The sequence below is a fragment of the Pristiophorus japonicus genome, chromosome 1, assembly GCF_044704955.1.
Source record: "Pristiophorus japonicus isolate sPriJap1 chromosome 1, sPriJap1.hap1, whole genome shotgun sequence".
Lineage (NCBI taxonomy): Eukaryota > Metazoa > Chordata > Chondrichthyes > Pristiophoridae > Pristiophorus > Pristiophorus japonicus.
The window spans coordinates 177319734-177391822 of NC_091977.1; the positions used below are offsets into that span (position 1 = coordinate 177319734).

Sequence of the window (72089 nt, forward strand, 5' to 3'; positions counted from 1 at the left end):
CAAGTATTGAGCAAGTTCCCCTCGCTGTTCGAATCAGTATCGGCAACTTCACGGGAGCCAAGGTGCAGATCCATGTGGACTCAGATGCAAGACCCGTCCATCATAAAGTTCGGGCAGTGCCATATATGATGAGGGAGAAGGTGGAAATTGAACTGGACAGACTCCAGCGCGAAGGGATCATATCACCGGATAAATTTAATGAATGGGCCAGCCTCATTGCTCCTGTGCTGAAAAGTGATGGCACAGTCAGAATCTGTGGAGACTACAAGGCTACGATCAATAGGCTTTTGAAACAAAATCAGTACCCATTACCGAAGGCTGATGACTTGTTGGCAACACTAGCCGGAGGGAAGTCTTTCACAAAACTGGACTTGACATCGGCCTATATGACGCAGGAGTTGGTCGAGACATCAACGAGACTTACGTGCATTAACACACACAAAGGACTGTTTATTTATCACAGGTGCCCGTTTGGAATTTGCTCGGCTGCAGCAATATTCCAGAGGAATATGGCAAGTCAACTGAAGTCCGTTCCCAGAACCGTCATGTTCCAAGATGACAACCTAATCACCGGTCGTGACTCCAAGGAGCATCTGAACAACCTGGAAGAGGTTCTACTGCGTTTAGTCAGAGTGGGACTCAGACTTAAACGCTCGAAGTGCGTCTTTGTGGCACCGGAGATCGAATTCCTCAGGAGGAAAATCGCCGCTGATGGCATCAGACCTACTGACATGAAAACCAAAGCCATCAAGAATGCACCCAAGCCGCAGAATGTGACGGAGCTGCGTTCGTTCCTGGGTCTACTCAACTACTTTGGGAACTTCCTACCTAAACTAAGCACCTTACTTGAACCACTGCACATGCTCTTGAGAAATGGCAACAACTGGGTGTGTGGCGCATTGCAAGACAGAGCTTTCAAGAAAGCCACCATTCTGCTTTACTCGTACAAGCTGCTGGTACATTATGACCCATGTAAACTGTTATGTATGTAAACTTGTATATACCTTGTACAGCCACCAGAGGGCTCATCTCCTGCAGTCCCAAGGAATCCCACAATCCCTTGGGAGCACAGGTACTTAAGGAGGCCTCACAGGCTGGAGAGGCACTCTGGAGACCTGCAATAAAAGACTAAGGTCACACTTTACTTTGAGCTCACAGTATCCAGTCAGACTCTTTCTTCATATAACAACTGGTGACAAGATACAGATGACGAACCCAACGATGCAGAGAACAGTGGGCATCCTGGAGAAATTCTCGGAGGGAGATGATTGGGAAACCTTTGTGGAGCGACTCGACCAATACTTCGTGGCCAATGAGCTGAAAGGAGAAGCGAACGCTACCAAACGAAGGGTGATTCTCCTCACCGTCTGCGGGGCACCAACGTATGGCCTCATGAAAAATTTGCTTGCTCCAGCGAAAATCACAGAGAAATCATATGATGATTTGTGCACACTGGTCCGGGAGCATCTGAACCCGAAGGAAAGCGTTCTGATGGCGAGGTACCGGTTCGACACCTACAAAAGGTCTGAAGGCCAGGAAGTGGCGAGTTATGTCGCCAAGCTAAGACGCCTTGCAGGACATTGCGAAATTTGAAGAACATTTGGAGCACATGCTCAGAGACTTTTTCTTACTTGGCATTGGCCATGAAGTGATACTTCACAAACCTTTGACTGGAGAGACCCCAACCTTGAGTAAGGCCATAGCGATAGCCCAGGTGTTCATTGCCACCAGTGACAATACTAAGCATATCTCTCAGCACACGAGTGCTGCTACAAGTACAAGTGATGTTGTTTTCAAATCGCAATGTACAGGGCAGGCCCCACATGCCTGCAGCTGCACATCTGCAGATGTCTCAGAGTCCACCATCAAGAGTGATGAATGCAAGGCCATTAACACCTTGTTGGCTCTGTGGGGGTGATCATTGTTTCCATTCATGCCGCTTCAAAGGATACGTTTGCAAGTGCTGTGGAACAATGGGACACCTCCAACGTATGTGCAGGCGAGCTGCAAACCCTGTTAATCCTGCAATCCACCATGTTGTAGAGGAGGATAGATCCACGGCAGATCACGATGAGCCAGAGCCTCAGACTGAGGAGGCAGAGGTATATGGGGTGCACACACTTATCACAAAGTGTCCCCCGATAATGCTGAAGGTTTAATTAAATGGACTCCCGGTGTCCATGGAGCTGGACACAGGCGCAAGCCAGTCCTAATGAGCAAAAAGACTTTCAAAAAATTGTGGTGCAGCAAGGCCTCAAAGCCAGTTTTGACTCCCATTCGCACAAAACTGAGAACTTACACAAAGGAACTGATTCCCGTAATCAGCAGTGCTACTGTAAATGTCTCCTACGATGGAGTGGTGCACAAGCTATCACTCTGGGTGGTACCAGGCAATGGTCCCATGCTGCTTGGCAGGAACTAGCTGGGAAAGATACTCTGGAACTGGGACGACGTCTGAGCGCTCTCGTCCGCTGATGACACTTCGTGTGCCCAGGTCTTAAACAAGTTCCCTTCGCTGTTCGGACCAGGCACTGGGAAGTTCCAAGAAGCAAAAGTGCAGATCCACCTAATTCCGGGGGTGTGACCCATCCATTACAAAGTGAGAGCAGTATCGTACATGAAATGAAAGGGTAGAGATCGAGCTGGACCGGCTGCAATGAGAGGGCATCATTTCGCCGATCAAATTCAATGAGTGGGTCAGTCCGATTGTTCCAATCCTCAAGGGAGATGGCACCATCAGAATCTGTGATGATTACAAAGTAACCATCAATCATTTCTCCCTGCAGGATCAATGCCCACTATCAAAGGCTGATGACCTTTTTGCTAAGCTGGCGAGAGGAAAGACGTTCACGAAGCTGGACTTGACCTTGGCCGACATGACGCAGGAGATGGAGGATTCATTGAAGGGCCTCACCTGCATCAACATGCACAAAGGTCTCTTCATTTATAACAGATGCGCGATATTCCAGAGAAACATGGAAAGCTTACTGAAATCGATCCTGCACATGGTGGTCTTCCAGGACGACATCTTTGTTACAGGTCAGGACACAGTCGAGCAGAACCTGGAGGAAGTTCTTAGTCGACTCAACCGTGTGGGGATCAGGTTGAAACGCTCGAAGTGCGTTTTCCTGACACCTGAAGTGGAGTTCCTGGGGAGAAGAATCGCAGCGGACGGCATCAGGCCCACCGATTCGAAGACAGAGGCAATCCAGAACGCACCAAGGCCACAGAACGTGATGGAGCTGCGGTCGTTTCTAGGACTCCTGAACTAATTTGCTAACTTCTTACCGGGTCTCAGCACAGTGTTAGAACCACTGCACGCCTTACTGTTTAAAGGAGACAAATGGGCATGGGGTAAAAGCCAAGAAAATGCCTTTGTAAAATCTAGAAAATTGTTATGCTCAAACAAATTGCTTGTGTTGTATGATCCATGTTAGCGTATGGTACGAGCATGTGATGCGTCGTCGTATGGCATTGGGTGTCTATTGCAACAAGCTAATGAATCTGGGAAATTGCAACTGGTTGCTTATGCATCCAGAAGTCTGTCTAAGGCTGAGAGAGCCTACAGCATGATTGAAAAAGAAGTGTTAGCGTGTGTCTATGGTGTAAAGAAAATATCTGTTTGGGCTAAAATTAGAATTGGAAACGGACCATAATCCATTAATATCCCTGTTTTTCGAGAGTAAGGGGATAAATATGAATGCATCGGCCTGCATGCAGAGATGGGCCCTCACATTGTCCGCATACAAATACGCCATCCGCCACAGGCCAGGCACAGAAAACAGTGCTGATGCTCTCAGTAGGCTGCTATTGCCCACCACGGGGGTGGAAATGGCGCAGCCCGCAGATTTAGTCATGGTTATGGAAGCATTCGAGAGTGAGCAATCACCTGTCACAGCCCGACAGATTAGAACCTGGATGAGCCAGGACCCCTTACTGTCTCGAGTAAAAAATTGCGTGCTTCATTGGAGCTGGTCCAGTGTCCCAGTGGAAATGCAGGAAGAGATAAAGCCGTACCAGCGGCGCAAAGATGAAATGTCTATACTGCCTTCTGTGGGGCAATTGGGTAGTGGTCCCCAAGAAGGGCAGAGACACTTGCATCAGTGATCTCCACAGTACCCACCCAGGCATCGTAATGATGAAAGCGATAGCCAGATCCCACGTGTGGTGGCCCGGTATCGATGCGGACTTAGAATCCTGCGTGCACAGATGTAACACATGCTCGCAGTTAAGCAATGCACCCAGGGAGGCGCCGCTAAGTTTATAGTCTTGGCCCTCCAAACCATGGTCCAGAGTCCACGCCAACTATGCAGTCCCATTTTTGGGTAAAATGTTCCTCGTGGTTGTAGATGCGTACTCCAAATGGATTGAATATGAGATAATGTCGGCAAGCATGTCCGCTGCCACCATTGAAAGCCTGCGTGCCATGTTTGTCACGCACGGACTACCTGATGTCCTTGTGAGCGACAATGGGCCAGGTTTTACCAGTGTCGAGTTCAAAGAGTTCATGACCCGCAACGGGATCAAACATGTTACATCTGCTCTGTTCAAACCAGCATCCAATGGTCAGGCAGAGAGAGCAGTGCAAACTATCAAGCAGGGCTTGAAGAGGGTAACTGAAGGCTCGCTGCAGACTCGCCTATCACGAGTTCTGCTTAGCTACCGTACGAGACCCCACTCGCTCACTGAGATTCCACCTGCTGAACTGCTCATGAAAAGGGCACTTAAGACAAGGCTCTCGTTAATTCACCCTGATCTACGTGAACAGGTAGAGAGCAGGCAGCTTCAACAAAGTATATATCATGATAGCGCAAATGTGTCATGCGAAATTGAAATCAATGATCCTGTATTTGTATTGAATTATAGACAAGGTCCCAAGTAGCTTCCCGGCACTATTGCGGTCAAAAAGGGGAGCAGGGTCTTTCGGGTCAAACTTTCAAATGGACTCATTCACCGGAAATACTTGGACCAAATCTAACTCAGATTCATGGACTATCCTGAGCAACACACTTTGGACCCTACCTTCTTTGACCCCCCCAACATACAGACCAGCGGCAACCGACACCGCGGTGGGCCACAAAGCAGAACCGATCAGCCGCAGGAGCCCAGCAGGACTCACCACACCAGGCAGCTCAGCAAGGCCAGCTGCACAGCACCCAGCGAGGGCACAACAAATGATTCACCAAAACCAGCATTTGCACCGAGACGATCAACCAGGGAAAGAAAGGCCCCAGATCGACTCACCTTGTAAATAGTTACACTGTTGACTTTGGGGGGGGAGCGTAGTGATGTGTGTAAACTTGAATATACCTTGTACAGTCATCAGAGGGCTCATCCCCTGCAGTCCCAAGGGATCCCACAATCCCATGGGAGCACAGGTACTTAAGGAGGCCTCACAGGCTGGCGAGGCACTCTGGAGACCTGCAATAAAAGACTAAGGTCACACTTTAATTTGAGCTCACAGTATCCAATCAGATTCTTCATTCATATATAACATAAACGTTTAGTTTTGGTCTGTGACGCATCGTCATATGGAATTGATTGCGAATCACAACAAGCCAATGAGTCGGGGAAACTTCAACCTGTCACGTATGCATCCAAAAGTTTGTCTAAAGCAGAAAGAGCCTACAGTATGGTAGGAAAAGAAGCTTTAGTGTGTGTGTACGGTGTTAAAAAGATGCATCAATACCTGTTCGGTCTGAGGTTCGAATTAGAGACCGATCACAAGCCGTTCATTTTGTTGTTTTCCGAGAGCAAAGGTATCAATACCAATGCTTCATTCCGCATCCAAAGGTGGGCGCTGACATTGTCTGCCTATGATTACATCATTTGCCATAGACCTGGCACAGAGAATTGTGCTGATGCTTTGTGCCGGTTGCCGTTGCCCACACCAGAGGTGGAAATGCCACAACCGGCAGCGTTGAGAGTGAAGGTACCCCTGTCACGGCTCAACAAGTTAAGACTTGGACCCGATATTTGGTAAAGGGTTGCATCCTCAAAATGGATTTGTTATGTCTTTAATGTTCTTATGAATGACTCCACGAGGTCTAGTATTATACTTGAGCTGATGTGATCTTAGTCCCATTTATTGTAGCTCCAGAGTGAGGCACAAGCATGGTGGGTACTGGGCCCTGCACACCTATGCAGGTGACCCTCAGGTCTCGCACCGCAGTGCCCTCTGGTGGCACACCTTATGTGACTATACAGTTAGTATACATTGTCTACATACATGACATCACTTCCCCCCAAGTCTTTAATGCAAATTGACTCGTATATTGACGATGACCTGGGCTTTGCTCTTCCTAGTTGACCATTGGAGGGTCTAGCTTGGGTGGGTTGGTAGTGAGATTTGTTGCCAGTGGAGGTCCCAGTAGTTTCTGGTTGTGAGTCCATGACTACTCCATTCTCCCCCCCCCCCCCCCACACAGAGATCATGTTAATGGCCCGTTACATGCAAGTTGCATTCAAATACATCACATGGGTTTTACATTTACATCTTGGTACATTTGTTGGGTGGATTACAGTTGCATTTCTTTTTGTGTGGTACATTTGCATGATCAATACAGGTATATCAGTACAGGCACACAAGAACAGTCTAGTTCCAGCATGGCCAGTTGAGAGCTGGGTCTGGTGGCGGTGCAGCTTATTTTGCTCGAGTTGCCGGAGCTCAGCTGATGTGTCTGTGACCTTCCTGTCCTGTTCGTTTGCACAGTGTCGCTGCTGCTCCCTGGGAAGCGGTCTGAGTGAGTGAACGTTTCGTCTAAGCGACAATGGGGCTGCCTCGTCTTGTCTAGCAGTTCGCAGGGGACTGCTGACTCGCTTTCCTTGAGGGCAACGTTGTGAGCACTCTCGAGTTTGGGATCCTGGCTGGTCCAGGTTCCATTCGGAGGAGCTGTTGCAGGTGACCCTTCACTCTTGGGCATTGCCGTGGGGACGAGTGGATTTCTGGGCGGCGCCTTTTCCACCCGGGCGGTGAGCGGCAGTAGCCAACTGCGAGCATTGGTGCAGTTTACTGTTTCTGGCCCGTGGCGGTTCATGCCATCGGGTGCCTGCAATGTTAAACCGATCTGAGGCAGGGTATCGCTACTGGTGCCTCTGCTCTCCGGGGATCGTTTACTCTGTGGCTTGTCTACTTCTGTCAGCTGTGTGGACACTTTATGATACATCGTTCTGGTCCTGGGGATGCAGGCTACAGTATTGGATAGCCCGCTGGACCTGTATACGATCATTAGGTGTTCGCCCGCTACATTGGCTGATTGTAATTTGCAACCGACATCGCTCAACATTTTGCTCATTACAGCTGGACTTTTACATTGGTTACCAATTTCAATCAGTTCAAAAATGGAGGGTTGCTGGCCTCCTTTAAAATGGCCTTACTACTTTTTCCCCAATCGTCTTCCTTGCGTGGAACCATGTGTCGTTGCTGATGCGTTCATAATAAAGGATGAAACTGAGTACTGTGTACAATGAGCAATTGTGACCGTACCTCCTTTAATAAGACTCCAGAGTGCAGCTACCTCATGCAGTGCAGTGAGGCCTGCTTATATGCCGTGCTCCCAAGGGATGCTGGGATCCCTTGGGACTCCAACAGGTAGGCCCTCTGGTGGTAGTGTAATACAGATTGCAAGGGGTTAAATGCACAACATCACTCCCCCGTAAAGTCAATAGTACACTTATTTACAAGGTGAGACGATTTGGGGCTTTTCGCTCCCTTGTCGATCGTCTCGGTACAAATGCGGGTGTGGATGAGTTGGTTAGTTCTTCACTGGGCTGCTGGGCAGCCGGCCTTGCCGGGCTGCTGATGATGGTGAGTTCGGCTTCATGGTCAACCATGATGTCAGTTGCCACTTGTATGTGTGTTGGAGGGTCGAAGTTGGTGGTGTCTTCTGCGAGTTGTTCGTAGTTGTTGGTGAACCGCAATTTGATTTGGTCCAAATGTTTTCTGCACGTTAGTCCATTGGCCAATTTGACCTGAAACACCCTACTCCCCTCTTTGGCTATGACCATGCCAGCGAGCCATTTGGGACCATGTCCATAATTGAGTACAAACACAGGGTCCTTGACCTCAATATCATGTGACAAATTTGCGCTGTCATGGTACACACTTTATTGATGCCACCTGCCCTCCACGTGATCATGGAGATCAGGGTGGACAAGAGAGAGCCTTGTTTTGAGCGGCCTTTTCATGAGCAGCTCGGCTGGGGGGTCTGGTGCCATAGCTGAGCAGCACTCGGGATAGTCAGGTCTGCAGGGAGGCTTCCGACCTGCGTTTCAAGCTTTGCTTGATGGTCTGAACTGCCCGTTCAGCCTGGCCGTTGGATGCGGGCTTGAATGGGGCAGATGTGACGTGCTTGATCCCATTGCGGGTCATGAATTCCTTGAATTCAGCACTGGTGAAACACGGCCCATTGTTGCTGACTAGGACATCAGGCAGGCCGTGCGTGGCAAACATGGCTTGTAGGCTTTCAATGGTGGCCATGAACGTGCTTACAGATATTGTTGCACATTCAATCCATTTTGAGTAAGCATCTACGACAAGCAAGAACATTTTGCCTAGAAATGGGCCTGCATAGACCACGTGGATCCTCGACCATGATTTGGAGGGCTATGACCACAAACTTAGTGGTGCCTCTCTGGGTGCATTGCTCAGCTGAGAGCAAGTGTTGCACTGGCGCACGTATGACTCTAAATCTGAGTCGATGCCGGGCCACCACACATGGGATCTAGCTATGGCTTTCATCATTACAATGCCTGGGTGGGTGCTGTGCAGTTCACATATCAATGTAACTCTGCCTTTCTTGGGCAAGGCCACACGATTGCCCCACAACAGACAGTCTGCCTGCAGGGACATTTCGTCTTTGCACCTGTGGAATGGCTGAATTGCCTCCTGCATCTCCGCTGGGATGCTGGACCAGCTCCTATGGAAGACACAGTTTTTTTTACCAAGGACAGTAAAGGAACCTGGATGGTCCAGGTCCTGATCTGGCAGGCTGTAACGGGGGCCTTTTCGTTTTCGAATGCATCCATTACCATGAGCAAGTCCGTAGGCTGTGCCATTTCCACCCCGGTGGTAGGCAATGGCAGCCGATTGAGAGCATCAGCACAGTTCTCTGTGCCCGGTCTGTGGCGGATTACATAGTTGTATGCCGACAGCGTGAGCGCCCATCTTTGGATGTGGGCGGTGGCATTGGTGTTAATCCCTTTGCTCTCAGAGAAGAGTGATATGAGCGGCTTGTGGTCAGTTTCAAGCTCAAACTTGAGGCCAAATAAGTACTGGTGCATTTTCTTTACCCCATAAACGCACGCCAGAGCCTCTTTTTCAATCATGCTATAGGCCCTTTCGGCCTTGGAGAAACTCCTGGACGCATAAGCGACTGGTTGCAAAATCCTCGATTCGTTAGCCTATTGTAACACACACCCGATCCCGTATGACGACGCATCGCAAGCTAGCAATAATCGTTGACAAGGGTTATACAGGACAAGCAGTTTGTTTGAACACAGCAGATTCCTGATTTCTTAAAGGCAGCCTCTTGTGAATTCCCCCATACCCAGTCGTCTCCCTTGCGCAGTAGCGCATGTAGGGATTCTAGCAGGGTGCTTAACCCAGGTAGGAAATTACCGAAATAGTTAAGGAGTCCCAGGAACGACCATAGCTCCATCACATTCTGTGTTCTTGGTATGTTCTTGATGGCCTCCGTCTTGGCGTCGGTGTATCTGATGCCATCTGCTGCGATTCTCCTTCCCAAGAACTTGACCTCCTGCGCCAGGAAAACACACTTCGAGCGTTTCAACCTGAATCCCATGCGATCCAACCGACTAAGAACCTCTTCCAGATTCTTCAAGTGCTCAATGGTGTCCCACCCTGTAACCAGTATGTCGTCCTGAAAGACCACGTTGCAAGGGACCGACTTTCGCAGGCTCTCCATGTTCCGTTGGAAGATTGCCACCAAATCCCGAACAGGCATCTGTTATAGATGAACAGACCTTTGGACGTGTTGATGCAGGTGAGACTCCTCCAGCTCCTGCATCATGTAGGCCAAGGTCAAGTCCAGCTTGGTGAACGTCTTCCCTCCAGCCAGGGTCGCAAATAGATCATCTGCCTTGGGTAGCAGGTACTGGTCCTGTAGTGAAAAATGGTTAATCGTTACTTTATAGTCCCCACAAATTCTCTTTAAGTACCGGGACAATCGGACTGGCCCACTCATTGAATTCCAGCGGCACAATGATGCCTTCTTGCTGCAGCCTGTCCAGCTCAATTTCCACTTTCTCATGCATCATATATGGTACCGCCCGTGCCTTGTGGTGGATGGGTCGCATACCGGAACCAAATGGATCTGCACTTTCGCCCCCAAGAAGCTTCCAATGCCTGGCTCGAACAACGATGGAAACCTGCTCAGAACCTGGACACATGAGACTTCGTCAACGGATGAGAGCGCTCGGACGTCATCCCAGTTCCAGCAGATTTTTCCCAGCCAGCTTCTGCCAAATAATGTGGGGCCATCTCCTGGCACAATCCACAGCGGGAGTTCGTGTACTGCTCCATTACAGGAGACTTTGACTTCTGCACTGCCAATTACAGGGAGTAGTTCCTTGGTGCAAATCCTTAGTTTGGTGTGAATGGGGCTGAGCTTGGGCCTGTGTGCCTTGTTGCCCCACAGCCTGTCGAAGGCCTTTTTACTTGTGGACTGACTCGCACCCGTGTCCAGTTCCATAGATACTGGAATTCCGTTCAGTTCAACTTTCAACATTATTGGTGGATATTTCGTGGTGAATGTGTGTACCCTGTACACTTCTGCCTCCTCGGTATGAGTCTCCAATTCAGCCTGATCCACCGTGGATCGATCTTCCTCTGCAAAGTGGTGGTTTGCAGGGTTTGCAGCTTGTCTGCACATTCGTTGGAGGTGTCCCGTTATTCTGCAACCATTGCACGCATAGTGCTTGAAGCGGCATTGATGGGGCCAATGATCACCTCCACAGCGCCAACAAGGTGTTAACTGCCTCACATTACCGATTGATGGCAAACTCTGGTTTATCTGAGGTCGTGCAGCAGCAGCTGTCGTGTACGTTCTGTCATGTATATTCCTGCTCGAAAACAACGTTACTTTGTGCACAGTACTGGCCGAAACTTCTTTACTTTGCGAAATCTGTTTGGTGGACATAAATGCCTGGGCTATTGTTATGGCTTTACTTAAATTCGGAGTTTCAACAGTCAATAGTTTGCAAAGGATTACCTCGTGACCAATGCCCAGTACAAAAAAGTCCCTAAGCATTTGTTCTAGGAATCCCTCAAATTTGCAATGTCCTGCGAGGCGCCTTAGTTCAGCGACACAGCTCACCACTTAGAACATAAGAACATAAGAATTAGGAACAGGAGTAGGCCATCTAGCCCCTCGAGCCTGCTCCGCCATTCAACAAGATCATGGTTGATCTAGCCGTGGACTCAGCTCCACTTACCCGCCCGTTCCCCATAACCCTTAATTCCCTTATTGGTTAAAAATCTATCTATCTGTGACTTGAATACATTCAATGAGCTAGCCTCAGCTGCTTCCTTGGGCAGAGAATTCCACAAATTCACAACCCTTTGGAAGAAGAAATTCCTTCTCAACTCGGTTTTAAATTGGCTCCCCCGTATTTTGAGGTTGTGCCCCCTAGTTCTAGTCTCCCCCACCAGTGGAAACAACCCCTCTGCCTCTATCTTGTCTATCCCTTTCATTATTTTAAATGTTTCTATAAGATCACCCCTCATGCTTCTGAACTCCAACGAGTAAAGACCCAGTCTACTCAATCTATCATCATAAGGTAACCCCCTCATCTCCAGAATCAGCCTAGTGAATCGTCTCTGTACCCCCTCCAAAGCTAGTATATCCTTCCTTAAGTAAGGTGACCAAAAACTGCACGCAGTACTCCAGGCCCTCCGACCATTGATATGTGTAGAACCGATATCTCGCCATCAAAACGGTTTCCTTAGGATTTAGGTGCTCCCGGACCAGCATACACAATTCTTCACAGGATTTAGCTGTTGGTTTTACCGGAGCTATAAGATTCTTCATGAGGCCATAGGTTGTTGCCCCACAGACAGTTAGGAGGATCGCCCTTCATTTGGCAGCGTTCTCGTCCCCTTCCAGCTCATTGGCCACAAAGTATTGGTCGAGTCTCTCCACGAAAGCCTCGCAATTGCCCCTTCTGAGAACTTCTCCAGGATACCAACTGTTTTTTGCATTTCGTTACCTCGTCGCCAATTGATGCGTTCATAATAAAGGATGAAACTGAGTACTGTGTACAATGGGCAGTGTGACCTTAGCTCCTTTAATAAGACTCCAGAGTGCAGGTACCTCGTGGATGGCCTGCTTATATACCGTGCTCCCAAGGGATGCTGGGATCCCTTAGGACTCCAACAGGTAGGCCCTCTGGTGGTAGTGTAATACAGGTTGCAAGGGGTTAAATACATAACAGTTGCTGCATTAGTGCTGCGCCTCGTGGTTTGGACGCCATCTTTTCCCTGTCCATGATGTCGACTGCCACGATCTTCTTTCCCAGGGATTCTGCCACTGAAGCTGGGAAGGCGCCCTCAGATCCAATCTTCCTCCTCCGGAGTCCTGCCACTGAAACCGGGAAGGTGCGTTCGGGTCATCTCGGTCAGATCATCGCCACGCAGTCGTGATGAGCGATCTGTACCTCGGGGGCTGCGCAGATCTGCTCTCCGGTGCCTGGTCCAAGCAAAGGTGGGAGCTTGCTTTGCCTCTGAGCACAGGGGATGTCGATCGCTGGAGAGATGAAGTCTTCCCAGTTCCAATGAATCTTCCCCATCCATCTTCTTCCACGTAGCGTTGGTCCATCACCTGAAACAATCCACAATGGTAAATTGTGCACCACGCCATCATGCGATACACTTACATCCGCACTACCAACAACTGATATCAGTTTCTTGGTGTAGGTGCACAGCTTTGCCTGAACCGGGACCAGCTTGGGTCGTTCAGCTTGATCGTTCCATAGCCTCTCAGAGGCTTCCTGGCTCATTACTGACTCACTCGCCCCTGTGTCCACTTCCATGAAGACTGGAACGCCATTTATCTCGACTCCATTATCACTGGAGGATAATCTGTGGTGCAGGTATATACTTCATATACTTCGTCCTGGGACTGAGCTGCCTCTCTAGCGATCTCCTCGTAATCCGCACTGTATTCGAAGCCATCTGTTGACTCCTCTTCCACGTGGTGAATCACAGCTCTTTTTCACATTCGCTAGAGGTGGCCCTTTGTGCTGCAGCCTTTGCACACATAGTCTCTGAATCGACACTGATGAGCCCTGTGATTACCTCCGCAACGCCAGCATGGTGCTACTCGACTTACGTTTGCACCCCTCGGCGGACTCTGAGTTAAAGGACTCAGGGGCCTGTACGCTCTGCCTGGACAGATTCATGTTCAACAGTTCTGCTTGTGAAAGGCGCCATTCAATGAACAGTATTTGCTGGGTTTGAGTCCTGAGAGTGAGTCATCATCTGTTTGGAGTTACAGCTTGAGGTCATGAATGCCTGGCTGATGCTGAAGGCCTTCTACAGTGACGGTGGTTTCGGCAGACAGTAGCCTGTGAAGAAGGGCCTCATGACCGATGCCAATTACGAAGCTGTCCCACAACACATCGGTGAGGGATGCGCCGAATTCACACGGTCCTGCCAGCCTCCTGAGATCGGCAGCATACTTCGCGATTTCCTGGCCCTCGGGGCGGCGGTGTGTATAAAATCGATGCCTGGCCGCGAGGATACTCTCCTTCGGTTTGAGTTGGTCCCGAATTAGCACTTTCAGCTCCTCGTATGACTTGGGCGTTGTTTTCTCTGGTGCAAGCAAGTCCCTGACAAGGCTGTAGACCGCGGGCCCACAACTGGTCAACAGGATAGCTCTGCGCTTATCTGCCAGCGTGGCCGGATCATTGCGTACCAGGTCGTTTGCTACGAAATATTGGTCAGCCGCTCCATAAAGGCTTCCCAATCTTCACCCTTTAAGAACTTTTCTAATGCACCAACGTTAGTCATTTTTGCGTGAAAGTTAGTAATCTCGTCGCCAGTTGTTATGTCTTTAATACTCTTATGAATTACTCCACGAGGTCTAGTATTGTACTTGAGCTGTTGTGACCTTAGTCCCATTTATTGTAACTCCAGAGTGAGGCACAAGCATGGTGGGCAGCCTTTTATACTGGACCCTGCACACCTATGCAGGTGACCCTCAGGTCTCCCATCGCAGTATCCTCTGGTGGCACACCTTATGTGACTATACAGTTAGTATACATGGTCTACATACATGACAGGATTGGTCTGCTATATCTAAGCAAATGTGCGAGGAGGCCAAGCCATACATTCGTCGCAAGGACGAACTGTCTATTCAAGCAGATCGCAGATTGTGGGGCAATCGCGTTGTAATGTCTAAGGGAGAGAGAAGTTTGTGCGTGAGTTACACAGCACACATCCGGGTATCGTGATGATGAAGGCCATCGCCAGGTCCCACCTATGGTGGCCAGGAATTGATTCTGAGCTGGAAGCATGCGTGCATCTGTGCAACACCTGCATGTAGCTCAGCAAAGCACCAGCAGAATCGCTGCTGAGTCTGTGGTTATGGCCATCCAAACCTTGGTCTAGGATCGATGTAGATTTTGCAGGTCCCTTCCTGGGCAAGATGTTTTTAGTGGTGGTGGATGCTTATTCGAAGTGGATAGAATGCATAATCATGTCATTCAGTACGTCCACGGCAACCATAGAGAATCTCAATGTCATGTTTGCGACACATGGTCTGCTTGACATAGTGGTGAGCAACACTGGGTCGTGCTTCACCAGTCAGGAGATTCAGGAGTTTGTAAAACTTAACGGCATAAAACATGTAAGGTCAACACCGTTAAAGCCTGCGTTCAACGAGCAAGCAGAATGTGCAGTACAAATTATCAAGCAAAGCATGAGGAGAGTAACCCAAGGGTCACTGCAGACCCGCTTGTCTTGCATACTGCTGAGTTACAGGACAAGACCCCACACACTCACAGGGGTCTTGCCTGCTGAACTCATGATAAAAAGAGGTCTTAAGACTAAGTTATCTCTTGTACACCTAGATTTGAGCAATCATGTTGAATACAGAAGACAGAGTCAACAAGGGTACCATGATCGCGCAACTGTGTCATGCGAGATTTCTGTTAATGATCCTGTAAATGAGTTGAATTATGGTCAGGGTCCCAAATGGATCACTGGTACGGTCATGGCCAAGGAGGGCAACAGAGTATTTGTTATTAAGCTCAAGAATGGGCAAACTTGCAGGAAACACATGGATCAAACAAAGCTGAGGCACACAGATGAGCCAGAGCAGTCGGACGAAGAAACCGTTGATGACCAACCAACCTGCCAGCAGCCTTCAGTGGACTCAAGGGTCATCAGTGAACCCAGAATTTCCATCACAGACTATCAATTTCCATCAATAAAAATGAACTTGCAATTCATGACATGGCCACTGTTACCCCCAACAAGTCAGCTATCCAGCCACTAGTCACAACAGTCTCCGCACATTCACCCAAGGCCGGAATCGAACTGAGACGGTCAACCTGGGAGTGTAAAGCACCGGACCGTCTCAACCTGTGAAAGACTATGATAAGATCTCAGAGGAAGGTATTGTCATGTATGTACATGCTGCTTGTAGTCACCAGATGGTGTCATTGTTGGAAGCCACTGAGCAGCACGCACATGGTGCTGCTCTGGTATAAAACACCAGCCATTTTGTGAGTCAGGCCTTTTGGGCCGTGATAAAGCAGAACAAGGTTGTACCTTGTTCAGTTAAACAGTACTCAGTTTGTACCTTTATTGCATACTGAACAAAGGTGTAACCTCCATCTTGTTCCTTGAGCTGGCCTTCCCCTGCCCGCCAGGTCTTGCTTAGGGCGGCGATGTCGACATCGAAGTGTCTAAGTTCTCGGGCAACTATGGCGGTGCGGCGTTCCAGTCTGTCGCTGTTGGAGTTGTCCATGAGGGTCCTGACGTCCTAGGTCCCGAACTTGATATTGAAGGGTGGAAGATGCCTGTGCGTAAGTTCTTTTAACGTGGGGTGGCCACTGCACACCGGCTGCCACACGGGCTTAGCTGAGCAAGGTCTTGGTCCAGTGGCAAGGGGGTCCAAGACGACTGGAGCCTAATTGCCTACGGCGAGATGCGGGTCATAAGTTCGGCACTTGAGGGCAGGCATTGGGAAAGTCAGGGGTCCAATTTGTGGAAGGAGAGATCAGAGAGGTCGACAGAGACTCCGCCGTTGAGTGGGGCAAGAAGCCGGTGGGAGGCGATGTCCTGGCCTCCCTTCCTCCGGTGATGTCCTGGCCTCCCTTCATCCATCGGCGACATCCTGACCTCCCTGGAATACTGCGTACAGTTTTGGTTTCCATATTTACGAAAGGATATACTTGCTTTGGAGGCAGTTCAGAGAAGGTTCACTAGGTTGATTCTGGGGATGAGGGGGTTGACTTATGAGGAAATGTTGAGTAGGTTGGGCCTTTACTCATTGTAATTCAGAAGAATGAGAGGTGATCTTATCAAAACGTATAAGATTATGAGGGGGCTTGACAAGGTGGATGCAGAGAGGATGTTTCCACTGATGGGGGAGACTAGAACTAGCGGGCATGATCTTAGAATAAGGTGCCGCCCATTTAAAACAGAGATGAGGAGAAATTTCTTCTTCAGAGGGTTGTAAATCTGTGGAATTCACTGCCTTAGAGAGCTGTGGAAGCTGGGACATTGAATAAATTTAAGATAGAAATAGACAGTTTCTTAAACGATAAGGGGTTATGGAGAGCGGGCGGGGAAGTGGAGCTGAGTCCATGATCAGATCCGCCATGATCTTATTGAATGGTGTAGCAAACTCGAGGGGCTGTATGGCCTACTCCTGTTCCTATTTCTTATGTTCTTATGTTCTTCCTCCGGCGACATCCTGGCTCCCTTCCTGAACTATAAAGGCAATGTAAAAAGGAGTATGTGTCAGCCTACATCCCACAGTTTTCCTAATCTTGAAAATATTTTTACCTTTGGTCATTTTCAATGTTTGTTTATTTTCGGGTTGCATTCGCTGAATTGATGTAAATTTTGAGATGAATCCCTCGAAATTGAGGAAGACAAGCTTCCACTCTAAAAGTGAGTTCTTAGGTGACTGTACTATCCAGTTTCGGATGCCCTCAAAAGTTCGGCACCAACCTCCGCCTGCCCCACGACGACATGCAGTCCGTAATCCTTACCAACGGATCCACTACAGACCCAATCCACGTCTGGACCGGGGTCAAACAGGGCTGCGTCATGCTCCTCCTCACAGTCAACAAGCTTCCCACTGGAGTGGAACTAAACTACAGAACCAGTGGGAATCTGTTCAACCTTCACATCTCCAGGCCAGGTCCAAGACCACCCCAACCATTGTTGTCAAGCTACAGTATGCGGACGACGCCTGCATCTGTGCACATACAGAGGCTGAACTCCAGGATATAGTCGATGTATTTACTGAGATGTACGAAAGCATGGGCCTTACGCTAAACATCCATAAGATAAAGTCCTCCATCAGCCTGTCCTCGTTGCACAGCACTGCCCCCCAGTCATCAAAATCCACAGCGCGGCCCTGGACAATGTGGACCATTTCCCATACCTCGGGAGCCTTGTATCAACAAGAGTAGACATTGACGATGTGATCCAACACCGCCTCCAGTGCGCCAGTGCAGCCTTCGGCCGCCTGAGGAAAAGAGTGTTTGAAGACCAGGCCCTCAAAACTGACACCAAGCTCATGGTCTACTACGCTGCTGTAATACCCGCCCTCCTGTATGGCTCAGAAACATGGAGCATGTACAGTAGACACCTCAAGTTGCTGGAGAAATACCACCAACGATGCCTCCGCAAGATCCTACAAATCCCCTGGGAGAACAGACGCACCAACATTAGCATCCTTGACCAAGCCAACATCCCCAGCATTGAAGCACTGACCACACTTGATCAGCTCCGCTAGGTAGGCCACATCGTTCGCATAAGAACATAAGAACATAAGAAATAGGGACAGGAGTTGGTCATACAGCCCCTCGAGCATGCTCCGCCATTCAATAAGATCATGGCTGATCTGATCATGGACTCAGCTCCACTTCCCCGCCCGCTCCCCATAACCCCATTTAAGAAACTGTTTATTTCTGTCTTCAATTTATTCAATGTCCCAGCTTCCACAGCTCTCTGAGGCAGCGAATTCCACAGATTTACAACCCTCTGAGAGAAGAAATTTCTCCTCATCTCTGTTTTAAATGGGCGGCCCCTTATTCTAAGATCATGCCCTCGAGTTCTAGTCTCCCCCATCAGTGGCAACATTCTCTCTGCATCCACCTTGTCAAGCCCCCTCATAATCTTATACGTTTCGATAAGATCTCATTCTTCTGAATTCCAATGAGTAGAGGCCCAACCTACTCAACCTTTCCTCATAAGTCAACCCCCTCATCCCCAGAATCAACCTAGTGAACCTTTTCTGAACTGCCTCCAAAGCAAGTATATCCTTTCTTAAATATGGAAACCAAAACTGCATGCTGTATTCGAGATGTGGCCTCACCAATATCTTGTATAGCTGTAGCAAGACTTCCCTGCTTTTATACTTCATCCCCTTTGCAATAAAGGCCAAGATACTATTGGCCTTCCTGATCACTTGCTGTACCTCCATACTATTCTTTTGTGTTTCATGCACAGACATGAGACTCCCAAAGCAAGCGCTCTACTCGGAACTCCTTCACGGCAAATGAGCCAAAGGTGGGCAGAGGAAATGTTACAGAGAAATCCTCAAAGCCTACCTGTAAAAGCACAACATCCCCACTGACACCTGGGAGTCCCTGGCCAAAGACAGCCCTAAGTAGAGGAAGTGCATCCGGGAGGGCGCTGAGCAGCTTGAGTCTCATCGCCGAGAGCATGCAGAAATCAAACGCAGTCAGCAGAAAGAGCATGCGGCAAATCTGTCCCATCCACCCTTTCCCTCAGTGACGATCTGTCCCACCTGTGACAGGGACTGTGGTTCTCATATTGGATTGTACAGCTACCTAAGAACTCATTTTAAGAGTGGAAGCAAGTCTTCCTCGATTCCGAGGGACTGCCTATGATGATGATGGTGTACAGTCCAATACAACTCTTTTGGAGTAAACAATATTAAACATTAAATCGTGCCCCCCGATCTGGGGGACATTCCAAACATTTCCCAAGGCCCTTTTTCTTTTTGTTTTTTTGGGGTTTTTTTTATATTTTTGTAGGTTTTTTTTGTGTCTTTTTTTGGGCTCTAAATCCATAATTTACAAGTGCCCCCTATAAAAGGGGAGGGGGACACTAAAAACCCGGCAATTAAAACAAATTAAACTTTAAAACATATAAAATAAAATTAAAATTTGGTTGCCGGGGGTGACAATTTACTCCAGTCCCTCCGGTGCCCACCTCTCGCGGAAGGCCGCGAGCATACTGGTGGACACCGCGTGCTCCATCTCTAAGGACACCCTGGCCCGGATGTAGGCGCGGAAGAGAGGCAGGCACTCAGGCTGAACGACCCCCTCGACCGCCCGCTGCCTGGACCGGCTGATGGCACCCTTGGCCGTGCCCAGGAGCAGTCCTACAAGGAGGTCCTCGGACCTACCTGCTCCCCTCCGCACAGAGTGCCCAAAGATCAGGAGTGTGGGACTGAAGTGCAACCAGAAATTGAGGAGCAGCCCCTTTAAATAATGGAACAGGGGCTGCAACCTCGTACATTCAATAAAAACGTGGAACACGGACTCTTCCAGACCGCAGAAATTGCAGGCGGCCTGGGAGCCCGTGAACTGACTTAAAAATTTATTGCACGGGACTGCTCCATGCACCACCCTCCAGGCCAAGTACCCGATAAATAGTGGGAGGACTCCTGCGTAGAGTGCACTCCATCGGGGACCCCTGCCTCCTCCGGACGGCAAGATGGTACGCCATAGCGTGTCCGGACGACAGGCGAGGATGGCAAGGTTGAGAGTGTGCAGGAGCAGCCCGTACAGGAAACCCCTCCGCGCAGAACTGAAAGGCACGGAGGGGATTTCCCCGAGGCGGCTCAAGTTGTGAGGCGCCGGCTCCCGAGGGAGGTTCCGGGGTTTGGCGCCGATGAGGAATTCCGTCTGGACGGGGGTCAGTTCGGACGGGATCTCCCCACGTGCTTGAGCCTCCTCGACACACCTAACGGAGTCAGGGCCCAGAGCTGTTTTTAGCGACTCGATGGCATCGGCCGCACAGTGAACGTCGGCCAAATTTAGGAGCCGTGCCAGCGTGTCTGGCACTATCCAACCCGCTCCTCCCCCATCGAGCAGGTCCCTGGTCACCTCGCCAGCCACAGCCCTCTCGTCCGACTGCCACCTAAAACCTCGGTCGTGGAGGTACGGATTCCTGAGCAGCAGCTCCTGCAGGACAGCCGCCACTCCAGCTGGTGGAGAGCACAGTCCAATACAAGAACCACAGTCTCTGTCACAGGTGGGACAGCCAGTCATTGAGGGAAGGGGTGGGTGGGACAGGTTTACCGCACGCTCCTTCCGCTGCCTGCGTTTGTCTTCTGCATGCTCTCGGCGACGATTTGAGATGAATACGTTATAGCAACTCCATCTTTTTAATTTTTATACAGTCTTTGCAAAATATGTGACATCCCTCTGTGGGGCTGTTGTGCCGTTGAAATGTTTCTGACTAATGATCCTTGCCTGCTAGTGTAAATGGGACCAAATCCCAGCCTACCAGAAAGCGGACTGCTGTGTTCACCCGATTTGCCATGCCCGACTTCCCAGCTGGCACCTGATTGGTGAAGGGGAGGGCACTTTACGCCTCGCCCCCTAATCCCAGCCGCGCGCCCGCCGTGGCCTCTGGGTAATAACCGTCACTCCTCGAGCTGCCACTGACCGAATGCATCGGTGGGCAACATCCTTTGATTGACAGCGCAGTTAGCCAATCAAAGCATTGGCTCGTCCGACTGGCTTATAATAGGCGGCAGGTGGCCGGGGTTGCCCAATCGGCGCTGGGGAGAGGCGGTGCTTGTCGGTCGCCCAGGTATTGTGTTGTTGAAGCGGCGAAGGGTCCACTGCTGCAATGAGCTTGTCGCTGAGGTATGTGAGCTGTGCGGTTCGCTGTTGTTACTGGAGCAGTAAGTAACGGCTTCGCTAGTTCCTTCCGGAGGATTGTGGTTAACGGTGATACTGAAGCGCCGGCCCCTTTGGGTGGCCTGTTTTCCCCAAATCCTGGGGCTGCGGCCTCTCTTCGCGGTGGCCTTCAGTCCGAGAGCTGGGGCAGTGCGGCAAACCCTGGAGCTGCCCCGCAGTGCCCTGGCGAGGAGGAGTCTCCTGTCTTCCCCGACAAAACGACATTTTCTATTCATAAAGTTCCTTTAACGTAGTAAGAGTAGGGGAGTTCTCCCCGGTGTCCAGACCAATATTTATCCCTCAATTAACATGGAAACATAAAAAATAGGTGCAGGAGTAGGCCATTCGGCCCTTTGAGCCTGCACCACCATTCAATAAGATCATGGCTGATCATTCACCTCAGTACCCCTTTCCTGCTTTCTCTCCATAACCCTTGATCCCTTTAGCCGTAAGGGCCACATCTAACTCACTCTTGAATATATCTAATGAACTGGCATCAACAACTTTCTGTGGCAGGGAATTCCACAGCTTTACAATTCTTTGAGTGAAGAGGTTTCTCCTAAATGGCTTACCCCTTATCTTTAGACTGTGACCCCTGGTTCTGGACTTCCCCAACATTGGGAACATTCTTCCTGCATCTAACCTGTCTAGTCCCGTCAGAATTTTATGTTTTTATGAGATCCCCTCTCATTCATCTAAATTCTGGTGAATATAAGCCTAGTCGATCCAGTCTTTTGACATATGTCAGTCCTGCCATCCTGGGAATCAGTCTGGTGAACCTTTGCTGCACTCCCTCAATAGCCAGACTGCCCTTCCTCAGATTAAGAGACCAAAGCAGCACACCATACTCAAGGTGTGGTCTCACCAAGCTCCTGTACAACTGCAGCAAGACCTCCCTGCTCCTATATGCAAATCCTCTTGCTATGAAGGCCAACATGCCATTGGCCGCCTTCACTGCCTGCTGTACCTGCATGCCAACTTTCAATGACTGATGTACCATGACACCCAGGTTTTGTTGCACCTCCTCTTACTAATCTGTCACCATTCAGATAATCTGCCTTCCTGTTTTTGCCACCAAAGTGGATAACCTCACAATTATCCACATTATACTCCATCTGCCATGCAATTTTCCTCTCACCTAACCTGTCCATGCAGCCTCTTGGCATCCTCCTCACAGCTCACATTGCCACCCATCTTAGTGTCATCTGCAAATGTGGAGATACTACATTCAATTCCTTTGTCTAAATCATTAATATATATTGTAAATAGCTGGGGTCCCAGCTCTGAACCTTGTGACACCCCACTAGTCACTGCCTGCCATTCTGAGAAGGACCTGTTTGTTCCCACTCTTTGCTTCCTTTCTGCCAACCAGTTCTCTATCCATGTCAATACATTACCCCCAATCCCATGTGCCTTAATTTTTCACACCAATCTCTTGTGTGGGATCTTGTCAAAAGCCTTTTGAAAGTCCAAATGCACCATATCCACTGGTTCTTCCTTGTCCACTCTACTAGTTACATCCTCAAAACATTCTCGAAGATTTGTTAAGCATGATTTCCCTTTCATAAATCCATGCAGACTTGGACCAATCCTGTCACTGCTTTCCAAATGCGCTGCTATTATCTTTAGTAATTGATTCCAGCATTTTCCCTAATACTGATGTCAGGCTAACCGGTCTATAATTCTCTTTTTCTCTCTTCCCTCCTTTTTTAAAAAGTGGTGTTACATTAGCTACCCTCCAATTGATAGGAACTGATCCAGAGTCCACGGAATGTTGGAAAATGATCACCAATGCATCTACTATTTCTAGGGCCACTTCCTTAAGTACTCTGGGATGCATCCCAATTAGGCCCTGGGGATTTATCGGCCTTCAATCCCATCAATTTCCCGAACACCATTTCCTGACTAATAAGGACTAAAACAGATTATCTGGTCATTATCACATTGCTGCTGCGTTTCCTACATTACAACAGTCACTATTCTTCAAAAAGTACTTTATTAGCTATAAAGCACTTTTGCGAGGTGTGGTCGTGGAAGGTGCTATATAAATGCATTCTTTCTTTCAAACACACTGGTTACATCTTAATGCCTTCTGGGCAATAAATCTGCCTTCCCACTTGTTGTCCAAATAATTTTTTTTTTTTAAATTGCCACACACTTGGCATTGGGTGGTGGTTCAATGTTTAGTCTTCCATACTAAAACACAAGTACTGTACAAATTATTATGCTGGGGCACTATGGGAAGCCTTTAACTGAACTATCGGTGAAGAAAACAACTTTTATCTTTAAGCAGAGCAGGTATATGTTTTCCTTCAAATGAAGTAGTAATTTCTCTCTTTTTAAAAAAAAAAAAAACAAAAAATCCCCACAATTCATACCATTACACAACTCAAGTTCATCCATTTCTCCCATGGCATTACTTTTCATTAATTAAATCATCATCATGGGTGGTCCCTCGAACGAGGATGAATTGCTTCCACGCCAAAAAAGGATGAGTTCACAGGTGTTTCAATGAAGGACCTAACTTTCCAGATCCCGAACTACATCGTGAAGGGTGGAAAATGAAGGACCCAATGTTCCAGTCCTGAACGCCAATTGAGGGGGTGGAAGATGCCTGTGCATGGATTTTTTTTACGTGTGATGACAGTTGCACATCAGCCACCACACGGGCTTGACCGAGCTAGGCCTTTATCTAGTGGTAAGGGTTAACCAGAATGACTGGAGACCTACTCTGCTGCACTGACCTAGTGCGCACACATATCGCAGTGTTGCCCCTGGGCCCTCTGCTCTTCAGGGACCCGTACACTCATTCTCTGCACCTCCGCCACGATCTCTCACCCCTCCACCACAAATGACCCACTGCTTACAGCTGTGTTGTTGAAAGCTGCTCAAAGCTCAGGCTGCACCCCCTGCCCCACACAGTCAACAGTAATGAGAAAGCCCAGTGACTGTCACACAAGGGACTGAGAGCTGACATCATGCTGTAACTAGATCAAAATAGCACCAGAGTACAAGTTACCTCTCCACTCTCACTTGGAACTGCATATAGTTACATAGTGATGTCTCTCTCTGACCCTCCTAAGCAGCTGTATGTTATTGCAGCTGGTGGTATATGTAGTTCATCTTTAAACCTCTTTCATTTGTGAAATCTTTCTTTTTAAAAGCACAATTAAACTCAACATGAACATCTACATCTTTATCGTGATCTGCACAAAAAGATCCTGAAACACTAATGGGGGAAAAAATTGCAGAGTAGAAATAGCAGGATAGCTCAGATGAATATGTGGCTTGAGGAGTGGTGCAAGAGGGAGGGATTCAAATTCCTGGGACATTGGAACCGGTACAAACCGGATGGTCTGCACCTGGGCAGGACCAGAACCAATTTCTAGGGGAGTGTTAAACTAATATGGCAGGGGGATATGAACCTATGCAGGGAGATAGGGGCAGAAGCAAAAGATAGAAAGGAGAATAGTAAAAGTGGAGGGCAGAGAAACTCGAGGCACAAATCAAAAAGGGCCACATTACAGTAAAATTCTCACCAGGCAAAGAGTGTTAAAAAGACCAGCCTGAAGGCCCTGCGCCTCAATGCGAGGAGTATTTATAATAAGGTGTATGAATTAACTGCGCAGGCAGCTATTAACGATTATGATATAATTGGGATTACAGAGACATAGCTCCAGGGTAACCAAGGCTGGGAATTCAACATTCAGGAAGGATAGACAGAAAGGAAAAGGAGGTGGGGTAGCCTTGCTCGTTAAAGAGGAAATTGACGCAATAGTAAGAAAGGGCATTAGCTTGGATGATGTGGAATCTGTATGGGTACAGCTGCGGAATACCAAAGGACAGAAAAATGGGAGTTGTGTACAGACCACCAAACAGTCGTCGTGAGGTTGGGGATGTCATCAAACAAGAAATTGGGGATGCGTGCAATAAAGGTACAGCAGTTATCATGGGCGACTTTAATCTACATACAGATTGGGCTAACCAAGCTGGTAGCAATGCGGTGGAGGAGGACTTCCTGGAGTGTATTAAGGCTGGCTTTCTAGACCAATATGTTGAGGAACCAACTAGAGAGCTGGCCATCCTCGACTGGGTGTAATGAGAGAGGACTAATTAGTAATGTTGTTGTGCGAGGCCTCCTGGGGAAAGAGTGACCATAATATGGTAGAATTCTTTATTAAGATGGAAAGTGACACAATTAATTCAGAGACTAGGGTCCTGAACTTAAGGAAAGGTAACTTTGATGGTTTGAGCCGTGAATTGGCTAGAATAGACCGGCAAATGATATTTAAAGGGTTGACAGTGGATAGGCAATGGCAGACAGTTATTACATGGATGAACTTCAACAATTGTACATCCCTGCATGTAGTAAAAATAAAAAGGGGAAGGTAGCTCAACCGTGGCTAACAAGGGAAATTAGGGATAGTGTTAAATCCAAGGAAGAGGCATATAAATTGGCCAGAAAAAGCAGCAAACCTGAAATTTAGAATTCAGCAGAGGTGGACAAAGAGTCTAATTAGGAGGGGGAAAATAAGTGAGAGGAAGCTTACAGGGAACATAAAAACTGACTGCCAAAGCTTCTATAGATATGTGAAGAGAAAAAGATTAGTGAAGTCCTTTGCAGTCAGAATCAGGTGAATTTATAATTGGGAACAAAGAAATGGCAGATCAATTGAACAAATACTTTGGATCTATCTTCACCACTAAGGAAGACACAAATAACCTTCCTGAAATACTAGGGGTTCGAGGGTCTAGTGAAAAGGAGGAACTGAAGGAAATCCTTTATTAGTCAGGAAATTGTGTTAGGGAAATTGATGGGACTGAAGGCCGATAAATCCCCAGGGTATTTAAGGAAGTGGCCTTAGAAATAGTGGATGCATTGGTGATCATTTTCCAACATTCTGTTGACTCTGGATCAGTTCCTATGGACTGAAGGGTAGCTAATGTAACACCACTTTTTTTTTTTAAAAAGGAGGGAGAGAAAACAAGGAATAATAGACCGGTTAGCTTGACATTGGTGGTGGGGAAAATGTTGGAATCAATTATTAAAGATGAAATAGCAGTGCATTTGGAAAGCAATGACAGGATCAGTCCAAGTCAGCATGGATTTATGAAAGGGAAATCATGCTTGACAAATCTTTGAGAATTTTTTTGAGGATGTAACTAGTACAGTGGACAAGGGAGAACCAGTGGATGTGGTATATTTGGACTTTCAAAAGGCTTTTGAAAAGGTCCCACACAAGAGATTCGTGTGCAAAGTTAAAGCACATGTTATTGGGGGTAATGTGTTGACATGGATAGAGAACTGGTTGGCAGACAAGAAGCAGAGAGTTGGAATAAACGGGTCCTTTTCAGAATGGCGGGCAGAGCCTAGTGGGGTGCCGCAAGGTTCAGAGCTGCGTCCCCAGCTATTTACAATATATATCAATGATTTTAGATGAAGGAATTGAATGTAATAGCTCCAAGTTTGCAGATGACACTAAGTTGGGTGGCAGTGTGAGCTGTGAGGAGGATGCTAAGAGGCTGCAGGGTGACTTGGACAGGTTAGATGAGTGGGCAAATGCATGGCAGATGCAGTATAATGTGGATAAATGTGAGGTTATCCACTTTGGTGGCAAAAAACAGGAAGACAGAATATTATCTGAATGGTGACAGATTAGGAAAAGGGGAGGTGCAATGAGACCTGGGTGTCATGGTACATCAGTCATTGAAGTTTGGCATGCAGGTACAGCAGGTGGTGAAGAAGGCAAATGGTATGTTGGCCTTCATCGCTAGAGGATTTGAGTACAGGAGCAGGGAGGTCTTACTGCAGTTGTACAGAGCCTTGGTGAGGCCACACCTGGAATATTGTGTTCAGTTTTGGTCTCTTAATCTGAGGAAGGATGTTCTTGCTATTGAGGGAGTACAGTGAAGGTTCACCAGATTGATTCCTGGGATGGCAGGACTGACATGAGGAGAGACTGGATCAATTGGGCTTGTATCCACTGGAGTTTAGAAGAATGAGAGGGGATCTCATAAAAACATAAAATTCTGATGGGATTGGACAGGTTAGAGGCAGGAAGAATGTTCCTGTTGCTGGGGAATTCAAGGACCAGGGGTCACAGTCCATGAATAAGGGATAAGCCATTTAGGACCGAGATGAGGAGAAACTTCTTCACTCGGAGTGGTTAACCCATGGACTTCTCTACTGCAGAAAGTTGTTGAGGCCAGTTCGTTAGATATATTCAAAAGGGAATTAGATATGGCCCTTGCGGCCAAAGGGATCAAGGGGTCTGGAGAGAAAGCAGAAAAGGGATACTGAGGTTGAATGATCAGCCATGATCTTATTGAATGGTGGTGCATGCTCGAATGGCCTGCTCCTGCACCTAAATTCTATGTTTCTATGATCTAGGCCCTTGCTTGGTGAGCTTCTGATGATGTAATATGAAGGAGTATGGAGCACCACACTTCATTCATTAAATTGGCTAACTAGCAGCTATGACACTAACTGCAATCATAACCAGAACCATATGATTGTCCATCCCTAGTTGCCTTTCAGAAGGTGGTGGTGGGCTGCCTTCTTGAACAGCTCCAGTCCCTTTGGTAAAGGTGTTCCCACAATGCTGTTTCCGTGGGATTCCAGGATTTTGACCCAGTGACTGTGAAGGAATGGCAGTATAGGATGGTGTGTGACTTGGAGAGGCTCTTGGAGTTGATTGCGTTTCTATGCACCTTGATGTCATGGGCATCTGAGATTAATGTCTTGTTTGTCATTAGCTGTTTAATTGAAATCTTTGTTCAAGGTTTTGGTAGAGATATGCCTGGCTGAGAAGCTGACTCACCTTCCATAATGGCATTCTATTAAGACCAAAAACGACAAAGAAATTGCACTGTTATCAGTGACTCTTAAGGTGGCTCTTTGGGTTGTTGCAACATGCATACCAAATCGATTGAAGGCAGTCACATAGGCCGAGCTTTTTTTGCCACAAATTCACCGCATAGTTTGGCCCTGGATCTTGCATGTACTTTTGAGCTCTGAATTATTAAAGGTGTATTTGGACAAACATGTTATAAAGCACAAGCTTAAGTTATATTGGTGGTTTGCTGTCATTAAAGAAAGACCAGAGTCTGTCACCTCTGCTCAGCATCATCCAAAATAACTCTGTTAAAGCTAAAGCTGTCGTTCATCAGAAATCCCCTGGTATCAATTTAAATTAATTGTTACAGATGCCCAATCTTCCAATCAATACCTTTTGAGATTTCTTCTTGAGCCATGTATTGCATTAAGCAAACCCATCACCATATCCAAAAGGTTAGTCCATTGCTCACGGTAGAGGGTAGAGTTGAAAAGCATTGCTATTGTCGGCCATTGGCATGAGTTGAGCAAGCACTGTCAGTCTAAAGTGACTGCTGACTAGAGTACCAGTGAATAAGAACATAAGAATTAGGAGCAGGAGTAGACCATACAGCCCCTCCAGCCTGCACTGTCATTCAATAAGATCATGGCTGATCTTCACTCTCAACTCCACTTTCCCAGTCAATCCCTTGTTTCCCCTAGAGTCCAAAAATCTATCTATCTCAGCCTTGAATATACTCAACTTACAATCATACATTATTCTAATTATTGTGGGCTCTTAACACCAATCCATTGTTCAACCCACTGAGCTCCTCTGGAAACTTTAGCTGGGTAGGACTGTGGAAAAGTTTTATAGATTTGCTTATTTTTTTAAAAGCTAAATGAAGCTATATTCGCTTATTTCTCTTTACAGATGCTGACATGCTGTATATTTCCAGCATTTTCTGTTTTCACTTTAGACTTCCAGCATTTGCAGTCTTACAATTTATTATCTTAACTAAATGGATTTAAATAAATCTTTTAAGGCAAATTATGGTTGACCACTAATTCCGTCACTTTGATTTATTGTACAGACATTCTACATGCATCTACCAAGCAACTATTTTAAAAGCTTTAATTCAATGCATGATCAGAAATTTCTGCTTAAATACAGGTTAATGTGTATTGGGCCTCTTGCGCATCCCATATTTAATTGCTCCACCATTGGCAGCTGTGTCTTCAGCTGCAGGGACCCTAAACTCTGGAATTCCCTCCTGAAATCTCTCTGCCTCTCTACCCTTCTCACCTCCTTTAAGACACTCTGTAAAACCTACCTCTTTGACCAAGCTTTTTGCCATCTGCCCTAATATCTCCTTGTGTGGCTCGGTGTCAAATTAGTTTGATAACACTCCTACATTAAAGGCACTATATAATTGCTAATATGTATGTAATTCTATGTATGCCAAAAAGTCAACTGTAATGATTGTTGGGTTGACTCATTGCTAATTTGTGGAAATAAGAATTTGGTTAACTATTGTGCAAAGTATGGGTGGGAGGGCATGCGGACAATTTCTTTAGCAATCAAATGATGCATAATAGTGACTGAACTGAAAAAAAAACGTAATTTCTTTGTGTTAAACAGGTACTAAATAAATGTTGATGTGGGTTAAACTTTGGTTTTGAGCAGCCATTTTTCAAAAGTTTAACTTTGTTACCCTGTTTTTCAGAACAGAGCTTGCCATAGACAAGTCAAAAAGGAAAAAGCGACGAGAATTGACGGAAGAGCAGAAACGGGAGATTAAGGAAGCCTTTGATTTATTTGATACAGATAAAGATAAAGCAATAGATTATCATGAACTGAAGGTGAATTTTTGTTTGAATCCATTCTTGACAGCTGAGTACATTGTGCATTTTTAGTACTGTAACTGTATATTATCAACTTGTTTGACTTGATGTATCTACAGTAATCAGCTGCTTCAGACAATTGGGAATAATTAGTTTGCTGTGGGAAATACATTTTGTAGAGTTGAGTTCACTGTTGGTTTTATAACAGCCCAGGAGGAAGCATTTCTTGCTACTCATTCTTGCAGTAATACTAAAAAAGTAAATACTCGAGTATAATCTGTAACTGTCATACTGATTCATTTGCCAATAACTAGCTGCCTGCAATACATATATATCTTTGACAGGTAGTTCAATGCAAAAGTATTAATATGGGTTTGAACTGCAAAGAAAATGAGTTAGTTATGTAGACAACTGCAAGCTTTGCAGTCACTGTCCCATGTTCAATTCTGACTTTGGGAGGAGTAAGCAAGGATATTGAGTTAAACAAGGTTAAATTGAATTAGCAGGACTTTGTGCACAGGTGGAATCTTCAGGAATTTTTTTTTTTTGGGGGGGAAGGGTAAATCATCGAGGGTCTTAATCAATATGTTGCTACTACCAGCTTCTTTCAGCCGTTACGATTCAGGACTCTCACTTGTGCTTCATCGGCAATAAGGTCCATGCTATTAAGGGGAACTTGTCATTTCATCTCTTGTTTTGGGTCTGCATCATGGTGTCTTCTATGTTTGATGAATGTTCTGGCACGATCAGGCTCGGTGGCAAGTGAGTTGTCCATACCAGAGGCGATGGTAACGATCAACCGACCAGTGCAATAAAAACAGAACATTCTGGAAATACTCCAGGTCAGTCAGCATCTGTGGCGAGCGAAATCGTTAATGTTTCAGGTCGATGACCTTTTACCTTTTTGTCAGAACTGAAAGTTAGCAATATAACATGTTTTAAGCAAGTACAGATGTGGGGGGCAAGGGAAAGAGGAAAGAACAAAAATGTTAGGTCTATGATGGGATAGAAGGCAGGAGAGATTAAAAGACAAAAGGAATGATGGTGCGAGGCAAACGGAGATGGTGATGGGACAAGTAAAATAACAAAAGATGGGTCTAGAAGAGGTGTAAATGGGACTAGCAGAATCATAAACAGCTGCCATCTGGGAAATTGGGGGTAGAGGTTATGATCTGAAATTGCTGAACAAGTGCCTAATAAGATGTAGTGCTGTTGCTTACTTTGAACTTCATTGGAACAGTGTAAGAGGCCTAAGTGGGAGTGGAGTAAAGAAATAGAGAGAGAGAGGCGACCAGAAGCTTGGGATCCTGCTTGCGAACTGAAGGAAGGTATTCCGCAAAGCAGGCATCCAATCTGTTTGGTCTCCCCAGTGTAGATAAGACTGCATTGTGAGCAGCGAATACAGTATACTAAATTGCAAGAAGTACAAGTAAATTACTATTTTACCTGGAATGAATGTTTGGGGCTCTGGATGGTGGGAAAGGAGGAAGTAAAAGGGCAGGTGTTTGCATCGCCATGCATCATCCATGTTATCTCTAACTTTCGTTTTCAGCTCTGACACAGTTTCATCAACCTGAAATGTTAACTCCATTTCTCACCATAGATGCCTGACCTGCTGAATATTTCCAGCATTTTCTGTTACTTCAAATTTCCAGCATCTGTAGCATTTTGCTTTTCTATGACCAGTGCAATGGTGGTTGATTAGTCAGGTTGCATTCTGTTTCATTAAACTTTTTTCCTGAGGTTTAACTTTTTTTAGTAGTGTGCAAAGTAATCACGTGTCAAATCCATCAATTAAAATATTAATTCCATTGCTGCATATCTACATTTGAGGCATATTTTACTGAATTTTACCAATGCTTTATAGAGCATAGCTATTCTGACTTGTGTTCGATTTCCATATGTGGGAGCTCGCAAGTGCGGTGCACCTACGGCAGTCAGTAGAACAGTTCCCAATGGAGGAAATCATACTACCTAAGTAAGAGAATTATCACTGATTCTGATCTTTGGATCATCTATTATGAAGATAGCTGGAATGATCACATCCAAGAATTTGCACGTTCATCTTGTTCCAGCTGATCTGCAGAACAAGTCTAGATGCCTCTTGATCAGCGATTCATAGGGCTTCGGAGAGGGTGTATCCCGTTTCAGCCTCGGTTTCTATATCATTGGAATTTTTGGCTCTATTGATGAACTTCTGAGGTAGTACTCTGGGTGTGGATATGAGCTGCTCTTGGCTGTATTCCCTCCATCACTCTTCGGTCATTACAATTGGTCAGTTGGTCTCCATAGGCAAGTATTTTTTTCTGCAGTCTTGCATAATCATCACAGCATGTGTTTTTTGGGTATTATTTGGTTTGCTGTTTCTACCTCTTCCAATAGATGTCAAGTAGGCCTCCTAGTCTTTCTCAATGGCTGTCTTAACTCCTGAACTGTGGTTTCTAATGGACCAGTTCTTTTGTAATCTATGGCAAGAGCTACACTTTGGAGATATTATCCATCATGCCTGCTTGCCCCAGAGCACCTAGGGTCTGGACAGAAGGTTCACTCTACCTGTATGGTAGAGCATCTGAGTATTCCATGTACCTATCTGTATCTGACTGTTGGTCATAGTATTCCGTCCTAATTAATTTCTACTGGTAGATTATGCAACCATTTATACAAACCAATTTTGATTGGTTGGCCCGATGGAATGGTCCCATAATCTGTGGCACTGATGACGGTTGTGGAATTGGCCATTTGGGCCTTTACATACTCTTCTTAATGAGTATGCCCAAGTCAAATCATCCATTGCTGACTCCAGATATGACCTTTCTACTTGTGTAGCATAGTTCTGTGCTGCTTCTGTTCTGCACTGCTCTTTCCTGTTCTGCACTGCCTGGTGCTGTGACTAGTTATCGTACTAGAAAACTCCAGGCAGGATGCCGAACACTAATGATTTATGTAGGTATTTTTATTGTTAAATGTTTAACAACAAAAGACTAGCTTCCAAGCTTCAGTTTCTTAACTATAAAGAAAACAGTCACCGTAGTGTTTAAATACAGAAAAATTGTGCTCCTTAGTCAGTTGCGACATTTTATAGGATGGCTTCCAATATAGGGATTCACTTATCTGTAGTCTTTCAAATAATCAGGTTTGATTGCAAACAATATAGTGTGTATATTGTGTTTAATTGGAGTTTAGGATGAAATAAAACATGAGTTATACAGCAAAAACATGACTGACAGGTAGACGGTACTGGACCTGATCGGACAGAACTCTCTCTCTCTCTCTCTCTCTCTCTCACCGGGGTCCACTCTTGGAAGAGTGTTCAACCACTTGATCAATTCTCAGGAGCACCACTTAACCTTTAAAAGTTCCCCTGAACACAAGGTGGCTGGCTCTCTTTCTTTTTCTTTCCCCTCCCCCCCCCCCCCCCCCCCCCCCCCCCCCCAAACTATAGTCCCTTGTCTCATCCTACCTTGCCCAGCCAGTGCATTTTTCAGGAAAGGTGGGTGGGGGGGGAAACCTTGGGCCATTAAATGAAAGGCCCCAGGCTAGAGCTGTCTGCCTAACCAGCCACTATCTCACCTTAATCTAACAGTCTGTTCCATCCTGAGATGAGACCTTAACTCCCATTAATCCCTTTTATTCTAGGTCCTTTATACTAATTAACTTTTAATTATTTTCGTAAGACGTTCTGTTAAACAAACTCCAAATTCTACCAAGTCAAAATCCTAAACTTGCAGATGACAGCTCAGCCTGACCAGGCCAAGGTCATGCTATGGGCCCCTATGGGGAATGTTATGCATCCTCTAATCTAACCAATTAAAAACACTCCCAATTCTCATCCAAGTTTTTCTCGGAAAACAAAACTTATACAATTCCAGTAAGACACAACCCTTACTTGTCTTGACAAGAAACATACAATCATTTAAACACTATTATTCGCATCGCAGTTTCATTCGCATAGTCAGTCATATGTTATCCCTAATTTCTAACCGACTCTTAAATTAAATAGATATTAAGGTACCTGTGTTGTGTATCTTAATTGCATTTATTTTACCATTTATGTTGTGCAAGAAGTTTCCAATCTTTGGGTCATGGTACAGTGCAGAGTATGTGCCACATTACAAATTAAATTACTTTGATATAGTTGTTGAAGGTCATATGATTACACATTTAGGTGGCATGACCTGATGAGAGTATGGGTCATTCCTACACTTTGCTCATGAGGTGAAAGATGCCGTTTACATTATGTTGAGACTGTAGTAGGCACATGTGATTTTTTTTTTTCAATTGTGCACTCTGCTAGAATAATGGGAAAATAAAGTTGGTCAAAATCAACGATGAAAATATTAGCATTGTAATGTCAATTCTAAATATTTAGAATTATTTAAATATTGAATATTTGTGTATTTTCTACTGCCCTGTTAGGTTGCAATGAGAGCACTGGGGTTTGATGTAAAGAAGGCTGATGTATTGAAGATACTGAAAGATTATGATCGAGATGGCACTGGCAAAATTTATTTTGAGGACTTCAATGAAGTTGGTAATTATGCTCACGTATTGTTTACTGTTGCTTAAATCTTTGTGGAGGTATGTTTTAAATTGTAATCTGGAGAGTTTAGGTTTAAACTCTAGGTGACACAATTTTCACATTTCCGTCATAGTACTTGGATGCGCTGCTCTCGTTTGGTATGGGAGGGGCTGGTGAAGAATAAAGCATTATTTTAAGCAATCCATTAATTACTTAAGATGACTAATGTCATGTTGCTCAACTGTACCATAGTGTGGTAGCATGTACATTCTATTTTACTTCCCCCAGATACAAAATCATATTTTCCCATCTTTCCATGTTATATTATGTAAAATTTACAGCACGGAAACAGGCCATTCGATCCAACTGGTCCATGCCCGTGTCTATGCTCCACATAAGGCTCCTCCCACCCCTTTGCCTAATCTTATCAGCATAACCTATTCCTTTCTTCCCTTAAATGCATCAGGGACACATTGGCAACAACGTTGCTGGAGGTAGAGTTTAAGGTTAAGCTTCTGATATTTTGTGGGCTATTAAGGACACAATTTGTACTGCAAGTGCCCAAGAATGCTGCACTGTAACTCCCTCATGACAAGTTCTTGATCTTTGAAGGGTATCAAGTGGATAGAAGCAAAAGTCAAGTCTCACTTGGAACAAGGGAGGGGGGTGGGAGTTCAATGTAAAATTATCTCTTGCTTTTCCCAAATTTCTCATTATTTAAACTTCCAGCATTTTGTCCTACTGGAAATATGGTTGCCATTCTTCTAGATGTGTATCTATAATGTGTATTATAAAATCTTGTAGCACAGAAGGAGGCCATTCGGGCCATCGTGCCTGTGCTGGCTCTTTGAAAGAGCATTCCAATTAGTCCCACCCCCCATGTTCTTTCCCTGTACCTCTGCAATTTTCCCTTCTCAAGTATTTATTCAATTCCATTTTTGAAAGTTACTATTGAATCTGCTTGATCTGAGATTGATTGGCACATATGCAATCAAACACAAGAAGGTGCAGAGTTGGCGATAGAAGGTGAGCAGATTAACAGACAAAGGGAGGTCACGTCAGAGAGGAGCAGAACTTTCTTGCGGTGGACATTCCTGGAGAAATGGCAGAGAATTAAACAATACCAATAAACAGCAAAATCTGACTGTTCTGACATCCAAATTGTAGTGTGTTAAACAACTGTTTAATTTCTGAATACATTTCGTGGAGCCAGTTATACTCCCCCCTCCTAATTCTGCTTGACCTAAATAGTTAATTTGGTCTTGAGTCCACATGATCATCATCATGGGAGAATGATGAGTTACCTCAAAAATTGCAACTAGTCAGGATTGGGAGACAAAGGAATATCATTAAATGATACTGTACTTTTGGTGGCGGAACATCAGTGGCAGGTCGGGGCCGTAAAAGGAGTGGTGAGCGGCGGCCCTGTCCAGTGTGGCGGCCCCGACCTACGTGGGAACATTAGCGGCAGGTCTGGGCCATAAAAGGAGCATACCACTGCAAGGTACAGCGTGAGCCGAATCAGGAGGGCGATGACTTGGAAGGCGACTGGATTGGACGTCACCAAAATCCAGGTTGCTGATTGGAGCGGTGAGGTCGGGGTGCAGGAGCGGCGAGTGATTGTGGAGCGACATGATCGGGGCCCAGGAGAGGAGTGAGTTCGGGGCCCAGTGGCGGCGATGGCCCAGAGGCAGCACGGGCTAGCCCACACTGCAATATGTGTGCGTACTAAGTCTGTGTAGCAGAGCTGGTCTCCAGTCGTCTTGGATAATCCTTGCCATTGGACCAAAACCTAGCTGTCAAGCCCGTGTGGTGCAAAGGCCACCACACGTTTTTTTTTTTTTTAAATCCACACACCGGCATTTTCCACCCTTCAATATGTAGTTTGGGACCTGGAATATCAGGTCCTTCATTGAAACACCTGTGAACTCATCCCTTTTTGGTGTGGAAGTCCTTGATATGAGGGACCGCGTGTGTGTGTCATTCTGATGTACCTTTTTAGAAAAGTGGAATACTTGGATATCAACTAATGTAGACTACCTGGGTTTGTACCTTAATTCAATAGTGTTTTTCCACAGATAAAATCTTGCAAGCCCACACTTGAAACTGTAATGTTAAAATTCCCTCCTTTTTAATGACATCATTATACTAAAATGGCAGTGTCATTTGTACTAACTGAAATGCTGCCGTTTCTCTGACTCTCCATTTTCACATGACCTATTGCTGATTGGTCCCCTTGGAGGATAAGCCACACCCTGAAGTTCTTCTGGAATGTGTAACTGGAACTGCTCAGCCCAAGTTCTGAGTGACTTTCCAATTTGTAATTTGATCCATTTTGACCAGAAGCCAGAGGGTAGATCTCCTCAAAAGCCACCAAGTTCCAGCCGAAGTCCATTACCCCAGCGTAAGTGCATCCCTCTGCCAGCTGAAGACCCTTACCCACGTGCAAGACCCCCCCCCCCGAAATAGATGGGGCAATGTGTGTGCATTGTTAATGGATTTATTGGGTATGAAGTGAATAGTGACAGAGTCGTAACTTCTGGATTTCATCCATTTCCCCCAATAATGTCCCTTGTGACACACGCACTGAGCTTGCACACACCAGGGGGTTGAAAGAACGTGATCTGTCTTCTGAGTTCCCTCTTTCCCCTCTGATTTCCTCCCCCCCCCCCCCCCCCCATCCACCTGTTTCTCTCTCGTTCGTCTGTCTCTGATCTCTGTCTGGCTCTTGCACGTGCTGGCTGGCTGGCTCTTCTCCCCCCCCACCACCAGCAGATGCTTGTGGGTGGTTTGCGCTCTGCTCAGCGCTGCAGGTGACACGGATGATGCGTTCGGCTGCTGCTGGATGGATCGGAGGTAACATGGTGTTGGACGCATGCGCAGAAAAACATTAGTAGAAATAGGGGTGGGGGCTTTTTGGATGATATCAGGAGACGCATGCGCAGAAGGGAGACTTGGTACAAATAGTTACTCCGTACTTAAATTAGTCTTGTATTTAATGTTATATAATGTATTTTTTTCTGATTAGTAACTGACTGGATTTTGGAAAGAGATCCACAGGAAGAGATGCTAAAAGCATTCAAACTGTTTGATGATGACGACTCTGGTAAAATCAATCTTCGAAATTTGCGTCGTGTTGCAAGAGAGCTTGGTGAAAACATGAGTGATGAAGAGTTACGTGCAATGATTGATGAATTTGATAAGGATGGAGATGGAGAAAGTAAGTAATTATTTCATTTTTAAATAAGTCACTACAATAATATATTTAACTTGTATGGATAAAAATGGCACTAAATATCCATTTTTCATGATTTTGTTAATCTTTTTGTGTATTCTGGCAAGATGCAGAACTTGTTTGTTTTTTATTATAGTTTGACATTTTCATTGCAGGTGCAAGGTTGTGATTTTTTTTTTTTAGTGGCTGGTAAGAGTTACCAATGAGGTTGGCGAAAGCTTCAAATTCACTTAGTATTTGACATTTCAAATGAGAGGCACATAAAAACATTGGTGTGACACATATTTGGTTTTTATGAATAGAACTAACATAGTTGGTAAACCTCAATTCTAGGAAAATAATGTGGGTCAAAGGTAATCTGCTATGGTATGAAAGAACAGTGTTCAGATCTTTATTTGACTATGCTTTCGGGGCCTGCTGAGCTGAGGCCAATGAATCCATTTCAGGGAGGTTATCTTGGTAAAATCGTAGAAATTACAGCAGAGGAGCGAGACTTGAGCTATTGAACTGTTGCTAGCTCAACTAGTATTATTTACTCTTAAACCCAGTTCCTGGCAATTTTCCTATACATTTTTATGGTTACTTTCAAATACTTATCTGGTTCACTTCAAATAATCGTGTAGTCTCTGCCTTAGTAGTCAATTGTGGTTTTAAAAAAAAAAATTCATATTCTAATAATCTGTAAAATTCTAATTTCTTCTAAAACTGATAATCCTTACTATGTTTTCACCAGTTGGCAAATCCTTAAGAATGCAATCTTTCACTATTTAGCCTCTGAACTCTTAACCTATGTTTTAAAAAAAAAAGCCCCACTTTTTCTAGCCTTTGTTCTTGATGTAATATAATGGCCCGGATTTTCTGAGGCCTATGACCGCATAAGTGCCCCGCAAGTTCCAGGTTTCTGCATGTGATGCGTATGCACGAAAACCGGAACTTGCGATCTGTCAAGAATCATCTTGACCGATCATGCGCATCCCCAGGAAATAGACATTTGCTGGCGGAGAGTTACGCTATTTGCCCTACTGCCCAGCAAATGCCCATGAAACTCTTGAGCCTGGGAAAAGCAAATGCAAGGCCTTTTAGCACACTAAGGGTGAAAATAAATATTTAAAATGCAATTTTTAATCATGTTAACATTCACAAACCTTTTTGGTCACTTTTTTAAACTTTAAAAAAAATTAACTTTGTTTTAAATATTTAAGTTGTATTTTAGTTAATTTTAAAGCGTGGTGATTTTTTAAAAATGTCAGTGTTGTGTACATTTTCTTTTGTGATTCTTATTAATCTTATGGGGATTCCATATGTAAATGGAATTCCCTTTCTGATTGACTGGGCTGGCCCACGTGATCCCAGGGACGCTTACGAACCACATGCGCCTCTGGGATATGTGGGATGCGCGTAGAGGCCCAGGAGCGCGAGTCCCCGTGGATCCAGGACCATCTGGTAGGTTTGTAGTTTTATTGCCGCCACAAAATCTAATTCCTGGTACCATTCTAGTAGTCTTAAAATTGGGTGCATAATTGCATACACTCCTAGTTAGGGCCTGGCCAATCTCTTTGTGTAACTTCAACAATCTTTTCTTTGCTTTTCTTTTTTTCTTTTTTTTTTAAAAAGAGCTTTGGCGTAGAGTTGCACCAGTCTTTTTGGACATTGATCTGTGCCAGCGGCATGACAATGCCATATTGGACCTTGCTGTTTTTATGTTCCTGGTTGCTGCCAGAAATCAACATTGGATCAATTTAAATGTCCAGAGAAGCTGCAAAATTTGAGAAAAGCTATAGAAAAGCATAGAAAATAGGTGCAGGAGTAGACCATTCGGCCCTTTGAGCCTGCACCTATGTGGAGCATAATGCTGTGCAGTTTTTCCAGTTCTACAGCGGCCTAACCAGTGGTTCCTATTTTTTAAAAAGGGACAGCTGGATGCTGACTAAGAAATCGTAGGGAACTTTTTTTTAACGTCTGTGTAACTGGCAGGAGCACTGCTGTGTGCAACTGAATCCCGCTCTCACCCCTTTTTCCCCGCCCTGCATTTTTCCTCCAATTTCTCCCAACCAGAAGTTAGAGGGCTGTTTCCAGTGAGGCAAACAGCCCAAATTGGATTTCTGTCATCTGGTGAATTACCTCTGGAGGCACGATTGGTGCAAGTAACCCTGTAGAATGGAAACAACTTGGCATCGGTACTGTTGGAGGTACTGAAAGCTAATTAGGAATGTCCTTTCACTGGAGGTCTCTGACTGACTGAAACTTACTGATGTCTCACTCCACTCTACCTATAAACATTGTGTATTTTTGTCATTACTATCCTGTGCAGATCTTTCAGCAAAATCAAGGAAAATTTAGCAAAAAGACTGTGGTCTCTGGGTCTCCTTGGATGTAGAGTGTAATCTTGCTTGCTTTGACGACAAAAAAATCTCATATCACCTGATGAAATAACCCTCTACAATGGTGCTTTGAAGATATTTTTTCTCCTCGTACCTCATTGTAGTGATAACAAATATTTAATAAAAATGTTCTTAAAAACAATGACTTTTCAACATATAACTGCAATTTTTTAACATTTTGCTTTATTCTTCAGTTGAATATGCCGGTCTTGTAGGCAGCTATAAGGCATGACATGAGGAGGGGCATGGCCATGGAGGGATTTTAAAATCGAGACATTGTTTGTTTAATTTGGAGCCAGTGTAAATTACTAAGCAGAGGGGAGATGGGTGAACGGGACTTGGTGCAAGTTTGCACACGGGCAGCAGAGTTTTGGATGACCTCCAGTTTATGGAGGGTAGAACTAATGAGGCTGGCCAGGAGTGTATTGGAATAGTCCAGACTAGAGGTTATAAAGGCATGGATGAGGGTTTCAGCAGCAGATACGTTTGAGATTAAGGTGGAAATTAGATGTCTTGGTGATGGAAGGTATATGAGGTAGGAAGCTCAATTTGTGATCATATATGACGCCAAGGTTGCGAACAGACTTGGCCAGTACAGTTGCTGGGGCGAGAGATCTAATCAGTGGAAAGGGGACGGAGTTTGTGGCTTGAACCGAAGACCATGGATTTGGTCTTCCTGATATTTAATTGGAAGAATTTGTTGTACTCCATTGCTGGATGTCGGACAAGCAGTCTGATCGTATAGAGATGATGGAGGGTTCGAGAGAGCCACAACTGAGTATCCTCAGCGTACATATGAAAACTTGCAATGTGTTGCTGCACCTCGGTGACATCTGGCATCTAAATGATAAAAAGGAGGAGGCTAAGAATATCCTTGGGGGACACCAGAGGTGGTGCAGGATCGAGAATAGAAGCTATTGCAGGTGATTCTATGGTTACAGTTGGAAAGATAGGAATGAAATCAGGCGAGTGCAGTCCATCCAGCTGGATGACAGTGGAGAGGCATTGGAGCAGAATTCTGTGGTCAACCGTGTCAAAGGCTGCAGACGCAGGATGAGGGGGATAGTTTACCTTTGTCACAGTCACATAAGATGTCATTTGTGACCTTGGTAAAAGCAGTTCCAGTACTTTTGGAGGGATTCAAACAAAGATGGGCATGGATTTGGGAGGTGACAACGCATTCAAGAACTTGAGAGGAAAGAGCGGTTGGAAATGACGGAGGGGTTAAGGGTTGTTTTTTTGAGGAGCGGGGTGATGATGGTAGATTTGAAGGAAGGTGGGACAATCCCTGAGCGAACAGTTAACTCCTTCATTCCTTTAGCGATATTGTTAATACTTCTGCTGAAGGAGTGCTTGTAACTGGAAGCTTGCATCAATAACTAGTACAAACACTTACAAATATTAAAATAGAAGTTGTCAGGAATGGGAAGAGAAAATTTGGGGCACTGAAATTGATGCAGACAAAATTGGTAAGCTATTGCAAAAAGGAAATCAAACTGTGGAGATGGTACATAAAGAAACAGGAATGTGAATAAAAGGTAATTAACAAAATTTAGAATTACAAGATGGAGAAAATTTAAGGGAAAAATAATACCGAATGCTAAATATTCTGTTCCTTTTTTCCTGAGTAAATAAACATATTTGGCTATTGCATTAAAATAAAACTCTGTTTCTCTCCAAGTCTATTAAAGTTCACCAGTTTGTGATTTCACTTTTTTAAAAAGTGGTTTCACCCAAAATTGTAATTCATAATTGATTCACTAATGGATTTGTTGCCTTACAATTGTAAAAGTTTGTTCTAGGACATATAACATAATGGTCATTGTGGCATCATGGATGGTCATGTGGTTAACGTACTCAAGTGCTAGGCACATGTAAAGACACTTATGTATGCTGCTGCACAATTGTTGTTGTTGAACTGAATAATCTGTAACTGATGCAGCGGGAGGATCGAGGCCCAGATAAAAGGGCGCGGAGAGTCTGGAGAAGCAACAAGGAGCGGAAGGATTGAGGCCCAGATAAAAGGGCGACAGCAGTTCGGGAGGAGCCAGCTGCTGTCGGGGACAATGTTTTTAAAAAATAAAAACATAATCGAAGTGTGATGTCACAGTTATAGGAAACCGTTGGCATTGTTGTAAGTAGGAACTGGCAGTAAATATGTGATCTTTATTATCTAAGGAGAGCCAGTTAGTTAATTTGGCTGTTTGCTGAGTAGCAGCTGGGTGTGTTTTGCTAGGGTTTAGAATTTAGTTGTACTTGATAGTTGCGAGTGTAACTAGAGGGATGGCAGGGCAGCTCAGTCCCGTGGATTGCACATCCTGTGGCATGCGGGAAATCCTGGCTGCTTCGCGCAGCTGGGATGACCACGTGTGCAGGTGTCTCCAGCTGCACCAACTAGAGCTGTGTTTTGGAACTTGAGCGGCAGCTGGACTCGCCTGCGGTGCATCTGCGAGACTTGAGCTATGTGGATAGCATGTTTCTAGAGGCGGTCACCCCACAGCTTAAGAGTGTGCAGGCAGAGGGTTTGGGTGACCCCTGGACAGAAGGAGGACTAGGCAGGTAGTGCAGGAGTCCTCTGAGTCCATCTCGCTCTCCAACTGGTACTCTGTTCTGGGGAGGGAGGAAAAAGAATGGAAGAGCTACAGTGGTAGGGGATTCCATAGTCTGGAGCAGACGTGACTCAGATGGTATGTTGCCTCCCTGGTGCCAGGGTCAAGGATGTCAATGAGCAGCAGCAGGGCATTCTGGGGGGAGAAGATGAACAGCCAGAGGTCGTGGTCCACATCGGTACCAATGACCTAGGTAGGAAGAAGGATGAAGTCCTGCAGGTAGAGTTTGGGGAGCTATGAGAGAGATTTAAAAAGCAAGACCTCAAAAGGTAGTAATCTCCAGATTATTCCCAGTGCCACGAGCTAGTGAGTATAGAAATAGGAGGATCGAGCAGATGAATGTGTGGCTGGAGAGATGGTGCAGGCAGGAGGGCTTTAGTTTTCTGAGGCATTAGGACCGCTTCTTGGGGAGGTGGGACCTGTACAAGCCGGACGGGTTGTACCTCAACAGAGCTGGGACCAATATCCTCATGGGGCGGGGTTGCTCGTGCTGTTGGGGAGGGTTTAAACTAGCTTGGCAGGGGGATGGGAACCTGAAACTAGATTCAGTAGGGAGAAGAGTAAAGCTGGAATTAGAAAGCAAAAATAAAAGTGAGTTTGAAGGAGAGAGGAAACGAGCAGGAAAAAAGGGTTTTTAAAAAAAAAAAATTTAAAGGCACTTTGTCTAAATGCACATAGCATTTGTAACAAAATAGATGAGTTGACGGCACAAATTGAGACAAATGGGTATGATCTGATCGCCATTACAGAGACGTGGTTGCAAGGTGATCAGAATTGGAGTTAAATATTCAGGGGTATTTGACAATCCTGAAGGAGAGACAGAAAGGAAAAGAAGGTGGGGTAGCTCTATTGGTAAAGGATAGAATCACTGCAATAGTGAGAAACTATATTTGCTCAAATGATCAGGATGTTGCACCAGTTTGGGTGGAGATAAGGAATAATAAAGGGAAAAAGTCACTGGTGGGTGTAGTCTATAGGCCCCCTAACAGTAGCAACTCTTGGTCGGATTGTAAACTAGGAAATAGTGGGGGCTTGTAAAAAGAGCAGCAATAATCATGGGTGATTTTAACCTCCATGTTGATTGGACAAATCAAATTGGACAGGGTAGCCTTGAGGAAGAGTTCATAGAGTGCATAAGGGATGGGTTCCTTGAGTAGTATGTAATGGAATCAACCAGGGAGCAGGCTATCTTAGATCTGGTCCTGTGTAATGAGACTGAATTAGTAAACAATCTCCTAATAAAGGATCCCCTTGGAATGAGTGATCATAGCATGATTGAATTTCAAATTCAGATGGAGGGTGAGAAAGTTGGACCTCAAACCAGTGTACTAAACTTAAATAAAGTAGACTACAAAGGTATGTGGGCAGAGTTGGCTAAAGTGGACTGAGAAAATAGATTAAAGTGTAGGATGGTTGATGAACAGTGGTGTACATTTAAGGAGATATTTCACAACTCAAGAAAAATATATTCCAGTGAGGAGGAAAGGGTGTAAGAAAAAAGATAGCCATCTGTGGCTAATTAAATAAATAAAGGACGGTATTCAATTTAAAAACAAGGGCATACAGAGTGGCCAAAACTAGTGGGAGGACAGAACATTGGGAAGCTTTTAAAAGCCAGCAAAGAATGACTTTAAAAAAAAAAAAAAAATGATTAAGAAAGGGAAGATAGACTATGAAAGTAAACTAGCGCAAAATATAAAAACAGCAAGAGTTTCTATAGGTATATAGAAAGGAAAAGAGTGGCTAAAGAAAATGTTGGTTCCTTCGAGGACGAGACTGGGGAATTAGTACTGGGGAACATGGAGATGGCAGAAACTCTGAACAAATATTTTGTATCCGCCTTTACGGTAGAGGACACTAACAATATTCCAACAGTGGATAGTCAAGGGGCATATAGGGGGGGAGGAACTTATCACAATCACTAAGGAGGTGGTAATCAGTAAGAAAATGGGACTAAAGGCAGATAAATCCCCTGGACCTGTTTGCTATCATCCTAGGGCCTTAAAAGAAGTAACGGCAGGGATTGTAGATGCATTGGTTGTAATTTACCAAAATTCCCTGGATTCTGGGGAGGTCCCAGCATATTGGAAAACTGCAAATGTAATGCCCCTATTTTTTTTTTAAAACAAGGAGCAGACAAAAAGCAGGAAACTATAGATCAGTTAGCCTAACATTTGTGGTTGGGACGATGTTGGAGTTCATTAGTAAAGAAGCAGTAGCAGGACATTTGGAAACGCAAAATTCGGTCAGGCAGAGTCAGCATGGATTTATGAAGGCGAGGTCATATTTGACAAATTTACTGGAACTCTGAGGATGTAACGAACAGGGTGGATAAAGGGGAGCCAGTATTTGGACTTCCAGAAGGCATTTGACGAGGTGCCACATAAAAGGTTACTGCGCAAGATAAAAATTCATGAGGTTGGGGGTAATATATAAGCATGGATAGAGGATTGGCTAACTAACAGAAAAGAGTCGGGATAAATGCCAACCAGAGAATAACCAATCAGTAAGTAGTGGGATCAGTGCTGGGACCTCAACTATTTATAATCTATATTAACGACTTCGAAGAAGGGACCGAATGTAACGTAGCCAAGTTTGCTTTTCCTCCCATCTTTGTAGAGTCAGCAATGTGTGAGGAGGATACAAAATCTGCAAAAGGACATGGACAGGCTAAGTGAGTGGGCAAAAATTTGGCAGATGGAATATAATGTTGGGAAGTGTGAGGTCATGCACTTTGTCAGAAAAGAATCAGAGCAAGATATTATTTAAATGGAGAAAGATTACAAAGTGCTGCAGTACAATGGGACCTGGGGGTACTTGTGCATGAAACACAAGGATAGTATGCAGGTACAGCAAGTGTTCAGGAAGGCCAATGGAATCTTCCCCTTTATTGCAAAGGGGATGGCGTATAAAAGCAGGGAAATCTTGCTACAGCTATAGTGTATTGGTGAAGCCACACCTGGAATACTGCATGCAGTTTTGGTTTCCAAATTCACAAAAGGATATAATTGCTTTGGAGGCAGTTCAGAGGTTCACTAGGTTGATTCCAGAGATGAGGGGGTTGACTTGAGGAAAGGTTGAGTAGGTTGGGCCTCTACTCACTGGAATTCAGAAGAATGAGAGGTGATCTTATCGAAGCGTATAAGATTGTGAGGGGGCTTGACCAGGTGAATGCAGAGAGGATGTTTCCACTGATGGCGGAGAACTATAGGGCATGATCGTGGAATAAGGGGCCGCCCATTTAAAACTGAAATGAGGAGAAATTTCTTCAGAGAGTTGTAAATCTGTGGAATTCGCTGCCTCAGAGCTGTGGAAGCTGGGACATTGAATAAATTTAAGACAGAAATACAGTTTCTTAAATGATAAGGAGTTTTGGGGAGTGGACACGAAGTGGAGCTGAGTCTATGATCAGATCAACCATGATCTTATTGAATGGCGGAGCAGGCTTGAAGGGCCATATGGCCTATTCCTGCTTCTATTTCTTATGTTCTTATAATATATTTTTGCAGGAATTTCTGTATAGGTTATCTTGCATCTGCTTTGACCTATCAATTCCAAAGTTCACATTTATAATCGAAACTCCCTATTGCCAGGCTGCAATTATATCCTCCCCTGTTGAATATGCTGGACATCACTGGCAAGGGATTTAATTGCAGCATGACCAGTTTACATACTATCTTCATAATGGAAAATGCCTAAGTTTGAATGGAAATATTAAAATTTGGACATAATGTATTACTTTAAAATGGGGCCTGAATTACATATGCGTGCCCTGGTCCAATTATCCCTTGCTTGCTCACTGAAGGCTGCACTTGGTCTTTATTTCCTACGTGCAATACCATGGGAAATCAACAAGTATAATTTAATTGTGCATTGTGGAACAAAGGTATCTGCACAGCAAGAGAAATGTCTATAGGATCTGAATCATGTTTGGATTTTTGGCAAGTGGTTTTTGAGTGGCTTAATTTTCCCAGTATATGCTGATTAGCTCCAATGTTCCCAAAATCTTTTTTTAAACTACATCTTTGTTTTTTTAAGTTTCCTTCATTCAAATAACCAGCAACCAGCACACAAGTAACCGATCAAATACTGCCATGGTTTTGTCCAAAGTCCTTGCTGGTTCCTCATCCATCCAACTATATACACTCTCAAAAAAAAAAAAATGTATACAAACCAGAGTTATGTGGTAGGGAGGGGAATGCCTGTACTTGCCTATAAGCATACCCATTACCTCGGATGCTTTAGACAACCTTCCCTTGTTTGGGCATTTTTGAACCTGCTTTCTGCTCCATTTTCTGGAGCTTGAATCCTTAAGCTGGCCTTGGTCCTGATATTTCATGGACTCCTATGTGCATGATCAGAGCGATGTCTTTCTTGCTGTCTCCCAGAAATGAAATTGTAATATAAAACCACCTATGGCTGTCCAGTGGAGATGGGTTACAGCGAGCTCTGTCTTGAGCTTAAGGGTTTGGCATCTTACAAGAGAGACCCAGCACTAGCTCTAACCCTGAAGTATTTAGGCATGTGTTATGAACAAGTTCAGGAGGAGGAAGGATTTGACAAATCTACTTCAAACTCTCCCGATTCTAGCCCAGTTACACATTTGAAACCTTGACTTCCCATTTTCTCACTTGCAAGTGTTGCAGTAGTTGCTGGACAGTCTCTCTTGCCTTGTTGTGAACCTTGGCCTTGCAAAGAAAAAATGGACATTTAGTTCACTGGTAGAGAAATATGTACAAGAGCCATACAGAGATTGACCGACGTACAGAAGAGGAAAACGAGACTTGCATAAAGACTGAGGGGTAAGTAACTAGGACACCACAATAAAATAAATGTAACTTGGGAAGAGAGAGAGTGTGATGCACAAAATTGGAAAGTAAAAGATGAACAAGACATTTGGAGACAGAAAATGAATTTTGGTTTTCTCCATGAGCATGTTTAATTGGCTAGTTTAGGGATTAGTTTGGTTACCTTTTTGTTTAGATAGACTCTTCTGCTAATGTTGCTCTATAACTTGGCTCCTCAGAAGTATGCAGCAGATGCCTCCAGGTTTCATTGTGTAATATTGATAGAGGTGAGGAATTCAATTATGTGTAAATGATTGGGGAGAATCTGCATCCTGGCGCCTCTGGTACAGCATGTAATTTATGTGTTATGCTAGACCGATCACTTGATCGGTTCAAGTTTGGAAATAATGGGAAATTTATATCTTCTTGGTGACCTTGTGATAGGAGACTGTTGTCCCCCAAAATTTTGTGAAGCATAAGTTTTGTAACAACTTCATGATTGGGGCTTGCGGAAAGACTGAGCAGAGATGTGACAAACCAAGAAAATGCAAAATAAAAATGAACTATGATTTAAATAATTTGCCGTTTATAAACCATGCAGGTCAGCACAGCACATCAAGTAGCTGGGTTGATGTTGAATTGTTCCTGTCAACTAGTTAGTCCAGAACCTCTTGATTTTACTTACTTTTGTAACAAATAAAAATAAAAAACAATTCTACATATTTTACGTATTTTATTGTCCTTAGTTAACCAGGAAGAATTCATTGCTATTATGACTGGAGACATCTAACCTTTTTTGGAGAAATTACTGCAGAAGTATTGAACAATTTCTTGATGTTACGGCTTTTTAGTTGTCTCTGCCCAAGCACTGCATAAGAGGAAAAAGAAGCACAGAACACTGAGGATTGCTACTCAATGTCCTCAGCATAAAACCAAACCAATGTATTGAATATTGCTCCTGAAAGAACTTTGAATTTAATTTGTCATTATTCCCAGAATTGTGTATATTTGCCTTAGCAGCTTGGTATTTGTAAACTGTTTAGAAAGAGAGTATTAAATGTAATTCTAACTTTTTATTTTTCTGTCATTTACTGATGACCTTGCACTCAGTCCATTCCTGTTGATATTTTGATACCTTTTCTGTGATTTTTTTATTTTTTTTATTAATGCTACTGTTTAGTATGTTGCAGGTAGTCTTTCATTAATAAAAATGATTCACAACATGCATGTGCCAAAGTTTGTATTTTTTTGTGCAAATTTTGTACTCTAGGTGAAGGAAGTTGGAAAATGGAACATTCACTTGCATACCAAATGTTGTCTGTCATCAGAACACATTGAACACAGAGCAAAGTTTCCTTTTGTTCCAATTATGTGCCTCAACCCTAAGCTCGGAGTGCAATACTGAAGTTTTCAGTTTCCAGAGTTAAAAGACCAAATTAGAGCCCACTAAGAACTGACTGAGACCACTCCAGCTCATTTCACTTAGTCCAAATGAGGAAGGCCTTCAACCAATCTGCCTTCATACTTTCAAAAGAACCTCTACAGTTGCCCCCAATTGTTTCTTAACCATCACAACATGCATGTGCCAAAGTTTGTAATTGTTTCTTAACGGCTTTCGGATGAAACATTAAACTGAGGCCCCGCCTAATCCCTCGGGTCGATATAAAAGATCCGATGGCAATATTTCGAAAGAGCAGGCAGTTATCCCTGGTGTCCTAGCCAATATTGACATTTTTTTAAAGGGGCCAAAAATAACAATCTAATTTTAAAGGTTTTAGAATGTTTAGGATTTAAAAAAATATTTTTTTTATACCCTTACGCTGGTGCTCTTACCAGGTGTTTTTGTGGGCAGTAGTTGGGCAAATAACCCAACTCTGCACCAGTGATTCCTGTGCATGCAGATGACCTGCCGATCTGAAACTTGACAGATCGCAAGTTCTGTGTTTTAGCGCATGCGGAAACTCAGAAAATGCAGAGCACTTACGGCTGCATATGCTATGCGTACAGTATTCAGAGGTCCCGTAAAATCTGGGCCAATATGTTTAGATGGAGTTTTCCATTATAAAAGCATAACCTAGGAAGTAAGGTTATGTATAGGAAGTGTATGCCATAGATTTTTTGTAATTGAATTGAAACTGCTTTGATGTCACTGTCAATTAATTCATTCCTTATTGCAGTCGCATATGGTCATGACATTTTTCCGTTCTATTCACAAAGACTAGTTATAACTTTTTTTAAAAAAAGCCATTGTTCAATAGGGCCATTCAACCTGCAGCGCAGACCAGTAGCAGGGTCGTGGCCCAGGAACTACGCAGCATGGGCCAACAGAGCTCGAGAGACCATCATTGCATCCTACGAAACCCAGGGATTGAGGACTTGCAGGAAGGAGGACAGTAGGAGTATGCGTGTATGTATATGAACTAGGCCCATACAGCAGAGCCTAGTCTGCAGCTGTCTTGGATCCCCTTGCCACTGGACCAAGACCTTGCTCTGTCAAGCCCGTGTGGTAGCTGGTATGCAACGGCCACCCCACATTAAAAGAATTCATCCACTCCTTTAACATGAAGTTTGGGACCTGGAACGTCAAGACCCTCATGGACAACCGCAATAGACCAGAACAGTGCACCGCTATCGTTGCCCGTGAACTCGGGCACTTTGACCTAGACATCGCCACCCTAAGTGAGACCCAGAAGGCAGGGGAAGAGCAGCTCAAAGAACAAGGTGATTGCTATACCTTCTGACAAGGCAAACCAGAAGTAGAACGCTGCCTCCATGGGGTAGGCTTCGCTGTAAAAAATGAGCTTGTGGGCCATCTCAGAGACTCCCCTTGCGGGATAAATGAACGCCTCATGATTCTTCGGCTTACCCTAGCCCAGAACCAGTGCGCTACAGTCTTCAGCGCATATCCCCTAACACTGGAAGCTCAGACGAGACCAAAGAGGAATTCTACTCCAGCCTCAAACAATCCTTGTCCCGTGTCCCAAAGGGTGACTAGCTGATCCTCCTTGGTGACTTCAATGCCAGAATTGGAAAGGACGCTGACCTCTGGGGAGGTGTGATCAGCAGAGAGGGGGTAGGGAAAGCCAACTCCAATGGCATCCTCCTGACGAAATGCTTAAAACATGGTTTCGTCATAACCAATACCCTATTCCGTCGGAAGGACAGCTATAAAGCCTCATGGCAACACCCTCGCTTTAAGCACTGGCATCTGCTAGACTTCGTCATTGTCTGAGCGAGGGATAGCCAAGACATGCGCATCACCGCGCCATGACAGGAGCTGACGACTGCTGGATGGACCACCGCCTAATTCGCTCTGTCATCAACATTGCCCCAAAATAGCGATGGCAACAGAAACAATGCCGCAGGAAAATTAACTCGAGCATTCAAAGATTCTGCTAAGAAAGCCCTATTCAGCCAGCGCCTTGCTACCAACCTGACGACTCCCAGAGACGCAGAATGTCCAGAGTGCCTGATCTGTCATCAAGGCTTCCATAATTAGCACCTGCCAAGAGACGCTCGGTCACTCGACCAGGAAACACCAAGACTGGTTTGACGACAACGACCAGGAGATCCAGGAGCTAATATGCCGCAAGCGCAATGCATTCTTGGACTGGAAACAGCAACACAACTCAAGGGCAAGGAAGCAGTTCTACAGACGTCTGAAGGTCGAGATCCAACAGAAAACCCGCAATCTAAAGAACAGATGGGTGAAGAAAGCACAAGAAATCTAGCAGCTAGCCAACAACCACGATGTGCAAGGATTCTTTAATGCAGTCAAGGTGATCTACGGCCCAAGCACCCAAGGCTCTACCCCATGGCTGGCCAAGAACAGACTTGTTTATCAAGGACACACACAGTCAGTGCCTGCTGGAAGGAGCACTTCGAGGATCTCCTTAACCGAAACTCTGTCTTAGACACGAGTGTCCTCGACTCCATCCCACAGCATACCACCATTTCAGCACAACCCCAGCCTGACGCACGGTTGAAAAGGCCATCTGACAAATGAAGAACAAGGCATCGGGAGCAGATGGAATCCCCGCCAAAACACTAAAACATGGTGGAGAAGCACTACTAGCGCGGATTCATGACCTCATCTCTCTTATCTGGAAGGAGGAGATCTCGGACGCTGTAATCGTGACCATCTTCAAGAAAGGTGACCAGTCAGACTGCGGTAACTACAGAGGAATTTCCCTGCTGTCAACCACCTGGAAAGTCATCACAAGAATCCTTCTCAATCGCCTTCTCCCTTGGCTGAAGAGCTCCTCCCAGAGTCGCAATGCGGATTCCGCCCACTAAGAGGCATAATGGACATGATCGTCACCGTGCAGCAAATACAAGAGAAATGCAGGGAACAGCACCAACCCTTTTACATGGCCGCCTTTGACCTCACAAAAGCCTTCGACACCGTCAACCGTGAGGGATTACGGAGTGTCCTCCTCAGTTTCTGCTGCCCCCAGAAGTTTTTCACCATTCTCCGCCTGCTCCACGATGACATGCAAGCTGTGATCCTGATCAACAGACCCATTCCACGTTTGGACCGGGGTCTCACAATGCTGTGTCATCTCTCCAACGCTCTTTATCTTCCTTGCTGCAATGCTCCATCTCTCCTTCAGCAAGCTCCCTGCTGGAGTGGAGCTAAATTAGAGGACAAACTGGAATCTGTTCAACCTCCGCCGCCTCCAGGCCAGATCCAAGGTCATCCCATCCTCCGTCATCGAATTACAGGACGCAGACAACGCTTGCGTCTGCACACACTCTGAGGCCGAACTCCAAACCATCGTCAACACCTTCACCGAGGCATACGAGAGCCATAGGCCTTACACTAAATATCCATAAGACAAAGGTCTTCTACCAGCCTGCCCCCACCACACAGCACTGCCCTTTCCCCCCACCCAACGTGGACCATTTTTTATACCTCGGGAGCCTACTGTCAACAAGGCAGACATCAATGACGAGGTCCAACACAGTCTTCAGTGCAGCCTTCGGTCACCTGAGCAAAGAATGTGTTTGAAGACCAGGACCACACGCGACACCAAGCTCATGATCTACAGAGCAGTAGTGATACCCGTCCTATATGGCTCAGGGACATGGATTATGTACAGCAGGCACCTCAAACCACGAAGTACCACCAGTGCTGCCTCCGCAAGATCCTGCGAATTCATTGGCAGGATGGGCACACCAACCTCGGTGTTCTCACTCGGGCTAACATCCCCAGCATTGACCACGTTTGATCAGCTCCGCTGGATGGGCCACATCGTCTGCATGCCCAATCCGAGACTCCCAAAACACATGCTCGACATGGCAAGCGAGCTCCAGATAGGCAGAGGAAATGCTGCAAGGACGCCCTCGCAGCCTCCTTGGAAAAAGTGCAACATCCCCATTGACACCTGGAAATTCCTGGCCCAAGACTGCATAAGGTGGAGGAAAAGCTCTGGAAGGCGCTGAACACCTCTAGTCTCTTCGCCGCGAGCAAGCTGCAACCAAGCATCGACAGCAGAAGGAGCATGCGCCAACCCAAGCACCCCCAACCTCCCATTCCTCCAACCACCATCTGCCCCACCAGTAAGAGACTGTAGATCCCGCATTGACTCTTCAGTCACCTGAGAACTAATTTTTGTGTGGAAGCAAGTCATCCTCTACTCCTGAGGGACTGCCTAAGAAGAACCAGTGTTTTATACAATTCAACCTTGCTCATTTATTCCATGCCTCGACTAATAAAGGCAAGCTTTCCATATGACTTCTTAACCACCTTATCTACCTGGCCGCCTACCTTCAGAGATCTGCGGACCTGCACTTTGTTCCTCTACACTTTTCAGTGTCATACCATTTAATGTGTATTCCCTTGCCTTGTTAGACCTCCCCAAATGCATTACCTCACACTTATCCGGATTGAATTCCATTTGCCACTATTCTGCTCATCTGACACATCTTCCTGCAGTCCACAGCTTGCTGCTTCATTATCAACCACACGCAGCCTATTTTAGTGTCAACTGCAAACTTCTTAATCATACCCCCAAGATTCAAGTCTTTTATACTCCATCCCCCTTGCAATAAAGGCCAACATTCCATTTGCCTTCCTGATTACTTCCTGTACCTGCTGATACTAACTTTTTGTGTTTCATGTACAAGAACCCCCAGATCCCTCTACTGCAGCATTTTGTAATCTCTCCTCATTTAAATAGTAATTTGCTTTTTTTAATTTTTCCTACCAAAGTGGATAACCCCTCATTTTCTCCATCTGCCAAATTTTTGCCCACTCATTGAGCCTATCTACATCCCTTTGGATTCTTTGTGTTCTCCTTACAACTTGCTTTCCTACCTATCAGCAAATTTGGCTATGTTACACTCGGTCCCTTCATCCAAGTCATTAATATAAATTGTAAATAATTGAGGCCCCAGCACTGATCCCTGTGGCACCCCATTAGTTACAGTTTGCCAACCTGAAAATGACCCATTTATCCTGACACTCTGTTTTCTGTTAGTTAGCCAATCCTCTATCCATGCTTAATATATTACCCCCTGCCCCTGAGTTCTTATCTGGTGCAGTAACCTTTTATATGGCACCTTATCAAATGCTTTCTGAAATCCAAATACACGACATCTACTGGTTCCCCTTTATCCACCCTGCTCGTTACATCCTCAAAGAACTCGAGCAAATTTGTCAAACATGATTTCCTTTTTCATAAAACCATGTTGACTCTGCCTGACTGCATTATGATTTTCTAAATGTCCTGCCACTACTTTGTTAATGATAGACTCCAGCATTTTCCCAATGACAGATGTTAGGCTAAGTGGTCTATAGTTTCCTGATTTCTGTCTCCCTCTGTTCTTAAGGTTTATTTCTAGAATTTAATAGTAAAGAATTTATGCTAAATTTGTATTGACTCTTAGTTAGACCACACTTGGAATGCTGTGAACGGTTCTGATCTCCATATTATAATAAGGATTTAGAGGCACTGGAGAAGGTAGAAGATGCAGAAACGATTTTAGGATAATATCCGAACTGGTTATACCCATCAGGAAAGGATGAACTGGCTGGGGTTCTGTTCCCTAGAAAAGAGAAGACTGAGGGGTGACCTGATCGAGGTCTTTAAGATTATGAAAGGGTTTGATAGGGTAGACATAGAGACCAGAACTAGGGACCATAAATAAAAGCATAAATATAGTTACTAATAAATTCAAGCTGGAATTCAGGAGAAAATGCTTTACCCAGAGGGTGGTTATAATATGGAACTTGTTACTACAAGGAGTAGTTGAGGCGAATAGCATAGATGTATTTTAAGAGGAAGCTAGATAAACGCATGAGGGGGAAAGGTATAGAAGGCTATGTTGATGGGGTTAGATGAAGAAGGGTGGGAGGAGGCTTGTGTGGAGCATAAATACCAGCATAGACCTGTTGGGCCAAATGACTTGTTTCTGTGCTGTAAATATTATGTAATTGTCTCCCATCATCCGGTAAACTTCAGCTCATCCAAAGTGCTGCTGACCATATGCTATCTTACACCAAGTCGTGCCCATCCATCACTCCTGTCCTTGTTGACCTATATTGGCTCCTGTCTGTGAACGGCTTAAATTTAAAAGTCACATACTTGTGTTTGAAACTCGTCATGGCTTCTCCGCTCCCTGTCTCTGTAACCTCCTACAGCCCTATAACCTATAGGATGTGACTGCTGCCAACGAACTGGAGGTAGTTATGTATGTGCAGTTCCAGTGTTTTTTTTTAAAAGGATAGCTGAAGTTGAACATGCACCCTGCTTCGATAATAGGAAAGATATATATTTTTTTAAACTAGAGAAACGTATTAAACTGAAGATAAAGTTGAGCCTAGATTGCTAATTGGAAAATGATGCATGTTTTAAATTTTATTTGCATTTTTTTATAATATTTCTAACAAGGGAATAAAATACTACAAGATACATTAAGTAATGAGGATGTTTATCGAGCCATTCCAATGGGAATGTTTTCATATTTATTTCTTGTCTGTATTTATTCTCAAATCGGAGTCTGCACAGAACTACAAATCTTAACTGTAAAGATGGAAAATATTACAAATAATAAATGGATTTTGATCATCAAAATAAGAGTTGGAATTTATACAGATCTATTGTGAATGTGATTTTTAAAATTTGGGATCGTTATTTTTAAAATTTGGGACCTTCCGGTAGCTTCCCATTCATTAGCAGGAGTCACTCCGTAACCGATAACCCCCTTAGAACTCTCTTCCTCAGATTTTGGCCTCTTGTGTATCCCTTCTTTCACAGTACCATTAGCAGCCATGCATTCAGCCGTTTTGGCCCCACATTCTGGAATTCTCTCTCTAAACCCATCTGAGTCTGCTCCTCCTTTTTAAGATCCTTCTTAAAACCCACCTTTTTGTCTAAGCTTTTGGCCACCCTTCCTTATATCTCCTTCTTTGGCTTGAAATCTGTTTTTGACTGATTACACATCTATGAAGTGCCTTGGGACATTTTTCTATGCTAAAGGCAATATATAAATGCAAGTTGTTTACTATTCCAATTCTCTCCTGGCTGGCCACATCCATCATTGATAAACCTCAGCTTATCCAAAACCACAGCATTAACTCGATCCCACACATCTCCACCTCATCCATCCATCTGCTTGCTGAACTACATTGGCTCCCCATTCCCCAATGTCTCTAATTTTGAATTTTCAGCCTTGTGTTTAAATCCCTCCATGGCCTTGCCTCTCCCTATTTCTGTCACCTCCTCCAGTGTTACAACCTATCTCTCTGAACTCTCAGCTCCTCTGACTTTGACTTCCTGTGGATACCCCTCTCCCTTCAAGGCACTATTGATGGTTGTGCCTTCAACCACTTAGACATGTGCTCTGGAATTCTCTCCCTAAACCCTGCCTCTCTAGCTTCCTTGGTTTCTTTAAGACTTTAATTAAAACCTATTTATTTGACCAAGATTTTATTCATTCTCCCAATCTCTCTTTCATTGGCTTAGCATCCATTTTTTCCTATCGCAATATGAGGTGCCTTGAGACTACACTAAATAACACCATGCAAATTGTTAGTTCCACTGGAGCTGAGAGGACTAAGAAGATTTAATAAACATTTTGAGTTATGAAAAGTTTTGATTATAGTGACTATGGAAGGACTGATCCCTTTGGTTGGGAAATTAGTGATGAAGGGTTAGCAATTTAAAATTGTCACTGAGTGAGGGAAGAGGTTAGGAACAACGGCCATGAAATTCAACGCCTGTTTTTTTGGCGCTACAGGTACCGTTTTGAGTCCAAAATGGTATCTAGACCATGTGTGCACACTTCTGCTGTGGGCCACGATGGAAACCATTTTGGTGAGGTTATTAGCACGGGTGTTGGGGGAGTGCACCAGAAGTATGCAGAGTAGACAGATCGTGACATTGGTCAGCATGTAACACCATTTGATTTGACACCAGCACTGCCGTTTTCGATCTCAATGCTGCAGCTAACATCCTCCCTTAAACACACACAGCTCAACATGTGTTCAGCAACAGGAAGGAACTCCCCACCGGTGCTATTCTGAGGGACAGGATAAATCTTCATTTAGAAAGACACGGATTAATCAAGGACAGTCAGCATGGATTTGTTAAGGGAAGGTTGTGTCTGACTGACTTGATTGAATTTTTCGAGGAGGTACAGAGAAGGGTCGAAGAGGGCAGTGTGTAGTGTCTTTGGATTTTAGCAAGGCTCTTGATAAGATCCCACATGGCAGACTGTTCTCGAAAGTAAAAGCCCATGGGATCCAAGGCAAAGTGGCAAGTTGGATCCAAAATTGGCTCAGTGGCAGGAAACAAAGAGGAATGGTTGATGGGTGTTTTTGTGACTGGAAGGCTGTTTCCAGTTGGGTTCCGCAGGGCTCAGTACTAGATCCTTGCTTTTTGTGGTATATATCAATGATCGAGACTTGAATGTAAGTAACATGATTAAGAAGTTTGCAGATGATACAAAAATTGGCTGTGTGGTTGATAATGAAGAAGAAAGCTGTAGACTGTAGGGAGATATCAATGACTTGGTCAGGTGGGCAGAACAGTGGCAAATTGAATTCAATCCGGAGAAATGTGAGGTAATGCATTTGGGGAGATCTAACAAGGCAAGGGAATACACATTAAATGGTACGACACTGAAAAGTGTAGAGGAACAAAGGGACCTTGGAGTGCATATCCACAGATCCCTGAAGGTAGCAGGTCAGGTAGATAAGGTAGTTAAGAAGGCATACGGAATACTTGCCTTTATTAGCTGAGGCATAGAATACAAGAGCAGGGAGATTATGCTTGAACTATATAAAACACGAGTTAGGCCACAGCTGTGTGCAATTCTGGTGGTCACATTACAGGAAAGATGTGATTGCACTATAGAGGGTACAGAAGAGATTTACGAGAATGTTGCCTGTACTGGAGAATTTTAGCTATGAGGAAAGATTGGATAGGCTGGGTTTGTTTTCTTTGGAACAGAGGAAGTTGAGGGGAGACCTTATTGAGGTGTATAAAATTATGAGGGGCCTAGATAAAGTGGATAGGAAGGACCTATTTACCTTAGCAGAGGGGTCAACAACCAGGGGGCATAGATTTAAAATAATTGATAGGTTAAGAGGGGATTTGAGGAGAAATTTTTTCACCAGAGGGTGGTGGGTGTCTGGAACTCACTGCCTGAAAGGGTGGTAGAGGCAGAAACCCTCAACACATTTTAAAAGTACTTGGCTATGCACTTGGAGTGCCGTAACCTACAGGGCTACGGACCAAGAGTTGGAAAGTCGGATTAGGCTGGATAGCTCTTTGCCGGCGCAGTCACAATGAACCAAAATAGCCTCCTTCCGTGCTGTAAATTTCTGATTTAAAGGGATCATCAACTGCTTTCAGGTTAGTTGTTGATTGATTTCTACTGGCTCTTGATGAGTTTGTAGATGTGTTTGGTGGTTTGTTATCTTATTTGAAGATGCTGAAGTGACCAGAAAGTGGTGTGGCAGGTTACTTCAAGGCTTCTGCTCAGACCAGTTGCTCCCAGACATGGTTGCAGTAGTTTGTATCCCCTTGGCCTATAGCATGACGGAGAACCTGAAGAGGGAAGGGAAGAAGGGCTCTCAGCAGGCCACATCCACCCAGGGTCTTCAGGAGCAGTTCTCCCTCAGTCTCAGTGAGGAACAGTGCATGTGACATCTCCACTTCACTAAGGTGCTCGCTGAAATTTGCCACCTGTTGCAGGCAGAACTGCAGCCTCAGAACAGGACAAGGACGGCATTGCCAGTGGCTGTGAAGGTGAGTGGGGCCATGAATATTTGTGCGCGGGTTTCTACCAGGTTGGAGCAGGTGATATTTCCAACATCTCCCAGTTTGCTGTGCACTGTTGCATAAGGGAAGTTACTGAGGTTCTGTATGCAAAGAGAGGTGACTACATTTCATTCTTGCCAGAGAGAAACAAGAGGAGTGAGTATGCGTCTTCACCAGGATAGCAGGCTTCTCCATGGTACAGGGTGCCATTGACTGCATAATGGAGTAGGCATGATGACTTCATTCTGCGGAAGTCCACTGTGCCATCCGCATTTGAGCCACCACAACAAACCAGAGAATGGTTTCTGGGCGAGGGCTAACCGCTGACCACCTGGCTCATGACTACGGTGCGCGACTCAAGCATGGCAGCATGCTTATAACGAAAGCCAAGCTGCTGCACAAAATGTGATCGAGCAGACAATTGGGGTGCATAAACAACGCTTCTGCCTGTACCGTTCTGGAGGAGCCGTGCTGTACTCACAATACCGCATCTCAAGATTCGTCGTGTTCCGCTGCATGCTGCCCCTTTCTGGCTGGGCAGTCCATGATCGACTCATCCGACTGCGGTACTAGTGAAGGCAACCCCAATTACCCATTCGCCACACCTTATCTTCCCTCTGTTACTGACCATCACAGTGTCCTCTTGGCCACAATGCTCCAATAAAAGCCACCACAAAACAAACATTCCACACCCAATTTATAAATGAAACCATCCAATATTACACACCATAACTAATCAGCTTGTGCCTTTGCCTGTTCTAGTGCTCCTACGCAGGGCTACCCCAGTGGCTGTAGCATGACTGGTGGAAGGCTGGCGACTTTCAATGGAGGCCGACTTTGAGCATCTCTGGGCCTAGAAGGTCTGGCTTCGGACTGCACCATTTCGGCAAGGGCGGCTGCATTCCAGGCTGGCTGGCTGGTTGACAGGCAAAAGCAAGGGCACAAGTGGACTGGTAGTGGTAGCGTGGTGAATGCTGTCAGCCTGAGAGAGGACAGCTGATTCGTGCTCCACGGAAGCACTGCCATGCTCGCAGGGTGGCATGTCAGCTATCCTAGTAATCTGTTGGCGGACAGATTGCTAAACTGCTGTGACACATTGCAAACCTCTTTCAACACTGATAACCACAGCCACAATGGCAGCAGGCTGTGCTTGCGTGGCAGCAAGTTGAGCTTGCAGGACAGAATTCTAAGCAACCACTGCAGCAACCAGACATTGCGTGGCTTCTACTTGTGCTGCAATGGAAGTTGAGACATTGGCCATCAGCTGCTGCATCATGGTTGGATCCACACGTGGAAGTGCATGCTTACACCATTTGCAGTTTGTAAATCAGAAGAGATTATGGGATGAGGGGGAAGTGGGATGTGAGTAAGAGGATTAGTATGAGCATACCGTCATCTTCGACTGTTACAGCCCCGCCATTGGCCACGGGATCAGCAATGGCCAGTCCGATAATCTCCAGCACCGTCTCCTCCATGGGGGATTATGTCATGCAGGCACACCTGTCTCCCTGCAGCTTTCCCCTGCTGCCTCTGGTTATGAGCCACCTTGTCCTGCAACAGAAAGTGAAGTGTGCCAGTGAGTGTGGTGCAATGTGTTTGGGTGATGTGCCTGTCATGGTTGAATAACTGACAGTGTGTGGAAGATGTGAGGTGTGGGTGTGAAGCTTGCAGCAGTGTGAAGAGGGTGAGGTGAAGCTATGAATATGAGGTATGAGTTATGATTGATAGAGATTGTTGGTAGGTGAGTGAAGGGAGGAGGTGGTGAATTGAGCAGTGTCTGAGCCTAGTGGTTCAGTTGTAAGGAAATGGCATTTGAAGATGAATTCACTGACCTTGACCACTCACAGAGGTCATTAAACTTCTTGCGGCACTGCCTCCAGGTCCTCAGGGCTACAATGCTGACCACGATGGCTATCTGCTCCCACTGCCTTCTCACAGTTGTCTGGAAGGCCTCCTGGCCTCCTGTGGATAGAAGATCTGTCTTCTCCTGTCCACCTCCTGCACCAAAGCCTCCAGTGCTGCGCTGGGAAATCTTGGCGCTCGCCCTCTTCCCTGTTGTGCCATTAGTGAATCTTCCTGCTCAGAATTGCCTTCCCCATCTAATTCCAGCACCTGCTCCTGTCAGAATACACCTCTCCTTCAAGAGGTGCAGACTGGCTTTAAGTATCACAGGTTAGCTTTAAGTGGTGCTGGCCTCGCAAGAACTTGGACCACCTGCTGAGGCATGCAGTCACTTAACAGCATGTTCAGCGCTGGGCTGCATGCTACTATCACTTTAATTAGTAGGCAGCATGAGGTTTGCATGCTGCCTGCATCGGACTCAACAGGTGCAGGCTAATCGTGCAACGCGATACTTGCGCCCGTTTTTGGTGGCTATCAAATTTGACCCCCAACGTCTTTATGCAGAGAGTCATTGGAGCATATTACAAAGTTGTTGGAGCACATTACAACAGCGACTAAACTCTAAAAGTACTTAATTGGCTGTTAGGCGCTTTGAGACGTGCGGTGGTCGTGAAAGGCACAATATAAATGCAAGTTTTTTTTCTTTCTTTCATGGATTGCTTTGCTACGGGAAATGGTTGAGGCAGAGACAGTTGCATCTTTTAAGTGAAAAAGGTTAAATATTCAACGCAGAGGAAGATACAAGGGAGAGCACAGAACAGCAGGATAAGCTTTGGCTTGTTCGAGCAAAGAGCCGACAAGGCCTCCTTCCTTGCTGTAAAATTCTATGATTCTGTATTTTTTTTATCCAGTGGTGAGTGAAGTTCACAAACAATTATAGATAATCAGATAATCCAGGTAAGTGCAATAGCAGAGCACAGGAAAATGTAGTAGCTGGTATTGGTCTATTTTCGACTAGTGCTAATGATTTTGGACTCTTGTGCAAATGTTGGTGCAAGTACAAGGGAGCAGGAGATTTTCAGCACTGGTCGCATAGCTCCATATAGTATTATACAATTCTAACAGTCATAATGCAATATTCTTGGTAGTTCTTGATAAGACTTGACATAGTCATCTCCAGCTGCACCATGTTGTTACACAATGTAGCACACACAAAAATAAATCTCTTGACTGTGCAATATTGGTTTTAAAATTTAAAGACCAGATTGTAATGTTAATTTATCTTTGTATATATTTTATTAAATTAAGAATATTACAGTATAAGACATCCGTGAGAGTGAGTGATAACGCCAGTCTTAGTTCAACCTTGAATTATTGCTGGAATGTTCTGTACAGCTACTTAATGTCAAAAATAATTAATGGCGTGTATTAGTGTTTTCATATTTCAATATTAGGGATACTCATGGCCCCCAATCTTCATGCCATTTCATTACTCATTATTTTTAAAATCTGTCCCATTTCAAAGAACAAGAACATGCTACTTGGATAAATACAGTTCCCCCTGCTCCCTTCCATTACCCAAGTTTTCTATTCTTATCACTTCTCCCCTGGAGACAATGGCTTAGAAATTTGGTTGTGTTCATTTTTGGATGCCTTAACCGCAGAGTACTAACTGCCCACACTCAAATGTGGATGGCGGAGGAGTGTTGGATTTTGATCCTCGGACCTCATTATCATGTGGATGGTACTGTGGTAGGAGCCTGTGTACGTTGCTGCACCAATTTCCAGGTAAGTGATCGTGTTGCATAGCATGGGTCTGGAGCAGGAATGGGTGGGCCTCGGAGCCCGTGATCGGAGGGCTGTCAGGGTCGGGCAAGAAGATTGGGGGGGAAGGGGGCCTGCAGTATTGTTGGTGGGTTGGCAGTGATGTCGGGGAAGGCTAGGAAGTTGGGGCCGGGGTCGGAGGAAGATCGGATGTGGCCTGCAGTATTGTTGGGGGGGGAAGGTCGGCAGTGATGTCGGAGAGGGTTAGGAGGTCGTGGCCGGGGTCGGGGGGAGATTGGATGGGGGAGGGGGGAGTGTGGTGGGTTTGGAGGTTGGAGCCGGGAGTGAATTCAGACATCTCGAGACTGGGAGCGGCGGTGATAATGAAAGAAAGACTTGGATTTATATAGCGCCTTTCATGACCACCGGACGTCTCAAAGCGCTTTACATCCAATTAAGTACTTTTAATTCTGTGCTGTTTAGCGTTGGTTTTCATGGAGGCAATCAGTGCTGGCACTGGCTGCCTCAGAGGCAAAGAAAATTTGCAAGAGGGAGCAGAATCAGGAGTTAGGCCCCTTATTTGAATATGTTAATGGGTTAACACCTGCTGTCTCTTGTTTGGCCGTTACCAAAATGGCAGTCGGCGTGCCCCACACCAGAACTGTGTGCGTGTGGTGCGGATGCCATTTTGGTCTCAAAACAGCACGATGGAGACAAATTTCTAGGCCACTGATTCATGCTTGAGGTATGATTAAACAGAAGAACCCTTCTTTCCCCCCCCCCTTCCAATGCCTTGCCTGTTCTTTATGTGATCCTGAGAATTGTGCATTAGCACGTTTGTTTGATTGTGGGACCAAACCCTCATCTATTATCTACAGATATACACTTCCTGCATTGGTCACACAAACTTTGTTTTTTTCCCCCTGCCCATTGCCCCCCCCTCCATCCCCCCCCCCCCCACCCACCCCTCCCCCCACTGCACCCTGAGATGGAGATGTGTGGCTGAAGTTAACTAAGCTAGTGAGCAAATCTGGGGCCTTGCTGATCTGTATGGTCAATACCACATAACCCACAACATTTAGTAATCTAATAATTGTCTGAACAACAGTCGGCGGCAGTCGGGAGCAGCGTCGAGGAGGTGCATGGAGAGGCCTATAAAAGGCACAGCAGGGAGTCCGGGGCCCAACGTCGGCGGCAGTCGGGAGCAGCGTCGAGGAGGTGTGTGGAGAGGCCTATAAAAGGCACAGCAGGGAGTCCGGGGCCCAGCGTCGGCGGCAGTCGGGAGCAGCGTCGAGGAGGTGCGTGGAGAGGCCTATAAAAGGCACAGCAGGGAGTCCGGGGCCCAGCGTCGGCGGCAGTCGGGAGCAGCGTCGAGGAGGTGCGTGGAGAGGACTATAAAAGGCGGGACTTGTGCAGCTACAGGGAGAAGGCAAAAAAGAAGTAGAAAGAAATCAAAAGGTGACGTCACAGCCAAGAGGGTAAGTGATTGGCTGGTGATTGGTGAGTAGTTTTTCTTTTTTCTCTTCTATATCAGTCAGTAACTTTTAACATTGTTGTTGCCAATTTAAGTGTATATAGGGGTTAAGTCATGGCAGGAGAGCTCGGTCGGGTGTTATGCTCCTCCTGTACCATGTGGGAACTCAGGGACACTTCCGGTGTCCCTGACGATTACGTGTGCGGGAAGTGTATCCGCCTCCAGCTCCTGACAGACCGCGTTGCGGAGTTGGAGCTGAGGGTGGATTCACTCTGGAGCATCCACGATGCTGAGAATGACGTGAGTATCACGTGTAGCGAGTTGGTCGTACCACAGGGAAAGGGTCCACAGCCAGATAGGGAATGGAAGACCAATAGGAAGAGCAGTGCAAGGAAGGTAGTGCAGGAGTCCCCTGTGGTCATCCCCCTGCAAAACAGATACACTGCTTTGGGTACTGTTGAGGGGGATGACTCATCAGGGGAGGGCAGCAGCAGCCAAGTTCATGGCACCGTGGCTGGCTCTGCTGCACAGGAGGGCAGGAAAAAGAGTGGGAGAGCAATAGTGATTGGGGATTCAATGGTGAGGGGAATAGATAGGCGTTTCTGCGGCCGCAACCGAGACTCCAGGATGGTATGTTGCCTCCCTGGTGCAAGGGTCAAGGATGTCTCGGAGCAGGCGCAGGACATTCTAAAAAGGGAGGGAGAACAGCCAGTTGTCGTGGTGCACATTGGTACCAACGACATAGGTAAAAAGAGGGATGAGGTCCTACGAAACGAATTTAAGGAGCTAGGAGCTAAATTAAAAAGTAGGACCTCAAAAGTAGTAATCTCGGGATTGCTACCAGTGCCACGTGATAGTCAGAGTAGGAATCGCAGGATAGCGCAGATGAATACGTGGCTTGAGCAGTGGTGCAACAGGGAGGGATTCAAATTCCTGGGGCATTGGAACCGGTTCTGGGGGAGGTGGGACCAGTACAAACCGGACGGTCTGCACCTGGGCAGGACCGGAACCAATGTCCTAGGGGGAGTGTTTGCTAGTGCTGTTGGGGAGGATTTAAACTGATATGGCAGGGGGATGGGAACCAATGCAGGGAGACAGAGGGAAACAAAAAGGAGGCAAAAGCAAAAGACAGAAAGGAGATGAGGAAAAGTGGAGGGCAGAGAAACCCAAGGCAAAGAACAAAAAGGGCCACTGTACAGCAAAATTCTAAAAGGACAAAGGGTGTTAAAAGAACAAGCCTGAAGGCTTTGTGTCTTAATGCAAGGAGTATCCGCAATAAAGTGGATGAATTAACTGTGCAAATAGATGTTAACAAATATGATGTGATTGGGATTACGGAGACGTGGCTCCAGGATGATCAGGGCTGGGAACTCAACATCCAGGGGTATTCAACATTCAGGAAAGATAGAATAAAAGGAAAAGGAGGTGGGGTAGCATTGCTGGTTAAGGAGCAAATTAAGGCAATAGTTCGGAAGGACATTACCTTGGATGATGTGGAATCTATATGGGTAGAGCTGCAGAATACCAAAGGACAAAAAACGTTAGTGGGAGTTGTGTACAGACCTCCAAACATTAGTAGTGATGTTGGGGAGGGCATCAAACATGAAATTAGGGGTGCGTGCAATAAAGGTGCAGCAGTTATAATGGGTGACTTTAATATGCACATAGATTGGGTTAACCAAACTGGAAGCAATACGGTAGAGGAGGATTTCCTGGAGTGCATAAGGGATGGTTTTTTAGACCAATATGTCGAGGAACCAACTAGGGGGGAGGCCATCTTAGACTGGGTGTTGTGTAATGAGAGAGGATTAATTAGCAATCTCGTTGTTCGAGGCCCCTTGGGGAAGAGTGACCATAATATGGTGGAATTCTGCATTAGGATGGAGAATGAAACAGTTAATTCAGAGACCATGGTCCAGAACTTAAAGAAGGGTAACTTTGAAGGTATGAGGCGTCAATTGGCTAGGATAGATTGGCGAATGATACTTAAGGGGTTGACTGTGGATGGGCAATGGCAGACATTTAGAGACCGCATGGATGAACTATAACAATTGTACATTCCTGTCTGTCGTAAAAATAAAAAAGGGAAGGTGGCTCAACCGTGGCTATCAAGGGAAATCAGGGATAGCATTAAAGCCAAGGAAGTGGCATACAAATTGGCCAGAAATAGCAGAGAACCCGGGGACTGGGAGAAATTTAGAACTCAGCAGAGGAGGACAAAGGGTTTGATTAGGGCAGGGAAAATGGAGTACAAGAAGAAGCTTGCAGGGAACATTAAGACGGATTGCAAAAGTTTCTATAGATATGTAAAGAGAAAAAGGTTAGTAAAGACAAACGTAGGTCCCCTGCAGTCAGAATCAGGGGAAGTCATAACGGGGAACAAAGAAATGGCGGACCAATTGAACAAGTACTTTGGTTCGGTATTCACTGAGGAGGACACAAACAACCTTCCAGATATAAAAGGGGTCGGAGGGTCTAGTAAGGAGGAGGAACTGAGGGAAATCCTTATTAGTCGGGAAATTGTGTTGGGGAAATTGATGGGATTGAAGACCGATAAATCCCCAGGGCCTGATGGACTGCATCCAAGAGTACTTAAGGAGGTGGCCTTGGAAATAGTGGATGCATTGACAGTCATTTTCCAACATTCCATTGACTCTGGATCAGTTCCTATGGAGTGGAGGGTAGCCAATGTAACCCCACTTTTTAAAAAAGGAGGGAGAGAGAAAACAGGGAATTACAGACCGGTCAGCCTGACATCGGTAGTGGGTAAAATGATGGAATCAATTGTTAAGGATGTCATCGCAGTGCATTTGGAAAGAGGTAATATGATAGGTCCAAGACAGCATGGATTTGTGAAAGGGAAATCATGCTTGACAAATCTTCTGGAATTTTTTGAGGATGTTTCCAGTAGAGTGGACAAGGGAGAACCAGTTGATGTGGTATATTTGGACTTTCAGAAGGCTTTCAACAAGGTCCCACACAAGAGATTAATGTGCAAAGTTAAAGCACATGGGATTGGGGGTAGTGTGCTGACATGGATTGAGAACTGGTTGTCAGACAGGAAGCAAAGAGTAGGAGTAAATGGGGACTTTTCAGAATGGCAGGCAGTGACTAGTGGGGTACCGCAAGGTTCTGTGCTGGGGCCCCAGCTGTTTACACTGTACATTAATGATTTAGACGAGGGGATTAAATGTAGTATCTCCAAATTTGCGGATGACACTAAGTTGGGTGGCAGTGTGAGCTGCAAGGAGGATTCTATGAGGCTGCAGAGCGACTTGGATAGGTTAGGTGAGTGGGCAAATGCATGGCAGATGAAGTATAATGTGGATAAATGTGAGGTTATCCACTTTGGTGGTAAAAACAGAGAGACAGACTATTATCTGAATGGTGACAGATTAGGAAAAGGGCAGGTGCAAAGAGACCTGGGTGTCATGGTACATCAGTCATTGAAGGTTGGCATGCAGGTACAGCAGGCGGTTTAAGAAAGCAAATGGCATGTTGGCCTTCATAGCGAGGGGATTTGAGTACAAGGGCAGGGAGGTGTTGCTACAATTGTACAGGGCCTTGGTGAGGCCACACCTGGAGTATTGTGTACAGTTTTGGTCTCCTAACCTGAGGAAGGACATTCTTGCTATTGAGGGAGTGCAGCGAAGGTTCACCAGACTGATTCCCGGGATGGCGGGACTGACCTATCAAGAAAGACTGGATCAACTGGGCTTGTATTCACTGGAGTTCAGAAGAATGAGAGGCGACCTCATAGAAACGTTTAAAATTCTGACGGGGTTAGACAGGTTAGATGCAGGAAGAATGTTCCCAATGTTGGGGAAGTCCAGAACCAGGGGACACAGTCTAAGGATAAGGGGGAAGCCATTTAGGACCGAGATGAGGAGGAATTTCTTCACCCAGAGAGTGGTGAACCTGTGGAATTCTCTACCACAGAAAGTTGTTGAGGCCAATTCACTAAATATATTCAAAAAGGAGTTAGATGAAGTCCTTACTACTAGGGGAATCAAGGGGTATGGCGAGAAAGCAGGAATGGGGTACTGAAGTTGCATGTTCAGCCATGAACTCATTGAATGGCGGTGCAGGCTAGAAGGGCCGAATGGCCTACTCCTGCACCTATTTTCTATGTTTCTATGTTTCTATGTTTCTATATTTCCAGGAAGCTGGCAGCAAAATTGGCCATTGTTCATTTTCAGATCCAAACATTGGGAAATCCAAAATAAATATTTTAGATTGCAGCCTTGTTACGGAATAATCTTTCTATCAGGTTTTTTTATTTTTATATAGTTTGGAGCATACTAGTCCCCAGACCATAGCATTGCAGCGAATGTAACGTTCAGAATTTTGAAGCTGATGGAACTGTCATCTCAGATCCCAGGATATTAGAGTGAGGACCAGTCTGCCATACTTTAGGGTTCTGACTCAGACACAAAGGAAATTGGTATTTTAGTGAGCAAACAATATCAGAGTAGTTGTATTGATAAATAAGGAGAAAGGGTAACCTCCTCCCCCGCCCTCCCCAACCCACTCCCCACACCAGACTGACGGCATTGCATTTAAAAAAATAATAATCCATTGTTTTGTCCATGAAACAACATCACCATTTCTGGTAATATTCATACATTTTATAAACTAAATACCAGCTGATTGGACCATGTAGTGGAATGACTGACCATTTTATTCAACAATCTATGAAAGGAACATAAATGAAAATTTCCACCCAATACAGTAAGTGTTTTTTCTTTTAAAAACAATAATTTTCTGTACTTTAAAGAATTTATTAGCACCATAGATCTCCAAGTAGCACTAATGTGGCACAGTAATTCAAAAGAAAATGTCCTAAAATATTCAGATGCAAGTACAAAACACATAAATTGTTTTGCTTTGAAAGAACTCTGCTCTTTAACAATTAAACCTGTAAAGTTTATTGAGAGGCTCCTGCTGGCACCATTTCAATGAGATGCAGCAGCAAACCTCAGGAATTCAATCATTCTCCCGAAAAGGAGGTCCTGTGGAATTTCAAGTGGAAGCCAGGAGGCAGTACCATTACATTTTGCATCTTTCATAGAAGCATAGAAAATCTCAAGACTGGAGCACGAAATTCAGTACCGCTGGAAAGCTGGTGCTCCCCCAATCTTTTTGGGGCCATTAGCACTGACATTTTTTCGTGGCTGGGATATTCAGCTCTAAAAGTGAAAAAATGGGTTCCAGCACTAATGAACCCTTCCAAAGTGTATTTTTCAGTGGTGTGGCTGTCTTAATTTGAGCTTTATCACCATTGAGAAATTCAGCATGTAGGTAAGGGTTTCTAACGAGCCAGCTGCCTGGCCATTTTAAAGGGCAGGGTTTGCAGCAAGGCCCTGAGGGGGGAAGGCGTTTGGAAGGATGGCTGGTGTAAGAGGTGCAAGGAGAGCCAACAGGTTCACTGATATGGAGCTGGAGACACTGATGGACGGTGTGGAGGACAGACGAAGAATACTGTTTCCTGACATGCGGAGACCTGGCAGACCGCCAGTACATAATGCATGGAGGGAGATTGCAGGGGAGGTGTCAGGCACCTCTATTTATGCGAGGACGCACCCTCCCAGTAGGGTGCTGGCCAGACTGCACCCGGCCCTTCCAGGTCCAGAGGTGTTCCAGGGCATCCTGGAAGGACAGGTGTGGATCCCAGACAACAACCACAGCAGCCTTCCTGGACCCATGATGCAGCATCAGGGATGACAATTAGGGTAGTCATGCATAACAGGTGTTATAGTGAGATGCACAGGGGTAAAACATGATAACAGTATTATTGTCATATACCCTACATGGCTACTGTTGGTACTATCACAAGGTGTGCCACCAGAGGGCAGTGGGAGACTTGTAGGTTACCTGTACAGGTGTGCCTGACCTAGTATAAAAGGAAGGCCACCAGGTGTGGTCCTCATTCTGGAGTTAACAAATAAAGAACTAAGGTCACTACAGTTCAAGTACAACACATTGCCTCATGGAGTCATTATTAGAGCATCCAAGGACACAACAATTGGCGACGAGATTACGGACTTTCACGCGAAAATGGCTACCCTTGGTACGTTGCAGCAGTTCACTGATTGGGATGCTTTTGTGGAGAGGCTTGACCATTTCTTCACAGCAACTGACCTGGCAGGAAACGACCCGGCCACACTGGCTGATAAGCGCAGAGCTATCCTGCAAACCAGTTGTGGACCCACCATCTATGGCCTCGCCAGGGACTTGCTGGCACCAATGAAGACAACGACCAAGACGTACGAGGAGCTCGTAACCCTGATCCATGAGCAACTCAAGCCCAAGGAGAGCATCCTCACAGCCAGACACCGGTTCTACACCCACCAAAGGCCCGAAGGCCAGGAAATCGCGAAATACGCCGCAGACCTCAGGAGGCTGGTGGCACCGTGTGATTTCGGCAACCACCTCAGTGAAGCGCTGCGGGACATTTTTGTCATTGGAATTGGCCATGAGGGCCTTCTTCATAAGCTACTGTCGGCGGACCACAGTCACACTGCAGAATGCCATCTCTGTGAGCCAGGCATTCACAACATCGACCTGCGGTTCTAGGCAGATGACTCACCCTCAGGACTCAAACCCAGCAAGTACTGTGCACAGAGTGGCGCTGTTTAGAGACTGGACTGTAGAACACAAGTCCTCTCAAGGGAGAGAGAACAGGCCACGAGTCCCTTAACTCAGAGTCCGCCGAGGGGGCCTAATCGAGTAGCTCCATGCTGGCGTTTTGGAGGGAATCACAGGGCTCACCAGTGCCGCTTTAAAGACTATGTATGCAAGAGCTGTAGCACAAAGGACCACCTCCAGCGAATGTGTAAGAGAAATATGACTCACTGTGTTGATGAAGGGTGTGCAGATGGCCATGAATTCAGCGCAGATTATGAAACGATAGGAAGAGATGCAGCTCAGCCCCACGATGAGGTATATGGCATGTTTACCTGCACCACCGAGTGTACCCCGTTGAGGATGGAAGTCGAGATAGATGGCGTTCCAGTCTTCATGGAAGCCAATACACACGAGCTGCAGAGCAAGCGATCTCAGGAGGGCAACGGCACCAGTTTTGATACCCTGGCCCTGATCGGCTCCACCTCTCAGGCACCCAATGGCACCAATCACCATGAGCCTGAAAGAGCAAACTGTACTAAGGCGCAGCCCCCAGACCCCATCACCACCAAGGCCATACCCGGAAATGAAGGGTCACCTGCTACAGCCCCGCCAAAGGGGACCGGGACCAGCCAGGATCCCAAACCAAACAATACCCAGGCTAGCGAGTCTGCAGTTCCCTGTGCACTGCTAGACGACAGCTCCTCAAGGAGCAGCAGCGACCCAGGATGCAAAGAAAGGACAGGGAGGTCATAAGCATCTGTGAACCTGCCTGACGCTCGGAACCATGGCAACAGCCCCAAAAGCAGGCAAGTTGAGCCAACCGGGTTCCCACTACCAGCACTGGGCACCGCGCCACCAAACTGCAGGGACACCATCCAGCAGTTCTGGAACTAGTTTGTCCTCATGCACCGGTCACCACATTGACAATGTATCTCAATGTACTTGTCTCACAACGGAACCACAAATATAATGCAACCTTGTTTTTCTAAACTTGAATGTATATGAATGCAATGAGCCTCCGGCATAATCTATATGTGGCGGGGGGGAGTGGGGGGGTGTTGGGGGAATGGAGTGGTCAGGGACGCACACAAATAGCAACCACCAGCACTCTACTGCACCAACCACTCATCCAAGATTGAAACGACCTAAGGGTCAATTAGAGAGGGCCCAGATAGAGCTAAGCCCAGAGCACAATCAATGCAGAGGCGATTTGCACTAAAGGCTTAGGAGAGAGTGATGTCATGTACCCTACATGGCTACTGTTGGTACTATCACAAGGTGTGCCACTAGAGGGCACCGCAGTGGGAGACTTGTAGGTTACCTGTACAGGTGTGCCTGGCCTAGTATAAATGGCAGGCCACCAGGTGTGATCCTCACTCTGGAGTTAGCAAATAAAGGACTAATGTTACTACGGTTCAAGTACAACACATTGCCTCGTGGAGTCATTATTAGAGTATCCAAGGACACAACAATTATTATATTGTTCTTTATATTCTGTTTTTGCAGTTATTTGGATAATTGGATAAATCTTTATTTTTGGCACATATATCTGGCCAGGTGTTTCATTTGGGAGTGGGCAATTCTGTGTTAAGGCATTCATTGCGATAGCCATTGAAAGTGGGACCTGAAGGGTCATGTGTGGATGGGATTATTTGAAGTGAGCAGCTATGAAACGCAGCTGCACCTCCCTTGCAGGGTTGCGATGGGGATGACTCCTCCTAGCTCTCGGGCAACGGGGATCCTCGTCCTGCGCCTCCTCCACCTCCTCAGGTGGTACGGCC

The 72089-nt window shown here is 45.6% G+C and overlaps 1 protein-coding gene across 2 annotated transcripts; it reads left to right on the plus strand.

Moving 5' to 3' along the window:
• Positions 1-21003: 21003 nt before the first annotated feature.
• Positions 21004-48554, plus strand: cetn3 (centrin 3). 2 transcript variants are annotated; one of them, XM_070866780.1, is made up of 5 exons: positions 21004-21108; positions 29683-29818; positions 34217-34331; positions 37348-37539; positions 48078-48554. In XM_070866780.1, exons 1-5 carry the CDS (start codon positions 21092-21094, stop codon positions 48119-48121), a joined length of 504 nt encoding a protein of 167 aa, XP_070722881.1. In that variant the 5' UTR covers positions 21004-21091; the 3' UTR covers positions 48122-48554. The 2 variants fall into 2 exon arrangements, with proteins under 2 accessions (XP_070722881.1, XP_070722890.1); XM_070866789.1 differs by lacking the exon at positions 48078-48554 and adding an exon at positions 39866-40017.
• Positions 48555-72089: the final 23535 nt, after the last annotated feature.

Coding starts and splice junctions, on each gene's coding strand:
- cetn3 (XM_070866780.1), top strand. Junction 29,819..34,216: donor TAGATTATCATGAACTGAAG/GTGAATTTTTGT, acceptor CTGCCCTGTTAG/GTTGCAATGAGAGCACTGGG. Junction 37,540..48,077: donor TAAGGATGGAGATGGAGAAA/GTAAGTAATTAT, acceptor TATTGTCCTTAG/TTAACCAGGAAGAATTCATT.